General features: G+C 51.4%; 1 protein-coding gene across 1 annotated transcript; it reads left to right on the forward strand.

Moving 5' to 3' along the window:
* The first annotated feature begins 3,965 nt into the window (after positions 1–3,965).
* On the forward strand, positions 3,966–48,550 carry PKP1 (plakophilin 1). The gene is made up of 13 exons (XM_040085682.1): positions 3,966–4,167; positions 12,664–12,764; positions 23,481–23,902; positions 32,031–32,175; positions 34,106–34,313; positions 35,001–35,178; positions 37,221–37,335; positions 38,717–38,872; positions 38,974–39,150; positions 41,446–41,599; positions 42,029–42,215; positions 47,154–47,238; positions 48,479–48,550. The coding sequence occupies exons 1-13, from the start codon at positions 3,966–3,968 to the stop codon at positions 48,548–48,550; spliced, it is 2,202 nt and encodes a 733-aa protein (XP_039941616.1).
* The last annotated feature ends 21,808 nt before the right edge of the window (positions 48,551–70,358 follow it).

Below are 70,358 nucleotides of genomic sequence, written 5' to 3' on the forward strand. Positions count from 1 at the left end.
CCATTTTCAAGGGGCAATGTCTTCCCACTGCCAGAGGGCAGGGTTAGGTGGGATAGTGGGAAAGAATTCCTCCCTGTGAGGGTGCTGAGGCCCTGGCACTGGGTGCCCAGAGCAGCTGTGGCTACCCCAGCCCTGGAAGTGTCTGAGGCCAGGTTGGACAGAGCTTGGAGCAACCTGGGATAGTGGAAGGTGTTCCTGTGCATGGCAGGGGGTGGAAAAAGATGAGCTTTGAGGTCAACTCCAAGTCAATCAATCCATTCTGGGATTCTGTGAAAATGGAGTCACACCTTCTGAGGTGCGTGGGGAGAGGAGAGGCTATAGGAACAAGGAAATTCCTTTTAGATACCTGAAAAACAATTCACTGTGGGGACAGTCAAATACTGGGAGAGAGGCCTGAGAGGCCATGGAATCACCACCAGACCTCCAGTGGACAGGGTCTGGAGCAACTGGGCCCTGACTTGGTTCAGCCTTGCTTTGGGCAGAAAGGCAGCCCCTTCCTGACTCACAAATTCCATGTTTCTGTCAGGGAACACCTCAGTGATGTTCCCGGGTCTTTTATCTCCCTTACAAAGCCCCAGCTTTCAGCTGGCTGTGTGCAGCTGCTCTGCCTGAGGCATCCTTTTGTTTTGGAGAGAAATCAGGGATTTCCTTATTTTCCAAGCTCCTAGGCATGCTGGCAAATCTCTGGGGCTGGAGAAGTGTCCCTGATTTGCCAAGGGCCAGCCCGTGACCAACCTGTTGCCTTCTTGTCCTCCTACAGCACCACCCCAAAAACCTCTCAGTGCCACACGTGTGCAAGGTGTGGAGGGGAGGTTTTGCTCAAGAACAGTCTTTCCACAAGTCTCAGCAGGCTTCTGCCTGGCTTTCCTCACCGTGGCAGCTCCATTTTCCCTACTAGCTGTATCCTGTTACTCTGTTGGTTCTGAGCTCTCCCTCTGCCCCTTCCTATGGTGCTTTCTGGTCCCACAAAAGAGACACTTTCAAGGCAGGCAGAGTGAAACCAAGGTGTGCAAGTCTGAGGAGCAGGTTCCCTCCTGCAGAAACCTTGTCAGGCTCTGGAAATTCTCAGCTGTGCTGGGGTGAGGATGAGTCACTGCTCAGAAAAAGGCATTATCATGGGAAATACAAGAAATTCCCAGCATCCTCACCTTGCCCCTCCTGGTGACCACCTGCCCGGAGGTAGAATCAACCCCTGGTGCTGAAGTAACCCCCAACACTGGACTTTCTGACACCAGGGCTGGGGGCAATTATTCCCCCAGAGCAGAACTGGAGCGCGCCGCAGACACTTCCAGCTCAGGAGTGCCCGACAAGTTTGAACAGGGAACCTGCTCCTCTCTGGGAGCAGCATTGGGCCAGGGAGCGCTTTGATTGCGATCAGGCAGCTGGCAGGAATCCCAAGAACTCGCACAAAAATGCTTTGAAGAACCCAGATGCACAGGGCGTGTCCCGGAGTGGGTGCGGAGCGTGAGTCACGGCCTCGCCATGCGCTCCTGGCCGCGCTCGGGCAGCGCCGGGACCCCCGAGCCGCCAGACCACCGCCCGCGTCCTTAATGACACGGATTTCATTAACCCTCCCCTGCCTGGCCATCGCACCCCGAATTCGGCACGGCCTTTGCGTCGCTTTCGGCCTTGCCCGCTCTGCCCGTGAGCTCCAGACACAAAGGCAGACAGGGAATTTGCTCGGGGCGCTGCTGGATGAAAGCGCGGCTGCTGCTGCTGCTGCGCCGGGGCTGCGCTGGGCTGGCTGGGGTGATGCTCCCCGTGCCCCGCTCAGGGACACCCCCAGCCCGATACCAGAACCGCATTTTGCACGAAACTGCAATAAAAGCCTTTGTTTAAGCACCTTTTGCTCTTCCAGGTAGGAGTTTGCAGAATCCCGGGAGATTCCCTCCCTTGGGCTAAACCGTGCGAACTCGCCCCAAGAAACCATTGTTTCCTGAAAGCCTCCCTAAGCTCCCTGTCCGCAGTTCCGCAGCACAGCTCAGCAATTTGGGCGAATTATGAAACCGGGAGATGCCAGAGCGCAGTGACGGGATGCGATAAACACGCAGCTCTCCCGCGGGGACAGGGACAGGGCTGTTCCTCGCCCCGGGCCAAGTGACATTACAGGTTTGCGAGAGCTGGCACTTTGTTGTTCAGGAGCCACCTGACGCTGACAGCCTGTCATTGATTTGCGAAAACACCGCTTGGCACCGATATCGAGCTTTCAGGAGAAACAAGTGGGGCAGGGGAAAACAACAGCCGGGCATTGCTGCGCAGCTCCTGCCCGCACCGGCAGAGCACGGCCTGATCCCCACCCATGAAATGCTCAGGACCAGCAGGAAAGGAGGACACTCCATCCACTCCATCCGCTCCATCCCACTACGCATCAGCCACCCAGCCCTGGCAGCACACACCCTCCTCCAGGCTGGTGTTGCCTGGGTATGGTCTAAAAGCCCCAGCTGGTTCAGTGATGGAGCAGAGTAAAGCTCCTGCATCACCTGAAGTGTCAAGAAAGGTGTGGAGAGGGGACCAAAGGCAAATAAATATCCTCCAGTTGCTCTACTCCAGTGTCTTGTTGACAAAACCTGGCTTTCTACTGCTGGGTTTCATGGGAGGAGCATCCTGGAGCATGGAAGAGGACAGTGCACAAGGCTCATCTTTCCCAGGAGCCTGCTCTGTGCTTTCTGATGCTGCTCTTGTTCCTACAAAACATGAAATGTGGACACAAACCACTAGGGAAACACAAAACCTGATGGACGGGAGTGAAAGCACCAGGTCAGACCCTGGGCATTGCTGATTCTCCCTGGAGAGAAACTCCACACATCCTTTCTCCCACGGCAGATCCATCGGGCAGCACAAAGGGCTCTGCTCCTCTGAGTGTTGACACAAGCACCCAGGTCCTGGAGCATGAAGCCTCTATTCTGGGCATCCTCTCTTCAGCCTCCCTCCTGATGGGGACTATTCCTCTTCTCCTGAATCAGCCTCCTGTGGCTTGGCAGGAGCTTTGTCAGCACTTGCTGTGACCTGAAACTGGTCACACCAGCAGTGAGGTGCTCGGTTCTCTGCAAACGAGTTGCTGCAGTGTGGCTTGGCAGAGGGAGAACTCTCCGCTCCCATTCATAGCCTGGCGTGTCATTTCTTGCACAGCCATTTTATCTCCTATTCTTGCTAAATGTCCTCTTTTCCTCCCTGCTACCCCAAGCTGTGTGCAGAGATTGCCCCAACTGTGCCCTGATTTCTCCACAGGCCTGTTCCTCAGACAAGCAGGACACCCTTTGGGGAGAGGTCCCTGACCCTCCAGGGGATCTCGTCAGGACCCCCCCGACCTCTGGAGCCAGTTCTGCAGGAATCCTGCATTCCTGGGCTCGTAGGGGTGAATTTGCAACCCGTGCTTGCAGAATTGGGGTGTGAATGGGCGCTGTGGGCAGTGTTGCTCCTACAGGCAGGGCCATCTCTTGGCACTGTGACCTGGGGTTGATGCAGTTTGGGCTGAGGGAAACACTGGAACCCAAGAGGAGCCGTGGGGGGGATGCTGCAGCCCCCTGGCAGGCGGGGAGCACCCTTTCCTACCCAGACCCACAGATCCTCACCCCTTCTCAGTGGTGATGTTCATGCCCAGCCCTCGAGCCCCCCACCTCGCCCACCACCCACTGGCACCTCCACGTGCCCCTGGCCCCACGGGGCCGGGCCCGGGCTGGGGGCAGGTTTGGGGCTGGGAGCTGCCCCACAGCGGCACGGGGGTGCCGGGGCTGGCGGGGAGCGCGTGGGTGTGTGCGGGCAGGGCTGTATATCCAGTCTGGCAGAGGGTGTGACTGCTCACACGCCGGGGAGCCGAGCTGCAAGCAGCAGCCCTGAGACACCCTGGGCCAGAGGACGCATGGCAAGGAGGGGTTTGGGGGACTGAGCCCAGCAGAGACAGCGTTCGGTGGCCTCGTGTTGTCCGTGTGAGCGAAGCGCAGCCCCTGTGCCTGCAGCCTCCAGCCATGCTCCACTCCCCGCTGAAAACGGCGCTGGCCTACGAGTGCTTCCAGGACCAGGCCAGCTCTACACTGGCGCTGCCCTCGGACCACAAGCTGAAAACCAAGGGCACGGGCAAGCAGCGGGTCCAGGAGCAGGTGATGATGACGGTCAAGAGGCAGAAGCAAAAGTCGTCGGTGTCATCAAGCGTGGGCCACTCGAATCGAGGTAAAGTCCCGCAGCAAGGGGAGCCCTCTGGAACAGGGCTGGTGCTCTGGGGTGCTTTGGTGGGGTTTGTGGAGGGGGGACAGATCGCTTTGCTTCTCTCCTGAGTCACCTCAGGCAGGTGGTGCCAAGGTCTCCTGCGCTGGATGGAACGGTTTAGGACAGGACACAGAGCTGGAGGCATCAACTCTTTCCCAGCTAGAGCTGATCCTGGGAATGCTGCCCTGCTCCACATCCCTGAGGCACTTGGATATTTCAGTGTGGTGCTAAAACAAATTTTTCCCTGGCTCTAAAGCCGGAGTAGCTGTCTGGTTTTGCAAATCCTCATTCTGCAAGTGCCTCCATGGCTGGAATTCCCTGCCACCCCCTCCTGTGGATGGGCAAAGCTGACAGTGCTCCTCCTCCGCCCTGCCATGGGCTGGGGCTTTGCTGCCTCCTGAATGCTGGGCAGGTGCAGAGCAGGAGGCTGTGCCCACACACAGGACATAAACCTCGGCTCAGGATTTGCCTCTGGAACTCCCACCACATCCTCCATTTGCAGGCTGAGAAGCGTGGCATCCCTGGGACCCCCGGTGGGGAGTGGAAGGAAGGAGATGAGATGGAGAAGTGTCCTGCATGTTGTTGCTGGGGGTGTTTCACAGCTCCCTCCACTTTGCCTGTGTTGGGGTCCAGGTGGCCGTTCCACCTCTGTGCACTGAGTGTGTGCCACAGAAACAAGCAGTCAGCTGAGTCCTGCAGCAAGGCTGGAAACCCCTCCTCTTTGGATCAAGGCTTGGCAAATAGTTCTGTGTGCCATCCTTGTGTCTGGAGAAAGCTAATCTGGAGGCAAAGCCCAGCTTCCCCCAGCTAGAAGCTGCAAACCCAGCTGCAAACCCTCCTGGCTCTTGGTGGTCCTTTTTCCAGCCACCACAGAGAGCTCTGGCCTGGCTGAGTTCTCCAGGGAGAGGAAACCCTGAGGCTCTAGGGGATTGGGGTGCTGGAGCTGGGAATGAGCATTCAGCTGAGTCTGGAGTGAGCAGCAGGGAGCGGGGGCCTGGGTGAGATGGGCCGGGCTCCAATACCTCCCTGGGAAGCTGTGCCTTGTCCAGCAGCTCTTCCAAGCTGCATTGTGAAGCTGAGTCCTGTGCTGGTGGGGTGCCATGGTCCAGAGACGTGTTTGGGGCTGGATTAGCAAGAGAAGCTGGGTGGATGTCAGCTGCTGGTGGAAGTGTGGAGGTGGTGCTTCCACAGGAGCCATCCCTGCTCTGGGAATTGCAGTTGCTGGAACAGAGGGAACGGAGCAGCTCCAGAGTGAGGGCAGCTGGGCTCTGCCCAGAACAAATCCCTGAATCCTCTGTTTTTGTGGACACAGACTCCAATGGATGGGGAGGCGGGGGGCGGGGGAGGGAGGCAGGGCAGGGAGAGCTTTTCTCTGCCACCAAAGTGAAGAGAGGAATCTCCTCCCACCTCCGGAGAGTTTGTTGCTTAAGGTGTTACAGTGACAGACCTGACAAAATAAAACAGCAGGATGAGCCGAGGGGCTCTGGATGGAGAGGGGAGCAGACAGAGGGATCCATAGGCAGGAAGGAAGGGAGGCAGAAGGGGATTATCCTGCTTGGAGAGGAGCCCAGAGGTGAAACCTCTGGGAAAGAAAAAAGAATAGCACATTCCCAAACTGCCTGTTTCTGCTCAACAAGCTAAACCCCTCCTCCAGACACTGTGGGCAATGTCTGGGAATGGGAATTGCGTGGAGATGTGCAGCTCTGGTTTCTGTATCCGAGAGAAGCTGAGTCACATCCCACTCCCAGGAGTTGCCTCCAAGCACGGGGCCCAGGCCCCCCCTCCGCTCCTTCCAACCGGGGGTGGTTGGCCAGCAAAGGTCCTGGGGGCTGATTCATCCCTGTGCATTCCTGGATGAATCCCAGAAGGGTGAGAAGTTGCTGTTTGTTCCCAGGGTTGTCTCCTGGCTGGTGTTGGAGCAGGTCAGGCTCAGCTTTCAGCTGCTGGGTTTTACTGCTCAAAGATCAGGTGGGCAGCCCCCATGAGAAAAATTAGTTCTTCCTACAAATAGGCTATGTGGGTCTGTTAAGCATGGATTCTGTCTGTCCAAACCCTCATCCAACTTCAGCTCCCTGCATCCCTTGGGATTTCTCAGAGAAGCTCCTCAGAGGCAGCACAAGCTGGGGAATTCCCGAAGCCCCCTGACAAGTCCCGAGTGCTTTGTTCCCTCTGCTCCCAGACAGTCCCAGAGTGGGGCTGGGCAGGTGTTGGGCCAGGTCCAGGTTTGTTACTGCGTTTGGAGCTGTGGTTTGAGCTGGGGCTGGAGCAGGGCCCAGAGCTTCCCCCAGCAGCAGGAACCATGTCCTGGTGTGTGTAGTATGGGGAGCATGGACATGGAACCCTCACGCACACAGCAGGGTGAGGGTGTTGTATCCCATCACTGGAATTCCTTTCGGGGCTCGGCACACACTCCCTCCCTATCCCAGTGATTGATGGAGCCATAAATGATTCGGTGGTTTGGAGTCCAGCAGGTCAAGGTGTTGTGGCCACTTTGGAGATCTGCTGTCCCCCAGGGCAAGGTGGCCAACCTGGGCCCAAGCTGGTGTGCACTGGGGTGGGACAGTGAGCAGAAACCGGCTGCCAGCAGAACACTCCTACACCCAGTGGGGCCTTGGCTCAGCACAGCAGCTACAGCTATTCCCAAGAGTCACTGTGGAGTCTGGGATCTGTGGGGTCTCTGGGGTCTGTGGGGTCTGAGGGGTCTGTGAGGTCTGTGAGGTCTGTGGGGTCTGTGGGGTCTGTGGGGTCTGTGAGATCTGTGGGATCTGTGGGGTCTATGAGGTCTGTGGGGTCTATGAGGTCTGTGGGGTCTGTGGGGTCTGTGGGGTCTGTGGGGTCTGAGGGGTCTGTGGGGTCTATGAGGTCTGTGGGGTCTGTGGGGTCTGTGGGGTCTATGAGGTCTGTGGGGTCTGTGGGGTCTGTGAGATCTGTGGGATCTGTGGGGTCTATGAGGTCTGTGGGGTCTATGAGGTCTGTGGGGTCTGTGGGTCTGTGAGGTCTGTGGGATCTGTGGGGTCTATGAGGTCTGTGGGGTCTATGAGGTCTGTGAGGTCTATGAGGTCTTTGGGGTCTATGAGGTCTGTGGGGTCTGTGGGGTCTGTGGGATCTGTGGGATCTGTGGGGTCTGTGAGGTTTATGAGGTCTATGAGTTCTGTGGGATCTGTGGGGTCTGTGGGGTCTATGGAGTCTATGGGGTCTGTGGGGTCTATGGGGTCTATGGGGTCTGTGGGGTCTATGGAGTCTATGGGGTCTGTGGGGTCTATGGAGTCTATGGGGTCTGTGGGGTCTATGGGGTCTATGGGGTCTGTGGGGTCTATGAGGTCTGTGAGGTCTGTGGGATCTGTGGGGTCTGTGGGGTCTGAGACATCTGTGAGGTCTGTGGGGTCTGTGGGTTCTATGGGGTCTGTGGGGTCTGTGAGATCTGTGGGGCCTGTGGGGTCTGTGAGGTCTGTGGGGTCTGTGAGGTCTGTGGGATCTATGGGGTCTGTGGGGTCTGTGGGATCTGTGGGATCTGTGGGGTCTGTCCTCCTTGGGGGTTGGGTCTGTGGGATCTGGTCTAGGGCTTATCTGTCCTTCTCCCCATGGCAGTACCAAACAAGATGGCTCCTCCTGAATTTGTGAGTACTGCACATTTCCAGGGAAAATTAATTTCAGTGGCATGGCAGAGGAAAAGGCCAGGCCAAGCTGAACCAGCTCCTTGTAGCTGTCAGCTCTGCTCTGCAAAATCTTCTGGCTATAGGAAAGCTCTGCCAGTGATTTGTCACTGAGGAGACACATCCAAGGAGTGTCTGATCCAACTGTCCTATGGCTCAGCTGGGATGGAGAAGTTTCTGTGCTGGCTGTGGCTAAGAGTTGAGTAATTCCATCAAGGTCTGATGGGAACCCACCTGACTTTGGTGGGGATCAGGACTCTGATGTGAAGGGGAGATTCGGGGAATAAAACGTCTCTTGAAGATTTCAGCAACTTCCCCCAGTGTGAGATGATTCAGTTCCACTCTACCACAAACATCAGATTATTGGTATATAAAAAAATCCCCGAGCCCATTAGCTCATAGGCCAGAAGACAGAACTGGAGTTTTGTCATTCCTGTAGGAATCTCAATGTCTGGGATTTCACTGACACTTCTCTCCTAGAAGGCACCCAGGCTTTGCTTTGTGCCTCCCACAGGCCTCTGCTCTCCCTGTGTTTTTCCTATGTTTAATCATCCTTATTGTTTAAAGCCGTGCATAGTTTATGATTTAACTTGCCAAGCCTGCACTGCCAGTGCCTGGTTCTTGTCTTGTCTTTCCCTGCCACAGATTAATATTTATTAACAGACATCCTTTTCCACAATCTCCACGTTGGCTCTGGGTGTCCAGCTGGCTTTGGGAAAAGGGCACTTTGAGCACAGCTCTCCTCCTGCCACCAGTGCCAGCTGCAAGAAAGGAGACTTGCTTTTGAGGAATGGAAAAAACTCACCAAGAGCAGCCACACTGGGTTCGATGGCAACCTCAGTTTGTTCTGCAATAATGGATAACAGGGATGGAGAAGGGCAGTGGGAGCAGTGTAGGGGGCTCACAGAGATGCACTGCAAGGTCTTGCACTTCTTATCTCCTGTAACTGGATTTTACCCTCATGAATTTTCCCACTGAAGATAAAAGAGACTTTAAAATGTCTACGTTTTACAGGAGATGTCATGGGAGGATGATAATTTGGGGAAGGGGGAATCTGAGCAGCCTTCAGGGTTGTTTTCTGCCCACATGGTCACTGAGGGGCTGCACCTCATCTGTGTGGTTCTACCACATCTTTCCAGCTCTGTCCCAGCTGTTGAGGGTCCTCTGTAATGAGGAAAAGCTGACAGAACTGGGGGGACTCATCTGGAGCAGAGGGAGCTCAGTGGTGACCTTCTGGCTCTGCACAACTCCCTGACAGGAGGGGGCAGCCATGGGGGGAGTTGGGCTCTTCTCTCAGGAAACAAGAACAGGATGAGAGGAAACAGCATCAAGCTGTGCCAGAGGAGGTTCATGTTGTATGTGGGAAAAAGTTCTTCATGTAAGTGCTGGTCAGGCCCTGGCACAGCTGCCCAGGGTAGTGGTGGAGCCACCATCCCTGGAAGTGTTCAATGGATGTGGCACTTGGGACATGGCTTAGTGGTGAATGTGACAGTGCTGGGGAAATTGTTGGACTCTTTGATCCTAAAGGACTATTTCAACCTCAGTGATTCTGTGATGCTGTGGTTCTATGTTATGTACTCTGAGTAGAGTGATTTGAATTGGCTCTGTGTTTGCCCAAGTTCTCATGGGCCCTTCAGGGACCTAAACAGCTGCTTGAGTGACAACAGCTGGGACACAGACATGTGGACATAGCCAGAAAAAAGCACAAAGTGGGCATCTCCCACTAGGAGCATTTCCACCCTGGCCCAAATGGTTTTTTCCTGATTGCTTGGGTTTATTCCAAATTCCAAGGACCTGTGACCAAGTTGTGTGGTCTTTACTCTTGAGGTGCTTGAAAAGAGGGATCTCCTTGTCCCTGAGGGCTGGTGATACAGCTCCCAGCAGGCTGTCAAGATGAACCAAGCAGAGAAGTGTCCAAACCTGTGCAAGCAACGATCAGGTTTCCTTCAGCCACCTCCACCAGAAAATCCCCAGGTTCTTCCTGGCCTCAAGACTGAGCTCTCCAAGCAATAAATCCCAGTTGAGTGATGGCAGGAGAAGTATCTTCTCCAACCAGCAGGGTGACTTTGAAATGCCTTGAACATTTGAGGTTCTGTGTAATTATGTGTTTATAAGCTCTTATGTACAAGTTCTGGGAGGTGAAGGCAACCCTTCCACTGCTGGAGAACATAAACTTGAACCAACTGCCTGATCTCCTGAATTTGGCTGTGTAGCAGTGAATTTATTGAAGAAGGTACAGATGTGCCTAAACTGGCTTATTTTAGGTGTCTCCTTGCTCTAAGCCCAAAGCCTGGAGTGCATGGCAGGAACAGATCCTGAAAGGAAAATTGTGGTCCCCAGGCAGGACTGGTCAGAGGGACCTGTTAGTCAGGCACAGAACCCCTTTTTACAGCTGCTCACTCAGGAAAATGCTCCAGGTGCTCACACCTGCAGTTACAGGATGTTTACAGAGAATGAGAGGATGATTTGAAGGAGGAATTCCCAGGAAATTATCATGGAATGGCTTTATTTTTGTGCTCAGAATTATGGTTATCAGATAACTCTGTGTCCTGGGGAATCACTTGGCCCAAACTCGCCACTTCCAGCACTGCCTTGCTGCTGCTGAGGCCCAGCACTGATGTTCTGATGTGAAGTTGAAAGGAAATCACAGAGTGGAGAGGGAGCACAGGGTGAAGGATGTGACTGAATCTCGCATTGCATTTCCATGGCCACTTCCTTGCCTTATCAGCAAGTTCTGTGCAACTTTATGTGCATGAGGCACTCGGGGCGGGGGAGATCTGGATGAAGAGCAGTGCCCACTGAGTCTCCAGACTACAGAAAAGGAACTTCTGTGGCTTCCTGCACAGGTGCAGGGCTGGGAGGCGACCTGGCTGTTGCCTGCTTTCCATCCAGGGGTGTTCTCCAGGTGCAGCCCTGCTCACAATAGAAAGCAAATCTCATTATTTACACCACATCCACAGGAATCATCTTCCTGAGAAAATGCAAGAATTTTTAGCCACAAACCAAATCACCATAACAGGTTCTGGGTGCCTCAGGCAGGGCAATAAATTAGGTTTATTCCAAGGATCAGTGGCTGGAAGAGACCTGAGTGGCTCCGGGGCCTTTGTGGTCGAGCTTATCCAGTTTATCTCAGAGATGACTCTTATCAAACAATCACAGAGATTAGGATATTTCTGACATTACCCACCAGTTTAGGTGCATAAGTTAAGACAGGTAAGTCCTGATTTTGTACTTTGTTAGACATTCAGAGCTTCCCCTGGAAGTTAATTGGAGTGTAGGGTTTGCACTTCCTCATAACGGGACCTGGGATAACACAATTATTGAGCACTCCTGAAAATGAAGCTGAAATCACCCTAAAGTCTTTTGGACAATCCAACGGGAGTTAAGGGAATTCCACTGTGGAAAGAGAATGATTCACTTCATTTGTCTTGTAGTGATGAATGTGGCATAAAGTAAAGTACTTTTAGGAGGGATCCAAAGGTTGCAGTGCTGGAGAGCTCTTGGAAGGGCTGGGGTAGGTAAATCCAAACTCTGGTTAAAGCACTGAGGAACAGGAAAAATGGCTGATGAGTTCCTCCTGATCCAAGATATTTGCATATTTAAAAAACATATCTGAGATCCAGTCTCACTTATTCCTCCAGCATCCCAAAAATAATGATGGAGGTCTATACATTTTCAGGAAAAGAAAATATAGACACACAAAATGATCTTTTAGAGATGAGATTGGAATTCAAAGAGTGAGATGAGGTTTTGTTGCGTTTGACTGTTTTAGATCCCCAGGTGCTAAACAGACTGGATCATCCTTTGTCCATGGTGTTTGTGAGTGACCACTGATTGATTTTAGCAAGCCTTGCTCAGGCTGATTGTGCTGATGGGGTTGTGGGATTTGGACATGGAATGGACTGGTGAAAGGGTCAGGGGTGGGTTTTGCCTTCAGAGAGGGAAATTGTATTTACTACAAGTCTTCCATGGCCAGACATTCTGGGACATGTAGCACAAAATATCATTGGGTTCTTCTCATACAACACCTATGAGGCCATCAAGTTGAACAGAGGAAAGGAACTCCTTGCCTGTGAGGAAAGGAACTCCTTGCCTGTGAGGAAAGGCTGAAAGAACTGGGATCGTTCAGCCCTAGAGAAGAGAAGCTTTGGGGTGACCTAATTGTGGCCTTCCAGTACCTGAAGGAACTGACGGGAAGCATGGAGAGAGATATTTTACAAGGCCCTGGAATGTGAGGACAAGGGGGAATGGCTTCCCACTGCCAGAGGGCAGGGTTAGATGGGATGGTGGGAAAGAATTCCTCCCTGTGATGGTGGTGAGGCCCTGGCACAAGTTGCCCAGAGCAGCTGTGGCTGTCCCAGCCCTGAAATGTCTAGGGTCAGGTTGGACAGGGCTTGGAGCAACCTGGGATAGTGAAAGGTGGGTGGAATAGGATGAGCTTTAAGGTCCAACCCAAACCATCCTGGGATTCTGTGATTCCATGATGTCAGACACTGGCCCTGTCTCTGATCCCTTCTGCTCCTCTGCTTTGGGTTTTATGGCACTTGGTCTTTTGTGCTTCAAAATTAGGGTGGTTGAAAGCATCTGTGTGTGAGGGGTGCAGTTCCCAGCAGTGACATGGGCTCCCCTTGATGCCTGTATTACCTGTGTTCCTGTCGAGATTCATAACTGTCACTTTTCCATAAATAAACTTGCTGTTAAAAAAGAGCTCTGTGCTCTGAAAGGGGTGTGCTGAGAATCCTTTCTCCTGGGAATGCTTTCTCCTAGGAATGCTCTCTCGTGCTGACCATGCCTTTTCCATTTGCAGGTTCCATGTATGATGGTTTAGCTGATGGTTATGGCTACGGGACAGCCTGGAGCAGCTACTACGCCAAAACCCAGACAGGGAACAACAAGTGGGGATACCCGGTAAGACACCCCTCCACCTGGGAATTGTGGCATGGTCTGAGGTGAGCTGGACAGGAAAAACCTCTTACAGTCACGTAGGGAGGTCACAGTGCTTCAGAAACTCGCCCAAGAGGGATCCTGGCTCACTTGGAAAGGGATTCAGTGCAGGGGAGGAGGAGGATCGAGGGCCCCATAGCTGTTTTATGTGGGGATTTTAGAGTGGACAAGGTTTAGTTTGGATTTTTGGGTTGATATCCAATGGCACAAGAGTTTGGAAGCTGCTGAAGGGATTAGGGTTGGGTTTAGACTATCACAGATCAGTTCAAGTTTGGAGCACATCCAGGAGTTCCCATCTTTGTTCCTGTGCACCAAAACGTGGCTGTGAATGACATGAATGTGACTGGAGAATGCAGATCAGGGGAGGTGCACTAGAAAAATATGTGCTGCTGTTCCCAGCTTCAGTGCTACTTCAGATCCTTCCCAGATATTCTCCATGCTTGCAAAAAAGGGGGTTCAGTTCTTCCAAGGTGATTTCCAAAAAAAATTATTGCAGATTTCCAGAAAAAGCACAGGTGATATGGTACCTGTCTTTGTGCAATGTGAGTCTGGACATCCCACAGAGCTCCTGGTCCTTGGTGACAGACCCCTGGTACACAGGGAATTGCTCCAAACCATTCCACAGTCCGCTGGGACAACTTCTGCTCATGTTGCCCCTCCATTTCAGGCCTGTGTTCTGCTCTTCCCTGCTTTTCATCAGCTCTAGAATAGAAAGGAACAGTTCACAGATCTGAGATTTGAATATGAGAAAAGCAGAGGGCTCCTTTCAACAACCCTGGGACTGTAAAGCAGCTCTGTGTCAGCCATCAAAGGCTTGAACCAGGAAAGGTTTTGGTGGCTTCAAGCACACAGACAGCTTTTCCTGATGGTTGCCAGATCCTCTGCCTCTTCAGTGCACCAGCATTCCTCAGCTTCAGAAGGATTTATCTGGGTCTTTCCTAATGGCCTTGTTGTAGCATGATGGCTTCGAGGCAGTGGTATCACTTGGGGAGTTTGCATCACTGCGTGTTCAGTAGGAAGAGTGGGAGCACTGGAGTGTCTTTGAAATGTTTATTTCCAGCCTGTCTGTTGGCCTATTTCAGTGCTGGTTAAATCCCAGCCAGGGGGTTCTTGTCCCCAGAAGAGAAAAATGTGTTCAGAGGAGGCACCAAGCTGATCAGGGGGGTGGAGAATTTTGCTGTAAGGAGAGACTGGGAGAGTTGGGATTGTTCAACTTGGAAAAGAGAAGTTTCGGGGTGACCATACTATGGCCTTGTAGTACCTGAAAAGGCTACAGGAAGGATGAAGAGAGATTATTTTCAAGGAATGGAGTGACAGGACAAGGGGGAATGGCTTTCCATTGCCAGAGGGCAGGGTTAGATGGGATATTGAGGATATTGGGAAGACATTCCTCCCTGTGAGGGTGCTGAGGCCCTGGCACAAGCTGCCCAGAGAAGCTGTGGCTGCCCCATCCCTGGAAGTGTCCAAGGCCAGGCTGGATGGAGCAGCCTGGGATAGTAGAAGGTGTCCCTGCCTGTAGCAGGGAATGGAACTGGATGAGCTTGGAAGACCCTTCCAGCCCAAACCATCCTGGGATTCTGTGATGGGTCAGAGCACAGATCCATCCATCCAGGTGTCCTGTCCCCATCCCTAAAACAGTGTGGAGCCCTGCAGAGGGTCCAGACATGGTTACCAGGCATGGGGTTTGTGGCCACCAGAAAAATGCAACTGAGGCAGCTCCCGAGGCAGAGGTGGAGGATCTGAACTTCACAAGTCAAATGAATGGGATGTTTTGTTTTGATGATATGTTGCTGTTTGCCTATTGTGGTTCCTGAATGGAGTTTGCTGTGCTTTGTCCAAGCAAAATTGCTCTGTTTCAGCCATTCCAAGGGTTTGTAGATGGGTTTTTTGTTAAAGAGGGAGGAAGCCAAGGCCCAGCTCTGCTCATGCTGGCAAGGTGCTACTGCAGTTCCTGTTGCTGGTGTGAAGGTTATTGCTTCCTGTTGTTAATTCCTGATCTTGTTGCCAATCATTGTGGCAGCTGGACAAATGCTGGGTAGGTGGGAATGCCCCTGGCTGCTGGAGGTTTCAGTCAACATTGTTGGTGTTCTGGAGAACAGCTGGAAGGTGGTGATGAGGGTCAGGACCTCCATTAGACACCAGAGTCCCGTGGACACAACAGTTCGGTCCCTTCAGGCTCACCAGGGATTTGGGCAGCTCTGTGTTCTCTGAGAGACTCCTCTGCACTTACTGAGGACAGAAGGTCTTTCTCCAAATATAAGTGTCATGCAAGCCTTTAATTCTAAATATTTTTGATAAAGGTCTTCAGGATCTGGGTTACTTTAGCAAAAAGGACTGGGACTTGTGAAGGATTCACAGTAAAATTTGTCTTACTTAACTGAGTCTATCTGAGAATCAGCCATTTAGTCCTGACAAGTTGTCTGACTCCTGGGCCAACAAAGACAGAGGTAGGGGTGATGATTCATGTCCTCTATCTGGGAGATCTGTCAGGTCAGGATGAATCAGCCCCCTGGATTCCTATCTCCTGCCACTGGAGCTGGATGGAGCAGGGAGATGAGTGCACAGGGAGATGACTGCACTCAGGGGCAAGCAGTCCTAGGTGCCACTGACACTTTGGAACACATAACCTCAAGCCTAAATGTGCTTAACAAGCTCAACAGACACCAGACACCCCAACCACACTGAGCACCCTCCTCCATTCTGCTTCTTCCAGACAGTATTAAAGGTTGCACCTCCACCAGCCTCCAGCTTGGGATAACTTTAGCTTTTGTCTACTGACCTGTTTGAAGTCTGTGCAGGTTCTGGGTTTCCTAAAAAATGTTTCCTGTTTGTAAGACATGAAACCAAAGATAAAGCAAATCTATTTTTGAAGGCAAATTTTCTGGAGTTATTTCCAGCTGGAGCTAGTGCTGTGAATATGTCTGAAAAGTGACAAAGTCCTTTGAGGTGCACGGGCACACTCAGAGATACTTCAGGGAAGTGACCCAGTGTTATACTGAGGGTAATGACTGACTCCCAGTTCCCCTGGAGTTAAAAAGTGCAGTGAGGAATCCACGTCCAGGGTGTTGCTCCACAGCACCTGCAGCTGAAACACTGCTCTTGGAGTGCCCTAATCTAAGGCATTGACTCAGATGGTGACACTAAAAGTGGCCTGTCCTACCCACAGCTCTTAAAAGCTGCTGCCCCTGACTTCCTCCTTTCATCTTGTTTTGTGTCTTCATAGAAATGTCGAACTTTTCACTTCTGTGTTTTCTTCCCACTTTCGTGAGACTGATGTTCAAATATTAGAGTAAGAGAAATTACGGATCTGGAGGAAGAGCTCTTTCTGGATCAGACAGTTTGGAACAGGCGGTCCAGGGCAGTGGTGAAGTCCCCAGCCCTGGAAGTGTTCAAAAACTTGTGGCTGTAGCTCTTGAGGATATGGTTTAGGGTGAATGTGGCAGTGTTGGGTTAACGACTGGACTCTTTGATCTTAGAGGGCTTTTCTAATTTAATCATTCCATAATTCTTTGTTTCTAGCACTTTGGATTAAACTCTTTGATTCACCCATCATTACAGATTATTTTCTGTTAACTCCCCTTGTGGAGTGAGTCGTTTGCAGCATCGCTGTCCCCAGTGAGCACCTTCTCACTGCCCATGCAAGGAACACTGAGCCAGTGGGGCTCCTCCACTCGGGGGCACTTGGGGGACAGTGGGTTTGCTCTTGCCTGCACCATTTCTTTGGTTCATGTGTCAGGGGCTGGCACAGCCCTCAAGGATGTTCAGCCTTCGGGAATTCCTTCGCTCAGATACCACATTGGGATGCAAGAATGGGAGGATCCGTGACTGCAAACCCCTCTGTGTCAGGGTGATGCCTCAACCCAGGTGCTGTGGAGCCTTAGAGATATTTGTCACCCTTCTGCCGCTGTGAGCTATGAGTGGCCAGCAGTTCCCAAAGCCGCCAGCCTCAGGAACTGTGTCCTGGTGTGTGCAACACCTCAGGTCGTGCAGGAGGCTCAGTGGTGACCACGATTTACACAGACAAACCCAGGGGAGGGTTAAGGAAGCCAGACTGGGCACCTAGAGCAGTGCAGTCATGGCAGAAGCCTCAGCACGAGCCACACCCTTGTCTCTGACAGCTCAGTTCAACCCCAAAATGGAATCTCTCCAGCCACAGCTGGGTGGCCCACGGGTTTGCGGGGACCTTGGTGCTCCCGGCTGCAGGCACAGCTTTGGAGAGGCACAATCAAATCTCAGACACATGGAGGGCAGCATGTGGGGTGCCAACAGCAGAGACGTCTGAGTTTTAGTTCCCATCCTGCTCTTACCTGGGTCTGCTGGGTTGGCAGGTCCATTGCTGGCAGGGAGTCAGGGCATTCCTGGGTCCCACTGAATGACCAGGATGAGGCAGGGCCAAGACAAGGTGCCAAACCCACCTGGATCTCCATGCTGCTGCTTCTACAAGAAGGAAATCCCCCACATGATGTGGGTGTGCCCACAGTGTGTCCCCCCAGCACTGCCCCAGCGGGGACAAACAAACCCTGGATGTGCTGCAGAGGGAATCTCAAACGTGTCCTGTCTCCAGCACATCCTTATCCCCACAGAGCTGAGCTGGGGCTTTCACAGAATCACAGAATCACTGAGATTGGAAAAGGCCTCTGAGATCATTGAGTCCAACCTTTAACCCATCACGACTGAGTGAAGTCCAGTCATTCCTTGAACACCTCCAGGGACAGTGATTCCACCGCAGACCATTCCGATGATTAACAACCATTTCCATGATGAAATTCCTCCTGATGTCCAACCTGAACCTGCTCTGGCACAACTTGAGGCTATTTCCTCTTGTCCTGTCCCTGTACCCTGGGAGCAGAGCCCAAACCCCCTGGTCAGAACCTCTTTGTCAGGGACTTATGCAGAGCCAGAAGGTCCCTCCTGAGCCTCCTTTTCTCCAGACTGAGCCCCCTCAGCTTCCTCAGCTGCTCATGGTGCTGCAGACCCTTCCCCACCTCCATCCCCTTCCCTGGACAAGCTCCAGCCATGGTCTCTCTTCCCAGAGGGCCCAGGTGTTACTTTAACAATGCCTCTGGGAGCAGCCATGCTCCCAGACCAAGGATTATTTGGCTGGCCTGGTGGTGCTGGATTAAAGCAGTTCCCTGTAGTAATTATATCCGTTATGGCACTAATGAGAAACACACACCGGTGATCCCTCTGCACCAGAGACTGTAAGAATATTTTTAACCAAAAATCCTCTGTGGAAGGAAGTGTCAGAGCTTTCTCTCCCAGGAGCATTACCTGAACAAAAGATGATCACTGTTGTCCCTACCTGCCTTTGCCTTTTTGGATAAAACCTCTCATTGTCAGAGGGAGCTTTGTTCCATAAGGATTTCAGGTCAAAATTTGTTGTTTGTTGTGATGATACATTCAAGCTTAAAGGAACCCCCAAAAAAGAGTGGTTTGGAAAATCTTGCCAGAGAAAACAAAGGCTTAGGGTCACTGCACGTCATTGCTTGGTCAGAGCCTGATGTCCCTGGGAGGTTTGCATGCAGCTTTAGGCTTCAGAACAGCAAGTTGGACATTGCCTTCCTTGGCCAGAACAAACGGAATCAAAGACAAATCTCAGCTGAATGAGAAAAAAGAGATGAAAAATCATAGGAAAAGGCAACTCCTGAGAGAGGTGGGAAGGAGCACTTCAGAAATAGATAAACAATATATTTGCTGGTTTTGCAATTTTTCTCCCTGCCATGGAGGGAGCAGCACTCAGAGGGTTTCGCAAGGAGCGTGAGGAGCTCTCCCCACCCAGCACTCAGGGTGGGACCTGCTCAGGTTGCATCTCCTCTGCTTTGCCCTCCAGCCTGGGAGAAACCTGCTCCTGACATGTTTATACGGAGCCCTCACTTCTCTGTCTGCTGCTCTAGAAACAAACAAATTGCAAGGGAAAAAACATCCAGGCAGGTAATGAACTGATGGCGTCCTCAGATGCAGAATCAGAACCACCCAGTTCTCTGGGAGGGCTCTGACGTGGGAAGGCAGAGCTGGATCCAGATGCCATTCCTGGGCTGGTGCACCTTGCTCCGTGCTTCTGCTTCGCTGGAAAATAGGGGAAAGACAGAGACTTTTCCTGCCAAGCAAAAGGGTTTATGGAAGAAAAAACCAGAAAAGGGCTCATGGCTGATGGCTGGGAAAATGCCATTTTGGCTTTCTCTCTATAACCAGTTTTATTCCAGCTGAAATAAGGGTTTAAAGATGTTTGTTTACCTGTCTCATGTATTGGATCTTCCACTTGTTGTTCCTAGAACATACTGCAGGCTGAGAACTGGAGATCCACAAATGCTCATTAATTTAAAGGCAGGTCTGTGCTGCTGCCAGGGAGGGAAGCACTTCCTCCCTGGGCTTGACAGGAGCACCAGTGCCACTAGTGCTCACCTCCAGTGCCTTTCCTCCCTCCCTGCCTTCCCTGTCTGACTATGAATGAACAGAACCCAAAGCTTGGCCTCACACAGAGAGATTCATTTCACAGTGGAGAGAAGTTCAGACTAAAATTCAGAATGTCAGGTGGCCTGGCTGCACGTGAACATCCTCCTGCATCCTAAAGCCACAGGGGATTGCCAGGGCCTGATGGAATGCCTGGAATCAGAAGCATAGAATCATAGGATTGCAGAAGGGTTTGGGTTGGAAGGGACTCTAAAGATCATCTCATTCCACCCCTTGGCACCCACCCATAGGCAGGGACACCTTCCACTATCCCAGGGTGTTCCAAGACCCATCCAACCTGGCCTTGGGCACTTCCAGGGATGGGGCAGCCACAGCTGCTCTGGGCAACCTGTGCCAGGGCCTCAGCACCCTCACAGGGAAGAATTTCTCCCCCAGATCCCACCTAACCCTGCCCTCTGGCAGTTTGAAGCCCTTCCCCTTGTTTTGTCACTCCAGTTCCTGATGAAGGGTCCCTCTCTGTCTTTGCTGTAGCCCCTTCAGATCGTGGAAGGTGCTGTGAGGTCTCCACACAACCTTCTTTTCTCCAGGCTGAACATTCCCAGCTGTCCCAGCCTGCCTCCACTGGGGAGGTGCTCCTGTCCCCTTATCAGCTTGGTGGCTTCCTCTGGACTTGCTCCAACGGTTCCCTGTCCTCCTTATGTTTGGAGCACCAGAACTGTGCAGAGTATTCCAGGTGGGGCATCACAAGAGCAGAGAAGATTGGAGAATCCTCTCCCTCCCTGCAGCCCACGCTGGGGGATGAGCCCAGGACATGGATGATTTTCAGGACTGCCAGTGCACATTGCCAAGGAGTTGTGTGCTGGAAGGAGTCACATTCCAAGCTTCTATAACTTCTCAGCTCCAGTGGGAAGAAGCCTCAGTGACAGACTGAGCCCTTCAAAATGCTTCTCAGATCCTGCAGTGCAGAGGAAATCACTGCCTTCTGTCTCCACCCCACTTTGAGGGACTTCCTGGTCTTTCCCAGCATTTCCCCACACTCCTAAAGGGCAGAGGTGTGGATGGCAAACTGTGCACACACCCATGGGCAGTGGGCAGATGCAATTCATGGCATTAGGAAATCTGGGCACTGATGAGGTCTGAAGGCCAGAGGTTGATTCTTTCCTTTCACTGCTGCTCTTCTGCACAGGGAGAGCTCCCTGCACATGGAGTGGCATCAGCAGGAGTTGGGAGATGTTGTCAGGTGGCTCTTCAAACCACAGAGTGTATGACAGCATCACCTTCTCCCTCAGAGATGGCATCTCTCCAGACACAGAGTGCTTCCCTTCTTCCTTGCTGGGCATCCTGTCTCACTGATGGCTGCAGGGAATTCCATTCTCTTGGCCACTTTGCTTCAGTGCTAGAAGTGACAGTCCCTGACTTAGCTGGGTCAGCATCCAACACAGAGATTTAGGTTTTAGTGTGGGGAAGCTGCTCTAGGGCACAGACAGGGCACTTTGCCAGGAAGGGGTCAGGTCAGCCCTGGCCATGCAGGGATTCATAGACTCTTTGGCAAGGCCTGAGGTCCGCAGAGCTGGCAGGAGAATCCTCATCGATCTGGAGCCATTGGATCAGGCTCCTGCTGCAAAAAGGAATTCTGAGATACCAATTAGGTCCGTGCCACTTGAAAGAGATTAAAACGGGCTCAGCCAAGCATCTGGTAGAATCAGCAATAAAAGTCGTGGACTGCCTTTGGTAATGAGCTTCACATCACACGGGAACGATTTTCCCATGAGTTTGCAAAAGGCTCCCCCGCCCTGCCGGGACCTGCTCGGACTTGCAGCCCAGGGCTCCTGTATTGCAGAAAGGTATCTTTGCAAACAGCTTCACCCATCTCGGGGCTGCCAAGGAGGAGGACCATGCTACAGCCACTCTAAAAGCCAGCAGGAAATCTAGAACCCATGATTCTGTCTGAATAAACAGAGACACACTCCCCCCTCCCCTCAGTGAGTGCACTGCAGAGCAAATCCCAGCTTTAGATAAACAAGTTCCTCTTCCAGGCTTCCCTGAGTTGCTTTCAGCAGATGCCCAGGGGCTCCACAGCTCTGCCAAGCTTCTGACAGCCCTACAGAATAATCCCAGCTTAAACTGACTCATAAAGAAAACCAGCAGGGCTCACATCCAACGAGCTGCTCTCTGTCCTGCAGCTGCTGCAAGTGGCTCCACTGAGCACAAAGTCCACTCTGTACCTTCTTCCCACTGCACTCATGTCCATCCCTCACTGTCCTCAGGATTCTGAACCCAGGAAAAGAAATTGAAATGAGAATGGTATCACCTCAGAAGGACATATATGGTAGATCATGACTTCATGGAAGTCATGATTTGCTGTTGCTGCATTTGTGCTGCATCCTAAGCAGACCTGGGATGGAGAGAACCTATGTATGTGGCCATCCTGGATTTTATCTTGGGCAGTAGAGGATTTGTTCCACTGCCAGAGAGCCCCCAACACTCATCACATTCTACTCTGACGTGCCTCACCCTGGCTCTTCTTTTCACCTGCAATCTGTCCTTCCAAACCCCAGGAGCTCTGTAGGAGGCTCTGAACTCAGCACCAGGTTTGTTCTGTGTCCTCTGGAGAAGATACAGAGAGAATCTGCTCCCCTTTTGTCCCCATGCAGCAATTCACCTATTTAGATGCACACCTGAAAATCTGATATAAGTGATCCAGGCATCAGCAGAGCTGGACTAAAGGGTTTAGACCCATCCAGGTGGTGCCAGGGAGCCCCTTGGGAAGGGTTTCAGCTGTTACTGCTGCAGCTCTCTGGGACACAGCCGAGATGATTCCCTGAATTCCTGAACATCAGCTTGTTAATGGAAATAATTTGGCTTAATTCATCAATATAACGACAATTCTCCAGTGTTGGAGGCAGGAATGATGCTGCATGTGCTGGGGCTGGGATGGAGTTAGGGCAGAGCTGAGGGACTCGGGGTGAGCTGGCAGAGGATTCCCATTTCTCTGTCATGGAGTGTTTCTAGGTTAGGAAATATGGATCTGTTTTTCAGTGACATATACTATTACACCAGGCACAGGCTCTTCACAATGACAAGGAAATTATTAGGAGCCAGTGTTGACTTTTCTCTCCCAGCCAAAGGGACCCTTGGGTGGCCTGTGCAGAAAGCAGCACCCGAAGTGCCACTGCTTAGAGTTAGATGAGACAAAACCACTTTGATCCAACAGGAGACCATGAATGTGCTTTCCCAGGATAATCAAAGGGGGATGGGGCATACAGTTTTATTCCTCAGTTCTTTTTATCCCTGTTTGCTGTATGTCTTGGAGATATCCTCACCAGACTGCTGAGGGGATGCAAAGTACAAACTCAGCATCCTGAGGCAAACAGCATTAAAACTTCCTTTCTGGAGTACGCATCTGAATGAGTTGTCTCTCATTGGGACACAACTCTGCAGGCTCTCACAAGCCAGCACTGACATCCCAAAAGTTTAACATTGCAGAAGAAGACTGAATTCAGTCCTGGAGTGGCAAACTTGATGCAAATCTGGAGGACTTCTGGTGAAGTGGTGAAGGCATTTTGTACTGACAGCAGGGCAGCTATAGCCATTTTTTTTGTTTGTTTTGCTAATTGTAGATGGTTTATTTTACCATCTTTTATCCTTTCTTTTTTACTTCCTGTCTTAGTCATCTCAGTTTTTATTGCACATTCCCCATTGTTCCCAGAACATCCCATTATCTGAGCAGATACTACACGCCTTGTAACTCCTAAGAAGATATTCATTGTCTCCACTTGTTTCTTGGCACAGTTTGATTCAAGAATCCCTTCTTACTCATTTTTCACTCCCTTTATTCTCTTTCTAAGGCACTAATAGTTGGGAGGGGAAGAAAAGAGCATAAGGAAAATAAAAATAAATGCCAGCACTGCTGGAAGGTCAGAATGGGGCATTGAGCTCCACGATGGTGAGAGATGTGCAGTGAGCTCCTGTAGTTACAGGGTGAGTTAGACCCTGTGTGGTGGGAATAAAGCATTTTCTCTATTGCCAGGGTTACATTTCAGCTTTCAGTTCTACTTTACGGCTCCTGGGTCCCACATCCTGATCCCTCAGTGTCCGTGATACCCAGGTGGGATTTGGCTCCTTTGTAAGGGCTGCAGGTTGGATAACCTCCCACAAATTTTGGACAGGAAAATGCTTGAGAGGTCCAGGAGCGCAGTAAGAGCCATCCTGGGCCCGGCGGTGCCGAGCTCAGCTCAGGCCTAACCCGCTGTGTTTGGTGTTTGGCAGCTGTACAACGGGACGCTGAAGCGGGACGTGGAGAGCCGGCGCTACAGCTCCTACAGCCAGATGGAGGGCTGGGCCAGCCGGGCACACAGCAAGGCCGTGTGCAGCCCCCGGGCCGGCAGTGACTACTGCTTCGTGCAGAACATCAAGAGCAGCCGCAGCGAGCCCGACCTCTACTGCGAGCCGCCCCGCGGAACCCTGCGCAAGGCCCACGGCGGCGGCCGGGCCGAGCACAAGGCCACCCTCAACCGCCAGAGCATCTACAGCAGCTGCAGCACCCAGCAGGGGAACAGCAGGACCAGTAAAAAAATGCCGGCGAGGGCCCTGTCCTGCCCCTCAAGCAACAAGCCCGACGTGGTCTATGCACAGCCCATGATGAGCTGCAAGCAGGACGGGGTCTATGGCCAGGCCCAGTCCAGCTCCAGGTAAGTGCTCTGACCTGAGGGAGTGTGGACAGTGCTGGGGAGCTCTGCCCGCCAGAACCGGGCACCTGAGCTGCCCTACAGCTGCTGGAGAGCCCTTACCAGTGCATCCTGCAGCAAAGTGGGTCAGATGAGTCACTCTTAAGGGCTTTATTTTGTTTCCTGGGCTGTGGAGGGGAACTGATAGGACTGGCTTGGTGCAGATATCTCTGCTGCAGCTCTGTGATATTGGGCAACACAACTGCTCAGTGTCTATGGTGGCATTAAGTCACAATGATACAAGGATGGGGAGGTGAAGAGCAGAAGGCCTGGTGTGCAGTCAGGGTGCCTCTCCTGGCTGTCCTAGCAGAAAACTTACCCAAAACTGGCTGTCCTAGCAGAAAACTTACCCAAAAAACCCCCATCTTGGAAGGACTCAGTTCCTGAGGGCCGAACTCAGAACAGAATTGAGAGCCTACTCAGCAGTGGTGTTTCCCTCTCTTCTCTCCACCCAGCCCCTGCTTAATTTGCCCAAAAGGTCTGATTTAGGTTCCAGAAAAAACCTGAGTCATACATTGAAATAAATATCCTAATTGGAGTAATTTGACTAATGAGGAAAGAGAAGCCAGTGGAAGCTGTTCAATTCCTTCCTCTTCAGAGCACCCAGTCCCATTTGGGGTAGGAAATATATAAGGGTGGAGGATGGTCCATCATGTCTGAGCATCAGATCCCTTCTTGTAGAAGCTGCCTATGAGCACAGGGCATGTAAAACACAGCAGTGAGCTCAGACCCTCCCAGGGATATACCTGTGAATGCAGCAGAGCTCCCAGCCACAATCACCCGGTTCGGGTGGCGACTGAATGCTGCCCCAATGCCCTGTGCTACCTCCATCTCTGGAGCACCAGCCATGTTCTGTTGCAGTCTTGGAAGAGACTTGGTCTGCACAAACCATAGTCTTGGAAGTCTTGGAAGATCATGGTTTGCATGCTTTGAACTGCAAAACATTGTAGTGAAAGCTGGAGAAGGAGGGGCTGCAGCTTCCACAAGAGCCCCCAGAGCTGCTGCACCATCACACAGGACTTGCTCTGCACCAGCCCAGAAACTCTCACAACTTCCTGACAAAGGGGGAATTTTGTCACACAAAGCCTAAAAGCTCCCAGACTCATTCCTTGGTGGTCCCTGGTCCCAAGGAGAAATTTCCCACTGTGTGAGGAATGTGTGTGAGGCTGTTTATCAGTGCTCATAGACTTTGACACAACTCCCACCAAAGGCCTGAAACTGTTGAGCTGTTGCCCCAAAGGATGATGGAGATACTGAGAAAATCCCCTTCCCTGTCAGCAGCATGAGCCAAGCCATACCTTTTTCCACATCTGAGAGTCCAAGGTTACTCTGGTTAAGCCTCCCTCCTTTGGGATTGAGTAGGAGGGTGTGTCCCAGAGTGTGGATGCCAAGAAACCTCACTGCCCTATTAGAATGTTATCATGAACCCTTGGCTGCCCGTGTGCCCAGTTACTCCATATTTGACACATGCCAAATTAGCCTTGGCCAGCCCAGAGCACTGATGGCCTTGGCTTGCTGCTGTCAGCAGTTCTGTAAATCCTCAGGACAGGAACCAGAGATGTTACACAAACTGGGAGAGATTTGTTCTAGAGAATTTCTCACTGAAGAGCAGAAAAGTGTAGTGGGAGGTATGGCAAATGCCTGAACTCAGGGTTGCAGCTGCCTTCTCCTAAGGAGGACACAGCTTTGGAGCAATTAGTCCTGGCAGGCTCTGGCCAAAACCATGGTCAAGGGCTTGGTCAGGGCTTTGGAGAGTGATGGCATTTTCTAAGAGGAGAACTGCTGTTTTGAGAGGGATCCTCTCCAGCTCTGGCTGCCCTTGGTTAGGGAGTGGCTCCATTTACACACTCCTGGCTTGGGGCACGGTTCATCTGGCAGAACTGGTTCTGCTGTGGAAACCTCGGGCTCCAAGTCAGGCTCCAAGTTGGGCTTGGAGCTGTGGGCTCATCTGGGGCTGTGTCCCCTGGGGTCAATCTGATGTGGCTGTGGCACAGCCCCTGCTCTGCCTGAAGCTCTGCAGAACTGGACTGGTGCAGGGGGCACCTGGCACAGGAGCTGTGCTCAGAGGGGAGGAGATTGAGAGCTGCTGTCCTTAAAGCTTCAGAGACATACAAAGGAGTTGTTCTCTTCGGAAAAATTACTCTTTTGGCTGACTCTTAGCACTCAGAAGTGTCTTGCATGGCACTGTTGGCCTTGCCCTCAGTGTGCTCTTGTTGGGGAGGGACTCCTGAGGTGGATCAAGAACATGTCTGGGCTCTCCTTGCTGTGTAGGGCTGTTGTGTCTGGAGGATTCTCCACCTGGAGATTTCAATCTTCCCTTGGCTCCCCCAATGATGAGTAAGGAGAGTTTTGCTTTTAGGTACCCCATTATTAACCTCCACATGCAGGGACAGGGCTCAGCTGGGTCACAGCCGGTGCCAGTTCCCAGTTTGGGGCCCTGTCCTTCCGTTCTGTTCATTCTCCAGGTGGATTTTATGCCTTTGTTGCATGGAGAATTCTGTGTTCAGTTTTTGTGCTGCAGATCTGTTTCTGGATGTGTTGGATGTCTTGTCTGCAGGTTTGCAAACAGCTTGCAAGAGCCAGGGGAGAGCTGGATGCTTTCCATGCTTTCTGAGATGATCCATGGGGGGATTTCCATTGCTGTGAGAGGGATTGCAGTGAGACCTGTGATCCACTGGGTCTGTCTGTGATACAAAACTCTGTACTGCCCATGGACAGTGTCAGGACTGGCTCCAGAGAGGTGCTTCTCTGGCATCCTCTGCTGTGGATCTGGTCTCCCTGGATGGTGTGAGTGGAAAATGGGTAACTGGATGTTCTCAAGTGGTGAGAGTGGTGTGCAGGTACCAAAATTTGGGATGTGCAAGAACTGTCAAACTGTCTGTGCTGATCAGTCCCTCTGCATTTGGTGACAAAATAATTTCTGCTACTCTTCTTGATCATGGGATTGCTGCCATTCGCTGAACTGACTTTGGCTGTGTGAGGCAGGGAAGAGCTGCCTCTGATAACTGATACTCATCAGAGTCCTCCCTCTTATAGCAGAAACTCTGACTAAGGCCCCTTTCTTCCAGTTGCCTGATGAGCAGTGTAACACTGAACTGTTTTTCAGGAAAAGTCATTCTTACAATTTCCTGATAAACTAAATCATGATGCAGGGATTTACTCACCCCACATTGTTGGTTCTGGTGATGAAATCTGAGTTCTGCATTGTTTACCAGATCAGGAGGTTGTGAACATCATTGAAAACTCTCCTCCACCAGCTCTGTTGTCTTGATCCTGTGTCAGTGAGCGGAGAGGGCTCTTCTCATGTCTATTCCATTTCTTCCATGAAGAATTTCTTCACAGAAGGGGTTGTTAAACATTGGAAGAGACTGTCCAGGGAGGTGGTGGACTCCTCATCCCTAGAGGTGCTCAGGGATTACCTGGATGTGGCACTGAGTGCCCTGGGCTGGGTGACAATGTGAGGATCGGCCACAGGCGGACCCGATGGTCTCAGAGGTCTTTTCCAACATCAGTGATGCTGGGAATCTGGCATTCCAGACATACTTGTCTATAACCACTCAGAGACTTGAGCCTTGGTAATCATTATGTCATATCTGGATCAACATTTCCAAGCTCAGCACCTCTGGCCTGGGCTCAGACATTCAGGGTCGTTCCAGTGGCTCCTGCCCAAAGGCTGCTCTCAATGAGCAGCACTCACATTTTGCCAAAATGCAGCTCTCTGGAGTCTGGTAGAGCTGAAGGAGTTTTCCTGGTGTCCAGGACTCCCTCTTCTCCACAGAACCCTTTTCCTTCCTGATCTCTTGTGACAGCCCCCAGACCTTCACGCTTGGAAGCAGCAGCAGTGATTTCAGCAGCTGGTGGAGACCACCCATATCTGCCCACTTTTAACCATTTCCTCTGCTGGGTGGCACTTGCAGCATGCTCCAGGTGACAGGGTAGCACCCTGAGCAGGCAGCTTTTGGCTAAATTACATGTTGCAGTGTTATTGATGTTATTGATATTATTTATGCCCACTCAGGGTAAAAGTTTCTACATCTGGCTTGGTCATCGGGGAGCAATGATAAGAAGCAGTAACAAACAATGGGACATTTAATTCTTCTAGGAAATTTGGAGTCTTTGTGCCCCTCCAGCTGGAAGAAGTACCAGAAAGCTGTGCCCACCAGTGACTGACATTGTATTAGTTCTGCTTAGAGCTGTTGTACATTGTGCTTCAGGGGCCACGTGGGACAGACAGGGCTGGGCAAGGTGGTGGCCATGGTGTCTGTGGCCCTGGTCACACCACTTCAGGAGATGGTGAGGTGCCCAGTGATCAATGGGGCTGAATTCGGAGACAGGTCCCTGAGTTACACCCTAATAAAGCCAACACCTCTTGCTGATCTCAGGGAACCCCAGATGTCTGAGCTGGAGACATGGCTGAGAGCCCAGACTCATCCCACCCCTGGAGAAGGATTGGGGGTGTTCTCCTTTGGGAGCATGGAATGGGGAGCTGGGTGTCTGCAGACAATCCCTGGCTGAGGGTTTGCTGATCTGGATCAGGAGCTTTAATGGCCACCTGCAAACCCACACTCACCTCTGGCCCCATTGGGAGTTGTGGACGCTCTTCCCTTTGGAGGTCTCTGTGAGTGGAGAAAGAGACTGAAACACCTCATTAGAGACCACATGGAAGCGAGTGTCTCTCCAGGCATCTGGGAATCTGTAACATCTCAGAGTTGCTCTGTCAGAGGTCTTGGATGCCTCAGTTGGCAGCTGTGGAGGGGGCAGTAAAGACTGAGGCAACCCTTTGGGATTTCTTAGTGTCACATTTGGCTGTGGTGACACCAACCTGGCCCTGGCTGAGCTGCTGCAGTCTATGCTGTGGCTGAAGCTCAGGGACAGTTTGTCCCCTACAACTGTTCCCTCCCAAGCTCAGCTTCTCTGGAAGTACTGCAAATGGGGAGAAGGGCAGGAGTTATTGAAATAGTCAGGAAAAGTACCAAGGGTGTTTTCTGACCCATCTCTTTTTTGGGGGGATAATTAAAGGTGATCAATATCAAGACATTAATTCTTCAGGGCTAAGCCATGCAGTGAAAGCAGAACTGGGTACCATGAAAGGCACCTTCATTTTGGTTTGTTTTTATTTGGGAAAGAATGCTGGGATGTGCTGAACACTGTTTTGAGAGTCTCTACTCTGATTTTATTAATGAACAATGGAATTTGTTAAGAGTTCTCTGGCTTCCTCCTCTCTTGGGACTCGTAGCCCTAGCAAGCCGGACAGAAAATTAGATGGGAATTAACACAAAAAAATCTGCTCATGAAACATGAGGAAAATTGCCCTTTTCTGATACTGATCCTCTTCAGTATTTGTTTGCCTTCCATTTCAGAATCTGATCTTCTTTGTCTCCATTGAATCATTTCCGGCTGGAGTCTTTTCCTAGTCTGTTTCTTTCTTGTGGAAGGATAACCTTTGGAGCTCTTCCTACCAGTCACATTGTCCAGGCTGGACATGGCTCAGTCCAAGAGTTTGTCTTAAAACAAGTTGTTGTTCCCACAGTGTGGGTCTGATTTGGAATATCTCTGAATGGCTGAGGAACAATCTCCCCTTTGCTGGGCTTTGCCAAGGTGCTTTTACTCTTAGGTAGGAGAAGTCCCTGCTGCTTCCTGGGCAGTGTGACTGAGCCTGGCTGCTGACCTGCTGTGGACTTCTGCTGAGGAGACAGCAGGGAAAAGGGAACCTTCCTTATCTTCTCCCACAGAACTGCACCTGCATCCTCAGGTTTTCCCAGCTGAAGGAGGGCTTGTCCCTCTATAGAGTGGATGTGAAGAAAATTGCCTTCCTTGAGCAGCTGGACGAAGTGGACACCCTTCTGTCTCAGAAAAAGTGCATCTGATTCAATAATTATAAAGAGAAATAGATGACTATGATTACAGGGCCACTCACCTGGTATTTTTTACCAATCTTCCTCTCTTCCCTCTTCCTCACCTCGAGTCCAGGTCCCATTTCCCAAGGGAGAAGCCCCTCCCTGGTGCAGGATCCATCACTTCTCAGCTCAGTTGTCTCAGGAGTATGTAAAAAACCTCAAAGAAAATCACATCCTGGATCCAACCCAAGGATTTCTGGACCTCCATAATTTCTAGTTTACTTTGTCTTTCCAGTTTTGTGTCTGCTTGTTGCAAGTTTAATGGAAGTTCCGTGGTGCCAGGTTTTGATAGAGGTTCAAACTGATGAAAAGTCTTATGAGGAAGTGATGTTTTACTGCAGTGTACAAATGAAAGTGGAATGAGGTTCACCCAGCTTTAGACATGGAATGCTTAAGGTCCAACCCCAGACTGTTGTCTCTCATTCCTGCATACCAAGAGAGGCAGAGGTGTCTCCAGAGGGCAGGGCTTCCTTTCCTAGGAAAAAATGTTCAAGACACAAAGCAAAGTGGTTTTTGGAAGCACCAATTGCTTTCCACTGACTCCACAGGTCCTTGAATGAGTGATGCAGTCTGGGTGTAACTTTATGCCAGTGAGAGCAGTGGAGACCAGAGTCCTTCACGCTGCCTTTTGTGTGAAATTCCCTGTGGAATTGTGCATGTTACTCCCTGCTCTATGCTGTGTGAAGAGGAACCCTTGGATTCATAAGGATAAATGTTTTATCTCGCTGTAAGTGCTGCTGACCAAATATCCTTTCCAGACCTTTATTCTTTACATTTCTTTGGTGCAGTTAAATCAGCTCTGTCTGTCTCATGCCTGGAAGTGTTACTGTCTCGTGGTGAAATTTAACACTTCAAATGTGATGGATTCATTTAAAGAACCAAGTGAAAATCTCTGCTGTGTTGGTCTGTGGCATTGTCTGAAGATGAGCAGCCCCTCTACAGAATCACTCCCTAGTATGACATGTAGCAGAAATGTGTATAAATAAATGTGTTTCAATCAGGGACTGATTTCCAGATCTCCAGGTAAAATTCCCCATCAGTCCCAAGGAACATCATCAGCCAGGCACAGCCATGACTTCACTGGCCTGGGAGAGCCCTCACACATCCACTGCTACTGAAGCTTTCCCATTTGCATCCTGTCACTGCTGACAGTAAAACCAAAGAGGAGTTTGGGTTTGACTCTCCTCAGTCCAGGACTTTGTAAATTAATGCAGCCACCGCTGCTGTGAGCTGAGATCCCCATGCAGCCTCTGCAGGATTCAGCTGCAAAGGTGTTGAGAGGAGACAGGAACTTTCAATTACATTAATTTCTATAACTGGAAGCACAGACAAGTTTTGCAGTTCAGACCCCCCTGAAAGTTTGAACCCTTTTCTAATTTTATATGGTTAAAACATCACAGATGGTACTGAATAAGAGCAAACCAAAAAGAGCAGGACATTCACATTTCTAAACAAGTGGAAGAACCTTCAGATGTTTGTATTTCTCCCAAGGTTCTGGTCCTGCCCCAAGCCAGAGGAATTCATGTCCTTCCTCTGGAGTTGCAGGCACATTCTTTACCTCTAACAGGGACGAAGACAGTGGTCAGCCTTTATAAGAGCTTGGAGACAGCCAGTGTGAACATCCCCTGGAAGCAGGATGTCTCAGAGCTATTATTAGCATTTCATAAACTGCCTATTTGTCCATCCCATCACTCCAGACAGGTCTTTTCCTGAGGGATATGCTTGAGCTTCCTCAGACCATCAACTGCTCTCGCATTTCTGCTTCTACCACCTCTCACATCAAAGCTGTGGGAAAACCACCTGCCTGTGTTACCTTATCCTCACAACCTGGTGGATGGTTTCACTCCTGTCCATTCACTCCTTTATTTGGGGAACAATGAACTGGGTCTCTGTTCGTTAAACTTACACTTTGGACATGATCAGACATTCACCACCTCAACCTAGCTTTCATTTTCTGTCTCCTTTGCTTGTAGATAGACTCAATCTGGAATTTATTACCCTTAGTGCTCTTCACTGTCTTTTCCATCTTTTACCACCTCTTTCTTTAAGACAGAGAAATCCACTAGAGGTGCACTGTGTGCTGTATGTGGCAATGTGATGATATTTTATCATCAATTCCTTCCCAATAATTCTTAGTGCTGACATAGCAGTCTTGGCTGAGCACCCACCCAGTTCCGTATTTTTCTTTGACACAGGATCTGCGGTGACGAGATTGATGGTGGCACCATGACCATCCAGAAGGCCATCCAGCTCCTGTGCTCCTCTGATGACAAGTACCAGGCCATGGGGGCTTACTACCTGCAGCACACCTGCTTCCAGGATGAGTCTGCCAAGCAAGAGGTGAGCAGACTCCTCCAGTGCTCCGCTGCCACACTGGGGCTGATGGCACAAAAGAGGGATGGGACTGGTTTTCCTTAGTGCCAAGGATCTGTAGGTTCCCTTGGTTTTCATGAGGGTGCTTTATACCTTGTTATTCAGGCTCAGGTATTAATTAAATAGATTTTTCGCCTATTAATGACTGCTTTCTCACAACAGCAGTTGGTCAGGATTTAATGCTGGAATAATTTCTGCGTAGCAGAGGAGACTGTTCCTGTTGTCACCACGAGCTGCTGTGGCACAGGGTGATGGGATTTGACAGTGTGGAAGCTGCCATGCAGTGTCCTCTTCTGGGGGCAACTGCACCCAGTTCCACATCAGTCTTGCACCCAGTTCCACATCAATCTTCCACTATCTCAATGCTGCAGAGTCAGACCCACAAAAAGCTGCTTTAAGTCCCACTGTGATCTTTGCTGGGCATTGGTCAGTGACCCTGCAGCCCTTTGCCAACCTTTTTCACAGCCCTTTTCCAGACTATTGCAGCCCCCTGAGCCAATGGGTTAATTAGTGATCATGTAGAAAGATAATTTTGCACATCCATAGCGGTGGCTGCCCCATCCTGGAAGTGTCCAAGGCCAGGTTGGATGGTGTTTGGAGCACCCTGGAATAGTGGAAGGTGACCTTGGCCATGGCAGGGGGTGGGACAAGATGAGTTTTAAGGTCCTTTCCCACCCAAACCCCGCTGTGATTCTGTGATACTTGACCACAGAGAAGCTGTTCTTATAGTCAGGTTATTTTTCTGATGCTCTTATTCCTCAATTCCTTTGCCAACATGTGGCAAAGGAGGCAGACTGAAGGATGGTTCTGCTGCAGGAAGGATGTCACTGAAGTTTATCCCCACCCTGGATTTACTGAGATGCCAACCCTTTAGAGGTGAAAAGTCTATGCCTGTCCTGGCACAACAGTGGAGCTGGAAGCGCTGGCCTGGTGTGGGGCTGTGCCCCTGTGCCCTGGCTGCACCTGGATGAGTGCAGGTGCCCAGCCCACATCTAGGTGGCCGATTGTGGGATGGCCACACCCTTTGTTACCGTTGCAGACTCTCTCTGAGCACTGGGCCGTCTCATCCTTCCCAGAAAGATATGCCAGAGCAGGTCCATGACTCATCCCCAGCACACGCTTGTTTTCCTTCCCTCCTGAAAGGTGCTCATTCATTGTCCATTGTCAGCAAACCTCAGCCCAGGAGGTGTTTGTGCCAGGATGGGCTCTGGGCGGGATCGTGGCCGGTGCAGAGCACATCCCACAGCGAGAACACTCAGCATTTGGAGAGCTCAGCTGCAGGGATTCACCTTCAAAGCTCTGTGTGGTGTCCTGCAGGTCTGGGCTCCCTCCACTGCCTCTGGCTGACCTCGAGGACGGTGACACTGGCCATGACCATCCTCTGAGCTCAGCCTGTGATCTCAGGATGCAGATAAATGACCACAGCATGTCATTAGATGGCTATAAATGGCCTCTGCACATAGGCAGGGCAGCATTTCCACTCGGTGCAAACTGTGGAGGTGGGTGAAAGTTTGCAGAAGCACATTTCCATTGGCAAAGGACTCTGTCCATGACCATTACTCAGACAGCCACTCCTGCAGTTTAAGCTTTTGGCTCCAACCTCCAGGCCAGGAGCGTTGTGCTCATGACCTATGGCCTGAATTAGACTTATCATCTCTGGCCCTCATTCCCTGGCAGCTCTGCTTCTCCAGCTCCCCCAGGAGGGACTGTCTGACCCCTGGCACTGCTGGGGCAGTTCTGGTTGTCCCTGTCCCAGCAGTGTCCTGTGCTCTGTGCTGATGGCCCGTGTGTGTCCTGGTGCCATGCTCATGGCAGGTGTCTGTCCCGTGTCCGTCCTGTGTCTCTCCCAGTGCTCCATGCTCATGTCCCGTGTCTGTCCCGTGTCTCTCCTGGCCAGGTCTATCGGCTGGGGGGCATTGCCAAGCTCGTGGAGCTGCTCCGCAGCCAGAACCAGAATGTGCAGCGGGCGGCGGCTGGAGCTCTCCGGAACCTGGTGTTCAAGAACCCCACCAACAAGATCGAAACCCGGCGGCAGAACGGGATCAGGGAGTGTGTGAGCCTCCTCCGTAGGACAGGGAACACTGAAATTCAGAAACAGCTCACAGGTACCCAGAGTCTGCTCAGCCCCGGCAGGGCCCAGGCTCCCTTTGCCTGGGTTCCTTAGCCCTGGTGCTACCCTAGAACAGAGAGGGGGGTTTCTGCTCCTCTTGCACCAAAGAGTGACCTAAATCAGAAGGCAGAGGAGGTCCTGGCCCTTCCATGTTCCATAAGGGTTCCTCACTTCCTTAGTGCCTGTTGGGGAAACACCTGCCCCAGGTCCCCCCTCCCCGTTATGGTCACCCTGCCATTCCCATGCCTCCCTGCCCCCTGTGCTGTTCCCAGGGATGGCCAAGGGTGCTGCCAGACCAAGTAGGGTTGGCTGGGTTCTCTCACTGCTGCCTCACCTTAGCCTGAGGAATTGATGGGAGTTTTTTGGTGCAGGTCACTCTCAGCCGTGTCCCAGGTTTTATGTGCAAGCCTTTCCAAGATCCCTGTAGAGATGCTGTCCTCTGCAACCTAATAAACAGCAATTTTGGGAGGAGGGAGGATGCTTAAATGCCTACTTTCACATGGACCCATTCTGCCTGTCTCCCATGGAGGTAGACAGGGACTGGGGTTTCAGGCAGCCTCTGCACCCTCAGCTCTGAGGGGTGAAAGGAAGAAGGATTTTGGTGCTGGAATCACCCCAACCTAAACAAAGTACCTAATGCACATTACCCTGTGCTTGAGCTTGTGTCCCACCTCCTTCCTAGGACTGCTCTGGAACCTCTCCTCCACTGATGAACTAAAAGAAGAGTTGATACAGGAGGCTCTGCCCGTGCTGACAGACTGTGTTATCATCCCATTCTCGGGCTGGTCTGATGGCAGCTGCAACAGGACACGAGAAATTATCGACCCAGAAGTGTTCTTCAATGCCACAGGGTGTTTGAGGTGAGTCACCAGGCAGGGACTGACTGCAACTTGTGTCTGTGGGCAAAAGCTGAAACCATCTAAATCTTCTTAGAGTGAGCTGAATTCATGCTCATTACAATTTTGTTAATGAAAAATTCTCCTTGAGAAAGTTTGCCTGCCTAAGAGAAAGTGCAGAAAAAAATTACATGTAAAATACTTTTCTAGCTTTTTATTTTTTAATTTTGTTCTTGCTAAGTCTCTTCTCAAAAATTATGTGAGTTGTTTTGTGCAGTACTGAAACCCATCAGTGTTTAGCTCAGACCAGGAAACTGGACAGATTTTGCCTTTAGAGGTTTGAAGCTTCAAGAGAAAACAAACTGGTTTAGGGTTTAGGTGACAAAAAGGCAGAATTCTCTTTGTGGGGAAAACAAGCATTTTCTCACTTCTGATAACTGTTTTAGCACAGAGCAGTCCCATTGTCCTGGAGTTTTCCTGCCGCATTCCATCAGGAGGTTCAGCTATGAAACAGGAGGTGCAGACTGAGCCCAGAGTAGTTTATTTTGTTCACGGGAAGCCAGAGTCCTTTTGTAGAGGATCTTCGCCCTGACTTGCTGTTTCTCCTACCTTCCTCCTCCACTTGGATGTGAGCTCCTTGTCTCAATGGGAACAAGTGGGGCAAAAAACCTGCCCTGTATAATGAGGTGCTTTCATCAAGGGAAGCTCTCCCCGAGGGAGGCAGCGCCGGCCGCGCCCTTCCCAGACATGCAGCTCGCAGGAGCTGGAGCTGCTTATGAAACGAGAGGTTGATCATGGCAGGGCCTTTGGAGACCTGATACCATCAGCTTCTGTGGCTGGGAACCGTGTCTGGGAGATAGGGAGTGCTGCTCCCTCCTTCCCAGTCCTGGAAGGCAGCTTCCCCGAGCTGCTGCAGCTCCGGATGTGTGGGGTACAGCGGGTATGAGCTGCTCTGCTTTAAGGCTCATCCTACCAACACCGTAAAATATCACATTAAAATGAGGGAAAGACAATGGCAGCAGCTTGTAACAACCCTGTGGAGTTTAACTGAAGGTAGGCTCTGCCTCCTGAGACTGATCCCAGCCTGTGGCAGCAGTGCCCAACACCCCAAAGAGGACTGGCAGCTACAGGTCAGCAGGGGAGCTCCAGAGGCCTGAGGGAGCAGGGAGAGTGAGGGAAGCTGTGAGCTGGATCCGGAGCCCCTGTTCCAAAGGCTGAGCCAGGACTGCTTTGACTCACTGCCCTGCCACATCAGAACACAGGGATGAGAACAGCCCTGGATTTGCCCTGGGCCCAAGCCATTGCTGCTCAAGCATTTCTGGATTGCAGATGAATCCATGTTAATGAGGAGGCTGCAAATCACAGCGAACATCAGATCCAGTTCTGGAGTGCCTGCAGTGAATATCTCACAACCACTGCCAGCCTCGCTTTGTTTTTCATTTGCAAGCTACAAGGCAATAAAATAGGGGAAAAAAGCAACAACCATAACAAAACAACAAAACCCATATCCTGTTACTGGAAAAACTATGCTGTCCTGACAGCTGCCATTGTCCAGGAACCCATTTCAACCTCACAGATGGGTCAGTCCCTCTGGCCAGAGCCATTGCTGCTCTCCAGCATCTCCACCCCATTTCCCACACAGACACGGCTGCTGACCCTGGGTAGGTCTGTGCTTAGAACCCTGTGCACCTTCCTGATGATCACAACAACCCCAGACAGTCTTTAGCCAGTCTTCCCTTTGGAAACTCCTCTTGGGAGACAGTGTCTGTGGAGTGGCACGTGCAGAGCCTCTGAGGCAACCTCCTGCTCGTGACTGTCCCAGTATGGGTGTTTACTATGCAGAGCTTCTTGCAGGACATGTTCCAGGTGAAATCAGTTCTAAAGAGCAACAAGAGAGCTGTGCAGTGGTGCAGTCCCACCAAAGGCCTCCAGAACAGGAGCAGTTCCTCAGCCTTGCTAAACCTGCCAAAAAATCCCTGAATTCAGTGACAACCATAGCCAGAACAGATCCCGACTCACCCTCTCTCCTCCTTGTCCCTTGCTGTGCTCCTCGATGGCTTCCTCAGGAACCTGAGCTCTGCAGACATGGGGCGCCAGACCATGAGGAATTACCCTGGCCTGATCGACTCTGTCATGACTTATGCCCAGAACTGCGTGGCCTCCAACCGCCCTGACGACAAGGTACCAGCTGCTGCCCTGGGCTGTCCAGGCTGTTTACAATTGCAACCTTGGGAATGCCTCAAAATCCCTTTCTAACAAACACAGGTGGTGGCTGGACTCTCTGGCTGCTCTTGTCCTTCCAAGCCCCAGTGGGATCTATTGGAGGGTTGTAAGTCCTTGGGGCTCTGGGCCTGAAGTAGAGCTGGGCTTTAAAATTTTCCTTTAGCAAACACAGAAGAATAGTAAAATATTCTGGCTCCTGATTCCCCAGGATACTTCCCTTCCCTTCCCTTCCCTTCCCTTCCCTTCCCTTCCCTTCCCTTCCCTTCCCTTCCCTTCCCTTCCCTTCCCTTCCCTTCCCTTCCCTTCCCTTCCCTTCCCTTCCCTTCCCTTCCCTTCCCTTCCCTTCCCTTCCCTTCCCTTCCCTTCCCTTCCCTTCCCTTCCCTTCCTTCCCTTCCCTTCCCTTCCCTTCCCTTCCCTTCCCTTCCCTTCCCTTCCCTTCCCTTCCCTTCCCTTCCCTTCCCTTCCCTTCCCTTCCCTTCCCTTCCCTTCCCTTCCCTTCCCTTCCCTTCCCTTCCCTTCCCTTCCCTTCCCTTCCCTGGAACCTTCCAGCATCCTAATCTCCATCTTTTGCTCTTTACCCCCCACATCTCCTCATCCAGTGGGACTCAAGAATATAATCCCCAGCTTGGCACCATGTTCAGCAGGAGGCCAGGAGCTGGTATCTCTCTGCCAGTCCTCTGACTGTGACTATGGCTGTGTTAGTGAACAGCACTTCCCTTGGACAAAAAAGTGTTTGTAGACACCTTTTGGGTGTAACCCTCAAATTGAATTCCCTCTATTCAGCAAACCTCTTTTGGGAATGGCGTTTGCGGGAAGCCCCTTTCCAGCAGCACACACAAAACACAGCTCTTTGGAAATATAACCAGAGGTTCTGGTGTTGGGTATGGGTATCCAGCCAAAATTCTCCTTTGCTCTTCCCTTTGGGCACTCTGGCATCCAGGGAAAGGAGGCTTAAAGCCTGTTCTTAGTAAAAAGTGTCACCTACTCTGTAGCTGTGACTCAGAGAATGTCACTGGAAGTCACCTCTGGCAGGAGGGGGATTTCAAGGTTTGGAATTTCATCGTTTGATCCAGCCATTCTCACACTCTCTTTTCCTATTTGCCAACTTGTCTGTGGCAAGTGAGACCTCCCAAAGTTCTCTGGGTCAGCACCTCACTGAGATCCTTCCTTCATGTCTGTTCCAGCTCCTTCCCTCCCATCCCTTGCTCCCTGAACCAGGCTAAGGAGCATCTGTGGTGCTCAAAAGCTGATTATGGCCCAGTCCATGTCTTCTCTAGTGCTGCTCCATAGTTTTCTGCCTAACGTGATGTTTGCATTTTTCTTCTGGGGGTGATGCAGTCTGTGGAGAACTGCATCTGCATCTTGCACAACCTCTCCTACCGCCTGGATGCTGAAGTTCCCAACAAATACACTCAGCTCAACCACATGGCCCGGAGCGTTTACATGGACAAAACTCTCACAGGCTGCTTCAACAGCAGGAGTGGGAAACTGGAGGTAGGATGTGCTGCAGAGGGATTGGGAATGCAGTGCTCAGTGCCAGGCAGGGGCTGCAAGGGAAGAGTGGCATCTGAGCTCCCTGTTTCTCCTGTCTGCAGAATGATGAGTATGGGGTCCCCCTTCCTGAGGAGGATTTCAAACCCAAAGGCCCCAGCTGGCTGTACCACTCAGATGCCATCCGCACCTACCTGTCCCTGATGGATCAGAGCAAGAAGGATGCCACCCTGGAAGCTTGTGCTGGAGCTCTGCAGAACCTCACTGCGAGCCGAGGGCTGGTAAGAGCTTCCCTCCCCTCCACATGTGTGCACCCAAATGTGTCAGCATTTCCATGGAATCAGAAAGTCAGCAAGGCTGGGAAGACCTCTAAGGCCACTGACCACCATCACTTTTCAGCCATGAAAAAGGAAAATGTCCTCCTTAAAGCTCAGGGCACCACAGCTAGTCTTTCCATAGTGTTTGATCATCCGTGGGATGTTTATTAACTCCAAACTCAGGGTCTCATGAGGGGGTACAATCAGCATCCCAAGGATCCAGCCCAGATCCGTACACTGGGTTTCCAAGTTTCCCCAGTCTGTTGGTTGCACTGCCAGCAGCTGCTGGTATTGGCACCCTCCCCCAGGGCAGCAGTGAGGGTGAGCCCAGATGTGCACCCGTAGCCAGATGTGATGAGAGGCGGGAGAAGGGCTGAGCCACCGCCCGTGTGTGTGCTCCAAGGGGAGGTGGCTGTAATGACAGGGTGGGTTGTGGTGTGGATTGTGGCTTGTCCACACCTCAGAGCTGTCTGTAAAATAGCTGTGACAGATGTCCTGACCTGTGGGCACAGCAGTGGATGGATGTGCCAGGGGCTGGGTGATGCTGGGGCACAGTAAGGGACACGTCACTGCCCTGGGCACGTCCTCGCAGGCTGCCTCCCCTGGGACAGCCCCTGACTTGTCTGTTTGTGCTCAACTCCATCAATCCCAATTTAAATAAGATGGATGGGGAGATAAAGAGATAATGATTCCATAGGTAGGAGAGGCGTGTCACGAGTGGGGAGTGTCCCACCCAGGGACACGGGTGACTCACACAGAGCATTCCCTGCTGGGATGGCATTAACCTGCCGCCTCTGATCTCCTTTTGTCACAACGATTTCCATGCTAAATAATTAGAAACTTTGTCTTTTGGCAATTTAACTAAGCAGTGCCACGAACCAGAAGGTGGAGAGATGCTGTCATGTATGGGTAGAGCTGGTCAGAGAAATGGGGCTGGAGTTTTGTGCTCCAGGAAAAAGAAAATTTCAACAATCAACAAGATTGCACAAGGGACAAATAACCAAACCCAGCTCTGACAGTGCTGGAGCAATTTAATTCAGCCTCCTGGAACGGAATGGCTGAAATTTGTCTGGATGTGCAGAAGTGGCTCCTCCCCTCAATGGTCTCATTCCAGCTCAGAGCTGGGGCTGGAGTTGCTGAGTTTGCTGTCATTTGATGGAAAGGGAATCTGGGGATGAGCTTACGGAGCTTGCTGTGATCCTTTAGCTCAGAGAGGGTGGCTCTGAGTGCCCTTCAACCATACCTTACACACTCCAGTCCTGCTGGTGTGAGTGTGGAACAGGGAACTTGTTTTCCAGCCCCTTCTCTCCATTCCCATGTCACTGTTGATGGATGTGTCTCCAGCAGCCTTTCTGGTGGGACAGTAGCTAAGAAGTTCAGTTTAAGCTCTGTCAATAAGGGCAGTTTTACTCGGGGGATGTGCTTGAACTCATCTGTCCTGGCTGCATACTGAGGCCTTCTACATTTACAGCACAAGATCACATCTAAGATGAGTGGTTTTTAAAGCCATCCATTATCAGTTCCTGCTCCCCAACAGCCCATTGTGGCCTGGCAGGGAGCCATGTGAAGGTCCAGACCAGGGAGCTGCCAGGGGGTTGTGAAGGGTGAGGGGAACATGGACATGAAGGCAAAACTTATCCAGCTTTTGGAATGTCAGTTGAATGATAACTGCTCCACTGGGGCTCTAGAGAACAGCAGAACTGTTCTGCATCACAGCAGATGAGAGGCTGACTTTTCAAATGTCACAGAATAATAGAATCATTAAGCTTGGAAAAGCTCTCTAATATCACTAAGTCCAACAGTTCACCCATGTTCACCACTAGCCCACTAAAATATGTACCCTGTCCTCATATTTTTTGAACATTCCCAGGGGGGGTGACTCCACCGCTGCCCTGGATAGCAGTGCCACTGTTTGGCAACTGCTTTGGTGAAAAATTTTCCCCAACATCCAATCTAAACCTCCACTGGGACAGCTGGAGATCTTTTCCCCTTATCCTGTCCCTTGTTCTCTGGGACCAGAGCTGGCTGCACCCTCCCATCAGGGAGGTCCAGAAGGTCCCCCTAGAGCCTCCTTTTCCCCAGGCTCCCATAACTGTGGGGAAGAGAGGTAAAACTGACAGAGTAAGTGAGATTATGGCAGCAGGAGAAGGGGTTGTACAGTGCTCATTTTATGATGCAGTCACATTCCTCCAGCCCTGACCATCATCCCAGCTGTCTCCCCCAACACTGTAAGTTATGGACATCTCTGCTGTCCCTCAGATGTCCAATGCCATGAGCCAGTTGATTGGGCTGAAGGAGAAGGGGTTGCCCCGCATCGCTCGGCTGCTCCAGTCCAACAGCTCCGAGGTCGTCAGGTCTGGGGCCTCTCTGCTGAGCAACATGTCCAGGCACCCTGTGCTCCACAAAACCATGGGTAAGTCCTTCCCCCACGCTGGATCCCAGCTTGCAGCTCCATGGGGTCTGCCCAGCTCGTTTTGTAAGCCCCATAAGGAGGCCTAGCCAAGCTCCAGTATTGGGAAGAGCAGTGTCCTTGCCTCTGGCCCCAAGGTCACCAGTGCTGTGTGACACGTGCTGTGCTTTACAGACAGCGACAAACCTGCAGCACCAGGGGGTGACAGTGTTTTGGGAACTGAGTTGGACTTGAGGGCCCATGCCCTTCCAAAGGCCTGAAGCCCTTGTTTTGTCTTGGAAAAATCCACAGACGCCAATGATACAATTGCTGTCCAACACTTCCAGTGGCTCCCTGCAGAGATAACTCAGTTTGGTGTTAACACAAATAGCATCATTCACTTGTGCCAGATTGTGTTTAATTGTTGATTGGAACATTCCTTCACCTCTTTAGCTCACCAGGTGCTCCCAGATGTATCCCGTCTCCTGTCGTTCCAGTCTGGAAACACCAGCAGCTATGGGGAGATCATGACATCAGCTTGTTACACTCTGAGGAACCTCATCATGTCCAACCCCCACCTGGGAAAGTCTTACCTGTCCAGCAACTTGATAAATAATGTAGTGAGCCTGTGCCGGAATGGGTGAGTGTGGGGCATGAGGCAGGGGCAGGGACAGATCCAGACTGACCCCAGAGCCTTCCCAGCACCCTTGGGAGCCAGAGTAGAGAATTATTCCTTCCCAGTAAAGGAATTGGGCATGTTGGTGGGCAGAAATACTCAGCACTGGTTGCTTGGAAATAGGCAGGAGCCAGCCAGGGTGGAATTTGCAAAGAGGCCTCTGGAATTTTCTGGTTGAATTTTAGGAAATTTTAAACAGAACTGAAGCACCAACATCTTAAAGTCTTTTAAAAATAGTACTTATAGAGTTTATAAAAAAGAAGAGAAGTGACTTTTTACACGAGCAGATAGTGACAGGACATGGGAGAATGGTTTCAAACTAAAAGAGGAGACATTTATACTGGATATTAGGAATAAAATCTCCCCCATGACAGTGGGGAGGCCCTGGCACAGGTTGTCCAGGGAAGCTGTGGCTTCTCCATTTCTAGACGTGTCCAAGGCCAGATTAGATGGGGCTTGGAGCAACCAGGGCTAGTGGAAGCTGTCCCTGCCCATGACAGGGGATGAGACCGGATGGGCTTTAAGGTCCCTTCTAACCCAAACCACTCTGGGTTCTCTCATCTGTGAAAATTTCCAGCCCTCAGAACAGGGGATGTCAGTGACTTCCTGGCTCCTGGGCTTCCCTCAAACCTTGAAGGTTAGGTCTGAGGTTCAACACTGCAGGTACACAAGGATTGTGCTTAACTTTTATGTGCAAATCTGTTCATCTTTTTGTTGAATCATCCTCCTCAAGATGCAGTTCTGGGGGATCACAGACAGGAATTATTTTAAGTATCTCCCTGGTCTAGTCCTGTATTTTACACCAGCTGAGCAATCTCATCATATTTTACCTCTTTCTATTTTAGGCCTGGGTTTGGGGTTTGGTGGTAGGAATTCTGTTGTGTTTGTTATCCATATTCCCTGCAGCACAAGCCTGTCAAGCCTTGCCAAGTTCTATGTTCATTTCTGGACAAACTGGTGTTAAACTTCCATTATCTTTGACCATGTTCTCTCCTTCCTAGGCTTTCATCTCTCCTGCCATCTGTCTTTGTTTTAAAATGCCTTAGACAAGTAACCCATTGTTTTCTGTTGTGAAAATCCATTTGCATGCCTTCATCATCCTTTGATAAAGTTCTTCCAATCCACCTCTTGTTCTATGGCAGAGACACTCTCCATCATTACATGGGGCTTCCTTGTTTAGTTTGGGCTTGGGCCAAGGAGCATCACTCTATTTGCTGCTTTTATTTGCTTCCACTCTCCAACGAGACCAATTACCACGACACCCAGCCCTCTTCTAAGCCCTCGTTTTGAATGGTGTTTACTCGTGCTGAAGTCCCACTGTGGCTCCCTCTGACCAATGCTCAGTAATTTGCTGCTCCAGCACAGCCTTGCACAATCTGGGCTGGGAACACTTTAATTGCCTTGACTGCTGGGAATGAGCTTTTTTGGGGGTGACTCACTGAACTGTGAGTTGTTACCAAACTCTGGAGATGTCTCCAGTCCTGCCTGGATCACAAAGTCCTCCCAAGAGACTCTCCAGTTCTTACAATGTCCAAAACTTGAGTTGTTCCTTTTCCTCTGTTACTCATTTTTGTCCCCAAGGATTTTTATGCTGTTCAGTTCTTAAGGAAAAAGAAAAAGAGAACAGTTTCCACCCAGGAATAATCTTGTCAAAGCTGTATTGTTTCAGGCTGTTCCAGCAGAGCAGAAGCTGGAGGCATTTTGAATACTTGCTAGGTCACAAAGTGAAATTTTCCCAGTGTCACGTGTCACCAGTGAAGATAAACAAGAAAAATTAGGGTGGGATATGTCCAGTCCTACATCAGAAAGAGCCTCCCCCTCCCTGGTGGAAATCAGTAAGTCTCCACATCTCCTGGGGGCTGGCTGAAGCCCCCAGATCCCTGCTGTGGTTCTGAATGTGTGAGTCTCACGTCATCAACCTCTTCCTTCCCAGCACCTCAGGCAGCAGAGAGAGAGGGGACAGCAGGGCTTCACCCAGTGCCGAGGACACCAGGACACCTTGCACCCTGTCAGGACTTTGCAGCTTTTTCTGTTAATCTGCCTCAGTTCTCTGTGGACATTCCCTGACCCCCAGGCCGGGGTTGGGGTCTGGGTGGTCCCTCCCTGTGTCTCCTCTGCCCCCCACTGATCCTGCCCTGTGTTTCTGAGTTGGGCTCTCACTGCATTACCAGATGCAACCCAAGAGCTCCACCTGCTCAAACAACTTCAGAGTTATAGCTTAGAAAGAGACTCCAGGTTCCAGACCCGTGAGTTATGGATCTTGCCCTTTCCCATGTTCTCCTCCCTTCCCATTTTCTTTCTCCTCATGTTTCTCATAGCTGGATTCTGACTGAAAGGCAGAAAGAGTTCAGCAGTTTATCTGATGGATGTGGTTTCTTCTTCTTCCTGGAGCATCCCAATTAAGTAATTGTCTGTGTCTCCTGCAGATGCTCTCTTCTGTGACATGAGGTTCATCAAAAATGAGGTTCCTTCACTCTTCATTTTTAATCCAAGTTGCCAAAATATCAAATATTTCCTTCAATTTTTGGTGGTGTTTCTGAAAATCAACCCACTGGACCTGATTTATTGGGGTGTGTGATTTGATTTTTCTTCTCCAGCTGTCTGAAAAACATTTCTCTGCTCATTTTCAAGCAACATTTCCCTAATTAAATTAAAATTCTCCTCATTAATTCTACTGGCTGCACTCAAAGCTTTTCCCAAATCTTTCCCTGTGCTTTGGGGCATCACATTTGCAGCTCATCCCTTTACCATGGATTTACTTCTGTTTCTCTTTGTTCCTTCACCTTTCACACCATTGCTATTGCAGTTTTATTTTGCAGTTCAATTCCACCACAGCATTTCACCAAAATTAATCTTTCGAGAAACTCAGGTCTTCCCTTGATCATTCTGTGTGCCAGAGGGTTCTTCTCATCCATACATCTCCAATTTCCCATTTCTTCCAAAGATTGAACCTTGATACCAATTTCCTAATCTCTTCACATCCTGAAGAAATCTTTGTTGTGAGAATTCCTTGGCATTCTCAGTGACACACATGAAGTTCTTTGTACTTCTGTCCTTTGAAGAAGGGTTATTTCTCCTCATTTTTTGATATCTATGGACAACATTCTTGGGTTTTTTGCCCCCATTCTGTTTCTCTCCATTCTCCACCGTCTCCTTCTGATTGTTTATATTTATGTTTATGTTTAGTCTGTAGTTTTTGGATGATCCTCCCGCTGCCACCAGGGGACATCTCCCTCACTACCTTGCCACAATTTTTCATGAATAATTCTATTTGTAAAAGACGGACTGTACTTAAAATCGACTTTGATTTTCAGGCAATTTGTTATTAGGGAATTTTTTCCCCAAATCAGCTGTCCTTGATATTCTGCTCCATGTTACCCACTACTACATTCACGCTATTTTGTTTGTTGTGATATGCTGCTTTACCTACTGAAGCTGACATCACAGCTCCAGCAGCTCGTACTGAGCTTTTTATACCTCAATTATGGCAGTCAATGGAACAGTCAGTGCCAGTTCTTCAGACGAGGAGTTTAGAAATTCTTCTGCCTGAATTCATAAATGACTCAGGTACTGATGATGGCAATTTTGGCTTGCAAATAGAAAACTTCTGAGGTGTTCTCTGAAGACATAGTGGCAAAAAGTATGTATTTAGCATCATTAAAAGTAAATTATTGCAAAAATAAGATTAAATTACTCTGGCTTAGGAAGAGAGAAACAACTTCTCACTACAAATCCTTGAAAGAGAGACTTCAGCTCATGCTCTGCCCCTCTGATCACAGCTACCCTTGGGTTTGTAGGGATTTAATGGCTTTTCAGCCACAGACAACATTTCAGCCAAAAAAATGTTTTAAAATATTGTCATTCTGGTGGCAGAACATAGTGTGGTTATAACTTGAGAAGAGAGCTGGCAATAAAACCTGCTTTTTCTGTCCCAAAACGTTGCTCAGGAATTGCTGGCTGTCCTCCAGCCCTCCACACAACACCAGGAGCTGCACAACACCTTTGAAGTTTATGACCAAGTTAACTTGATCATTTCCTTGGTAACAGCTGCTGTGTATGTTAGGGAAATGCCCCAAAATTTACTGGATGTGGTTCCATCCCTGTCCTCCCACACTCCAAGTGTCCAAGGTTCCTCCTGACCAACTGGTCCCATTTCCTGTAGGCTTTTGGAGACTATTTTGAGGAATGTTGTGATGACTGTTTTTGAGGACACAAGGTTTTGTGGAGCTGTGTCAGACAGGGAGGGTCGTGAGCTTGGTCCTGTCCCTCTCCATTGCCCTGGGTGGGACAGGCTGAGGCTGCTGCCCTGAACCCAGAGCAGGAGTCTCCCAGAGCCAGGAGGAGGCCCAGGAGATCGGGAGCAGTGATGGGAGCCAGCAGGGAGGGGATATCTGGGTATGAAATGTTCCAAAATTATAAAAGGTCCTGCGATGACTCATGGTTTCGAGCTGTTACGTGAGCAAGTATCTGTTCCCTTGTGCTGAGTAAGGGCTCTGGGCTGCTTGCAGACGTTGTTATTGCAAAGACTCCCATCCCTTGTCCTCTCCAGACAGCTCTGAGCCCGCTCCTCTGCCCCCTCCCAGGAGATCCACCCATGCTGTCCCTGCAGACTGCAGCAAAGGGTTGGCACAATTTCCCTTCTCTTTCCCTCTCTCAAATTTCGGACTCAGCTCCATTGTATGTATTTTCCCACTCAGATCCTCCCCTCTCTTTCATTGCCCTGCTCTGGTCACAGTGGTTGCCACACAATATTGCTGAGAGAGCAGAATGGTGTTACTGGCAGTTCTGTTTGTGGCTAGCCAGGCTCCCAGCTAAAGATGGGGTTGTCCCAGGCAGTCAGCAGTGTCTGTGGGGTGCTGCTCTGCACCTGCCATAATCCTTCTGTTGCTTTCATCTTCCCAGCTCCTGTCCAAAAGCGGCTGAAGCTGCTCGGCTTCTCCTGACAGACCTTTGGTCCAACAGAGAGCTCCAGAGTGTGCTCAAGCAGGTAAGGACAACACTCCTGCTTCTGGGGGTCAGGAACAGCCCTGGGTTGTTCACTTGCTGAAGTGGGGAGCTGGTAAAGGCCCTGATCCAGTAGGGCAGGGCCCAAGAGGAGCCTGGGGTACTTGGGCACCTGCTGGGGATGTGAGCAGGTGGCAGGGAGTCACTGCTGGGACTCACTTTGGGGAAAAAAGCCGATGGTGACGTGCGTGTGTCACACCTTCCTCCCTGGGCATGGTGCTGAAACACTCCCCAGCACAGCCCCTCGTTCTGGGCTGGGACACGCTGGGTGTTTCACCCTCCTTTAGGGGTTTCCCTTCATTACCCAGCGGGTCCCAGCAGGTGCCTGGCAAGGTTCCTCCTCTCTTTCCCCCCATTTCTTCTGTGTCCATAACCCTGTCCTGTGGTTACATCCCCCTGCAGTCAGGGTAAGCTTCAAACCAAGAGGTGTATTTGGGATTTGTTTTCCTCTCTGCAACAGAAGCTTGTAAAGTGCAGAGCCAAGCAGGCACTGAGCCAGCTTCCAGCCCCCAACTCCAGCTCCCAGCTCCTGCTCCCAGTGGCTTTCTTTATACAAGCTGGGTTTTTCCAGCTCAAGAGCAGCAGCATCTGCAGAGATTTCAGGCCAATTAAAGAGAAGGAAGAATCCCTATCAAGGGGAGCACCTGGAGGCAGGAGCAGAGCATCCAAATTCTATTCCCATATTGACAGTCCTCTGCACAGGAGCTGGGGGAGTTTTGTGCCAGACTCTGCTCACAGCCCGTGCCAGCTCATTTTGGTGTGACAGGGTCACTCTGGTGTTCACACAGAGGTTTATTGCAGAGGTAAACATCAGGGGAGGAGGATGGGAGTCTGCAGGGGTACATGCATCCTGCAAAGACTTCTGCTCTTCTTTCAGGATGAGGAACTAAATGGAACAGTACTCAGTGAATGATTAAATAAATGTTGCCTCCAAAAACCTGGAGGGGTCCAGCTCTGGGATGATGGAAGGCAATGTAAAGAAAAGCAACCTGGTCTAGAGGAAGGTGTCCCTGCCCATGGCAGGGGTGGAATGAGAGGAGCTTTAAGGTCCCTTTAACCCAAACCATTCCATGATTCTATGGAGTTCATCAGTAAGGGTGACAAAGGTACCCAGAGGGCTGACAGAGAAGGTTGGCTGAGAATGGGGCACATTTTGCTCAATACCTGCTCTCAGTGTAAAAACTGATATGCACTCACTGTACTTTGTGTTTCTGCTTTTTCAGCAAGGGTTTGATAAGAATATGATGGGATCTTTAGCTGGAACGACCTTCAGGACCCTCTCTTCCAGATTTTAGAGCCTCTCCATGCACATTCAGGCTGCAGGTGAGAACACAGCCCTTGTGGTGGATTTGGGGTACAGGAATCCTTTGAGATTGTTGCTACTTTTGATCACCCAAAAGTGTGTTTGTGAGATGTTCATCCCAAATTTTCCCAGCCCAGTCTGTTTCTATGAGAGGTCAGATGCTGTGCTGTCCCTGGGTCCAGGGCAGATGTTGCCCCCACTGCCCAGCTGTGCATTTTGGAGATGCTCAGCACAGATGTCACAGGACAGACAAAGCTGCTGGGCTTGGCTGTGCCTCTCCCTTCCTTTGCCAAGCAATCCCTGATTCAGTGCATTTTCCCAAACCCTCACAGGTGAGGTTCTTCCTTGGATTCTCCCTGCCCTTGCTGCTGAACTTTGAGCAGTGTTATCCAGACAGTAATGTGCAGTGAATTCCAGCACATCCATGGCTTCAGCCATTAGCCTTAGCAATTGTTTGAATCTACCTGTCAACCTCAGGTCACAGCTGAGAACCACATTCTGTCAACTGAATATCCCAATAGAGAATGCAGGGAAGAGAAACCATGGGCAGAATTTCCAGGGCATCATTATGGGTTTATATTCAGTGTGAAATGAGAATTTAACCCATCAGGCGCTTTTCACTCATGATTCCCACTGAAGGGAAAAACTTTAAGCACTTTAAAAATACCAGAGGTCTCTTGGTTAGTGTCTGAGATAATGCAGAGGGAATTATTTGCTCCCTTCCCCAGCAGGGTCCTTGTGATCAAACCAAGAGAAAACAGTGCCAAAGCCCCTTCATTCCCCCTGCCCAGGGATGAATTTCACTTCCTGCTCTCTTGGGATGTTTTCACTGGGGCTCTGAGGAGAGTGAAAGTCCAGGGTGAAAAGCTATGGGCAGCCGAGAAACTGCAGCCAGGCTCAGAGAAAAGATTAAAAGTTGGGGTTTGCTGTAGTGAAAAGGTCTCTTGAATGTTCTAATTATCTGGGGTTTTGCTTTTTCTTGGTTTTATTTTTTTGTTTTCCATTTCAGAATTTGGAGTTGGTTCATGTCGAGGAAGAACAACACTTCCATGATTCCTTAGGATGTTAAAGATGTAGAGAGTTTCTGAGTTCAACTCAACTGTAAAGCAAACCAAATACGTGGATTTCATGTGGATGACATGGATATTTTTAAGCATTTTCTTCTTTTTAGGGGGGAGAAGGGACTTTTATATACTTTCTTGATGTCAATAATTATTTTTTTGCCACGAGTGTGTCTGTGTAACTCTGGGTGTGATGTTGAGGTGTGTGCAGGCAGCACACGCAGAGCGTACGTGGGGAGCAGGATCTTCCTCCAGCTTAGTCTCCTGTTTTCCACCCAAAGTCAGGGTGATTGTGCAGTTTAACCCCCTGCAGGGTTTTATTCCAACTCCACCCTAACCATGCAACAAATACTGCCATGCTAAAAATTTGTCACAACATGTTTTTATCCACAAACACAAAAAAATGTCAATTTTAGGTCAAATTCCGCCTTTGCACCTGTCCGTTATTAACAGATACACACAAGGATGCTCTTCTTTCCAGGGCTGATTATTCCTAACAGTTATGAACAAGGGCTTCTTCTCTGCTTAGGATTTTTCTCTGATAATTGTTAGCATTTTCTTTCCTGTCACATGAACTCTTTATCTCAAGAAGCAAATTGACACCTGCAGATTCTCTCCCAGGCCTCAGTCACCCTTCCCTGAAGCTGTTTGTGAGAGGACGATTGGGACACAGCAGAGCTTGAACATTCCCAGGTCCTGATCCATTCTGAGCACCAGAACAATTCCCGTTCCTGACTCTACCTGGACAAAGGTGGCATTTGAGAAGATGAGCAGGACAGACCGAGTGTTTTCCACCTGGAATCGTTGACTGCCACAGGAATAAAAGAAGGGAGGGACGTGGCCCCTTTAAAAATATTTTGTTTTTATTGATCAGTGTAAAGAACTGGTATGAATGTGCAAAGGAATGTGAGCACTTGTGTGATGCCAGGTTTGGAAATGCTTTCTTTCTTTGGATCTTGCATTGCATTAATCTGCCTGTGATACTGAGGCTGCGATGAGGGGCTGCTGAGCTCATTTCAGAGCAACTCGATTCTCACAACACTCCTCTCCCCAGAAGAAAAATACCCTTCCCGTGGAGGGGACACAGCTCAGACTCACAGGGAAGGAGCAGCTGAGACTGTGTTTGCTGCCTGTGCAGGTTATTCCTCAAAGGGTGCAGGGACACAGAGCTCTGTTTTTCAAATATCAGGGGTTTAGGAGGTGCTTGGGAAGGATATATCATGAGCCTGGAAACGGAAAAGAAGTCTCATTTTAAGTGTCAGGCTCCTAAATTGGTGGGACTCAGGATATTCAGTTCACACCCATGGGGTGATTAGTGCCCACTAAAGACCCCCTAGTGAAGTTTGGGTTTGCTCTGCTGCAGTTCCAGGTGGCCCTTGTTGGTCCCCGTTTGGAGCACAGGGAGCTCCTGCCCATAGAGGGAGGTCATTTCCAGCAGTTTTTCCTCTTGGGCTACAAGGGGTGGCTTCATCTTCTGCAGTTTAATGAGCAGCCACTCTGCCCACGTTCAGTCAGGAGCTTTCTGTGTTGAGCTCAGCCAAATGAGAAAGGGAAAAAAACCCCTTTTGAAGTGGAGAAGCAGAACCAGGAGAATCCAGTGGGACAGAAGTGTTCTAAAAGGGTTTAAACTGAGCAAAGAGCCCCAGCCCATGGGCAAAGCCCTTCCACCCCCCCAGCAGCTCCCTTGCTCAGTGTGGATTCCCAGATGCAAAATGTTCCAAATGCTTTGGACAGGACCCATCTGTGGATGTCCCCAAGGGCTGCAGCATCCAGCAGGGTTGGTTCAGTTCAGGTATAAAGTGTTCTGTGCAATTTTGCATTCAGCTTTGTTCTGTAATGACACGTCCAACACAAGTCCTGGGAGTGAATGTTTTTCTCTGGAAAATTAATTGGGGAAACAGAGCTACAAGATGGAATGATGGAATATTGAGGAAATTCACTCTAATTGGCTGTGTTTTAGGTTTTATTTTAAAACAGTACAGCTGCTTTCACCCTTAATGCAGTTACTGAGTCACTGTACAAGGCACAAAGAGCCGTAGCTTTTTGATAATCAGCTCACAATTAAATGTACAGGTATCTAATTAAAATTAAATTTACTGGAGATTTCATTAGTTACTATTGGACTTCCGGAGACTGATTGATTGTTCACATAAATTTTATTGCAAAACCCATTGTTACAGTTGTCTCTATGGCAGGTTTGTTTTTTTTTTTTTTCCAAAGCTGACAAAATGATAGAACTAAAATCTGTCTCCATGCTCAAAGCTCTTCCAAACATGACTGGGCACAAGCCTGAGCAATCTCACCCAGCTGGGATGTTGCCCCTGCCCTGAGCTGGGCACACCAGAGAGATTCCTCCCACTGAGCTGTTTTTAGGATGCCGTTTGTCTCTGCTTGCAAACCTCAGGACAGAGCCCAGTCAGGAGAGCTGTGGGCTGCAGGAGTCACAACCATTATGCCATTCCAGGGCTGTTCTGCAGCTGGATCTTGCCCAGGAAATTGTCTGATACCCTCTATTTTCCTCTCAGTCCCTCTTTAAAATCTGGACACCAGACTCCACCCAAGTCAGTGAAGTGACTGATGCCCAACTGTGTGAAGGGAAAATCAGACAGTGGAATAACTGATGTTCCTCTTAACCAGCTATTCTGGGAGCTCATTGAGTTTCCCTCCAACGTAAATCAATGCTGTTTTCACCTCCAGGATAATTTTTTTCATTCTGGGGAGGTACTTTATGATTTTAACTGTGACATCCTCTCTGATGAGACAGTTTCCTGTTCCTTGCTCCTTGAAGAGCCAGGGTAGGGCACACCCCAGGACAGGGACAGGGCAGGTCTGTGGCACAGGGATGGAGAATTCCTGAGGAGGAAGGAGTGTGGCCAGCAGCAGCAGCAGGAACAGGAGCAGTTGGACAACAGCTGTGTTAATAAACATCAGCCTCATTGTCCTGGGCACAGCAGAGCTTTTTTTGGTCTATTTTCTTATAAATACTTTGTTTATTTTGTGTGTGTACAATCCCACCCCAGCATTTCAGAAGCCTCATGGACAAGTCAAAGGCAGTTTTATTCCTTTCTGAACACACAGCAGTGTGAGACCAACTCAGCCTTACCAGTCCATAGCTCTACAGTCTATTCTGTAAGATATAGGTATGTGAGAAAAATGTCTCGGAGTTTTGTTTTGGCTGTACTGTATGTATTTGCTTCATTGGAAAAGCTGAAATCAATAAAAATTGCTGGAATTTCTTCAAGCTTTCTGATTTGGATGGTTTTATTTTGGTTGTTTTGCCAGTGTTAGGCAAGAAGCAAGGTCTGAAAGGTCAGAGAAAACCCTGTTACCCTGCAGCAGGAATCGGCTTGGACTGCTCTGCCTTAACCAACAGGAGCAAGAGAGCTGTAAATCCCATTTCTCCAGCCTGGCACTGCCCAGGCTCCCCCGGGAATGAGCACGGCCCTGAGGCTGCCAGAGCTCCAGGAGCCCTTGGACAAGGCTCTCAGGGATGCACAGGGTGGGACCGTTGGGTGTGTGCAGGGCCAGAGGCTGGACTCAGTGATCCCTCTGGGTCCCTCCCAGCCCAGAGTCTTCTGTGATTCCATGATTTCATCCTCAGTGGGTTTCTCTCCCAAGAGTTTTCACAGCCACCACTTCAGTCCATCAAAAAGTTAATTACCATTTGTGTCACTGCTGAAAGGCTGTGGCAGGGAAAAACCCTCCGTTTCTTCTGGACCTGCCCCACCTGAGCTGTGGTTGAAGCTCCCTGGCTCTGATATTTAAAAGGTGTGGTGAGAGCAAGAGGATCCTCCCTAGCTTCTCTCTGGGCCAGGCTGGGCAGGCCCAGCTCAGAGAAGTTCCTCACACAGATGCAGCAGCTCATGACACTCAGTGACCTCCTCTGAACCCTTCCCAATGGAATGATTTCCTTCCTGAGCTGAGGAGCCCACAACACACAGGGCAGAGGGTGAGTGAGCCCAGGCTTGTGTTGGGACATCACAGCCCCTGCTGATCTCTGCTCCGTCCCCCCCCATACCTGATATTCCCTTGGAGTCTTTGTTGAGCTATCACTGGGATGGGCCGGCCATGAATGGTCCATGGAGTCACCTGCATGCCCATCTCACAAAATAAAAGATTATTTCATCCAGTATGTATCACTTAACATTTCACTGTGCTGATGTTTGTCTGTAATTTACTTCCCTTTCCTTACTGGTCTCTAGCTCCCCAAAATTCCACAGACATTCCTCCATCCTCAGGAACGTCACTAATGTCTCAGGTATAGCAGCTTGTAGGAATCCTCCCCATTTCTCACAGGCTTCACAAACTGGAAAAGGTAAATACTTGTTCTTCCCTGCTCCTCTCCTTCCTGAGTGCTCCTTCTTCTGATACACGCTGAGCCCCTGCAGTCTCCTGGTAGGTCATTCCCCTCTGCTGGGAGATGCTCTGACCCTTTGGCTCATTCTTCTGACTCCAGCTGGTTGTTCCTTCAACTGCTTTTGGCAGGTTCACTGTAGTTTTTGTTGAACTTGGAAGAGGTTGTGAAGCCTTTCCTATTTTTGTCTTCAGCTGTTTGAAAAAACACCTGCTGGTACTTCTCCTGCTGCTTTCCCAGGCCAGCTGCCTTTTGCTGCTCCTCAGGGAATTCCTCACTACTGGGATGTGCTGGGATTGAGCTTCAGGATGATGAATGCAGCCCACATTGCCTGGAATCTCCCTCTAAAGTTCCTGCTTTGGTGGATGAGCCTATGGTGGTGGATATGAAGGCTTCTTTGAGCCCAGAATTTTCCTGCTAATCAGCACCAAACTGGAAGCTGCATCTGCACCCTTTGGGTACTCCCAGCCTGCTCCATGGAATTGCTGTTGACAACATCAAAGGATTTGGTCTTTCCACCAGACCCTGCAGGAATATGAGCCCAGTGCACGTGGGGAGAGCTGAAGTGCAGGATGAACAAAGGACTTTCTGTTCCCAGTGCTGGGGAACACTGGGGTGTACAAGCACTGGAGCAGCCTCACAGAGGGAATAAGGAAGCAGCACCTCTTGATCTCCTTCAGAAGATTCTTCAAAGCAGACACCTGGCAAAGGGGAATGAACTCAGCTCTGAGCAGTGTTTGGTATTTACTGAAGGCAAGGCTGAGGAATAATCCTCTACCACTGCCAGGATCTGAAGAACAGAGGATTTGCAGCCCATCAGACAGGCTGGGCACGCTGTGTGAGCCCATGCAAGGAACAAGGGACAGGTGCCGCTCCCTGCACGTGGCTCAGAGCTGCTTTTCAGGAGCACCCTCTGCTGCTCTGCTCAGGCTGCTGAAGGGTGGGTGAGCACTAAAGGATTAAGCACAAAGGCAAAGCACCCAAACCCAAATGTCTAAACCAGCTTTGGGTGGACTCAACAGCCCTTCAAAACCTAATTGTATTTCAGCTGTGATCGCTCCTTCCTCAGACTGCTCCTGGGCCCTGGCACAGCAGCAGTGGCTTTGAATGTGGTACATAAGTGATTGTTTTATAAAAGCCCATTAAGGAGCAGCACATCCAACAGTCCTTGCGAGGATTAAATGTGACATCACGAACATCACCAGCTGGGGATTTCCAGTCTGCAGCTTCCTCAGGCATGAATCCCACCTGAAGTCACACCTAAGAAAGGTCATATCAATGACAGGCTGGGAGAGGGAGCGTCTACCCAATCTGGAATGTCTACAAGGAATGCAGTGAGTCCTACTGTCCATTCCTGAGTAGCTTCCTGGACACTGGAGGAAGACAGGACATCACGGTAGTCCTGTAGTCGAGAACACACCTTCAGTTGGGAAATGAATTCTTGCTCACCAGTGGAGCCAACACACAGCCACATGCTGGGATCTCTGTCCACGTGCAGCAGGTGAAACGAATCCCAAGAAACCACTGGGTCTTGTTGGGGTCTGCATCCTGCGTGGACACATGACAAAAGCCCATTTTTGGATAGGGAGGTCTGTGGACACGCACAAAGACTACAGGGAGGTTGCAAGAAAAAGACAACCAAGATGGGATTCAGCTGTGCTGTGAAATTGGTCCCCTCAGAGCCTGGCTCCAACAGTCACGGATGCAGTGATTTAGCTCAGGCATAACAGGACTTGTAGCAGGATTCAAGGGGAGAAAATGGATGCTACAGAGCACCCGTCCCAAAGACAGCAGGCACTAAATCCTTGGAAACCCTACAGGTCCTGCAGCCCTGGGATCCCCAATAATCCATGGGGTTCTACCAGCAAAGTCTCATCCCACCGGCCAGGCAGCCCCTGGCACAGCCCCTTCCCAACCCACAGCACAATGTCTGAATCCCTTTTCTCCGCCTGTGACGCTTCAGGACAGACCCCACGGTTCATTTTCATGGATTCCATCCCATGGGTCCAGAACTTCCCGATTCTCCCAGGCCACACCACTTCCCATGCAAGAGAATCCCATGGCCCAGATTCCACCCTGAACTGTGCACGTGTATTGGATTACATAACCTAAAAATGTGTATTCTGTTTCATCTGGTGAAAGCTGTTTTTTGGGAGATGTGTTATTCTCCTTACTCCAGGGGGGAGGGGGGCAGGTGTCAATTTGCTTCTGCCATTAAACCCAGGTGGGGCAGCGTTTGTTATCTCTGCCACCACCCCTCCATCCTCCAGGGGGACATCTTCTGATAATGGACCATCAGGGCCCACCAATGACATGACACATTCCATCATCCCACTGGGAGATGCTCCACACAGTGGGGAGGAGCCAGTTGTTCCTAGCTAGATAAAAACTGGGGCTGAAGGACACAAGGGATCCAGTTTTTCCACTGGATGCCCGGAGGAAGACCAGACCCATCTCACCAGCACTGGATTTTCTACAGGACCATCTCTGCTCCACAGAACCACATCTGTTACTCTAGGAGGATTTATTTGGGCTGCTTCCAACACCCAGAGCAACAGGGTGCCAGGTCGTATTCCTGATCCTGTCAGGGTTTTCTTCCAGGATTTTTGCTTGCTACCTTGCTTGTTCTTTTGTACTTCTACTTTTTTTTTTTTTTTTTTTTTTTTTTTTTTAAATTCATATTAAAGAACTGTTACACCTATTCCATATCTTTGCCTGAAAGCCCCTAATTGCAAAATTACAATAATTTGGAGGGAAGGGGGTTTACATTCTCCATTCCAAGGGAGGCTCTAGCTTTCCTTGGCAGACAACGGTCTTTCAAAACTAAGACTGCAGGGCACCGGGCCCAAGCCAGAAACCTCAACAGCCCTGAGGAGCCCACAGCACCAACACCTCCTGCAGGGACACACAGAGCTCCTGCTGGGACAAACTGGCTCGGCAAAGTCCCTGTGTCTCACGTTCCCAGCTGATGTGTGGGACCAAGGCAAGCACAGGCTCTGCCGTGGCCCCACGGGCAGACACGGTGGCAGTGCCAGGCTCTGCCGTGGCCCCACGGGCAGACACGGTGGCAGTGCCAGGCTCTGCCGTGGCCCCACGGGCAGACACGGTGGCAGTGCCAGGCTCTGCCGTGGCCCCACGGGCAGACACGGTGGCAGTGCCAGGCTCTGCCGTGGCGCCATGGGCAGGCACGGTGGCAGTGCCAGGCTCTGCCGTGGCGCCATGGGCAGACACGGTGGCAGTGCCACAGCCCCACAGGACACGCTCTGGGACACCCGTGGCAGCCCACGGCAGGAGGCCCTGTCCCATTTGGCTGCCTGTGCACCGGAGTTTGGCATTGGCACCCAGAGCCCCCCAGCACCCGCAGCCAGGGCAGCTCCTCTGGGAGCTGGGGCTGCCTCAGAGAGGGCAGCAGACCCACAGGGGCTCAGTCCTGGAGCAGGCAGGACTTTGGGCTCCTCTGTACAGCCCCGATTGTACCTGTCCCACAGTTAACCCAGCCTTGCAGACTGGATCTTGCACAGAAGTTGTTACAGATCCCAGATTGTTCTTGGCCCCTTTTTTGGTGCTTCCTAAGCTTGTCTTTGTCTCAGGAGAGCCTTTTGAGGGACCCCAGGAGGCATCCCAAGCACAGGGCCATGTCCTTTTCATCCAGCACCAGGAAGCCTCTCCTCTGCACTGCTGGGTTGCAGAAAACTGAGCCTGAGCCTTCACAGCACCATCCCCATCAGGGTGTGGGCAGCAGAGATATCCAGAGCAACATTTTCCTGAAAAAGAAAATCGAGAGCAGTTTGTCAGGATGTGGCATCTTCTCCAAGCCCCAGGAATGCTTCTCAGACTCCCATCACAACTCTCTGCGGCTTGATCCTCTCATGCAGAAAAGGCTTTGATGAGAGGTTTTGATGTCATTACCTCCCTCTTACCCCTTCCTGGATGTGGTGGCAGAAATGAGATGAGATCCTTGGTGCAGAAATGAGATCCCTGGTGCTCCCAGCCTCCTCATCCCAGCTGATGGAGACCAAGAAAGCTGCAGCACAAAAAGAGCACTGCCGGAATCCTTGCAGGATACCAGGGAATGTCATTGGGAAGGTGGAAGTGCTGACAGGCATTTTTAGGAAACGGATTTGGTCTTGATCAACACTTTGGCCAATATTTCAGGTCCTGGATGAGATCTCAAGTATCCCAAAGGTGGGAGGTGGCCAGAGCTGAGTACAGTTCCGGCAGCAGTCCCAGAATTTGGCACTGTGTGGGTGCAGAGCCTGCAGGGGCCCTGCTTTGGCTGCATTTCTGCAGAGGAAGAGCAAAGCAGCCAAAACCCCCCAGGCTGGGCAGCAGGGAAGAATCCCCTCATGCCCAGGATGGGTCTAGCTTCCCTGGGGAAGACCATGGGAAAAAAAAGCAGGTGGAAATTTTAAAAGGTCATAAATCTATTGTATGTTCCTGGCAATGCAAAACCCAAATACTTTCCCAGAGAAGGAGAGTTCCTCCTGCCTTTCTCTGGCACTTCTCTCCACAAAGAGCCTCACAAGGCAAGGATCTCACTGAGAGGGCTGAGCTCAGGCAGTCCCTGTCACTGCTTTTGGGTCTCCAGGCCAAGTTTCAGTGTGGTGGATGCCTCAGCCTTTGCTGTCCAGTGAAGGGCAGCAGAGATTTGCTTTGTGTATCTCAGTGCTTTTTTTGCCAATGTTTTTTACTCCTTCTCCAGGAAGCCTCTTTCTCTCCCAGTACAGGTAACTCCTGCTTCAATCAACGAGGATCTCTCCTGGCAGAACAGGAAAATCAGCCCCACTGATTTTCCCAGGGCTGAAAGAAATGCTCAGAAAATGTAAAGGGAAAAATTGGAGACTATCTGGGAGCCTTTGAGTTCCACACTCAGCTTTTCTTTACCGCATTTTACCCACGGTGAAAATTGATTCCTGTTTCCTTCCAGGAGGAAGAAACACACTGGAAAGGATCATTGGAGCAGGGTCATTGGCAGGATTTCAGCGGGACCCTGGATTTCCCAGGCAGTAGCTTATCTCTTAAACGTCTTCTGTCATTCTTGGCTGTGCAATGAGAAACTGGCTGTGCCTATCCCAAATATTTTTTTTTTTTTTTTTTCCCAAGGGTAAGCCAGAAGCCACGCAGAAATGATTTCCCACAGGATGTGTCAAAGCAGGAGAAGAGGAGCCAGGAGGAAATGCCTCACGGAGTGTCAGTGGTATTTGCAGTGATGGCTCGCTGGTACACGGAGCAGATCCCACACCCAGCACCGTTCTGCCCCTGGAGCCCGCCCCAAGCTCCCGAGGGCAGCAGCAGCATCTCCGCAGGCTCAGGCAGCGTGGGAAAGGAGCAGCGCCGCTGGGGCTGAGTCACTGCCCCACCCTGCAGCAGGGGAACGGCAGCAGGCAGAGCCTGGAGAGGCTCCCAAGAAAAGGGCAAACACGAGAGGGTCAGACCCACGGGAGCACACTGCTGGGAACTGCGGCTAAAGCGGGGATGGAGCCGAGTGCGGAGGGAGGGAGGGAGGGAGGGAGGGAGGGAGGGAGGGAGGGAGGGAGGGAGGGAGGGAAGAGCTTTTCCTACAGCGATTGAGGCAGTAATAGGCTGATGGTGGCTGTCAGGTCTCCAGGGAGGGGAGGGGATGGGATGGGATGGGATGGGATGGGATGGGATGGGATGGGATGGGATGGGATGGGATGGGATGGGATGGGATGGGATGGGATGGGATGGGACGGGATGGGATGGGACGGGATGGGCAGACACCTTTACTTTATGGGCAGGACTGCTCAGCTTTGCCCTGGGACAGGTCAAGCAGAGCCCAGTCCTGACAGAGCCAAGAGCACGGGATGTGGGAATATCTTCCCGATGAGTGTCTCCTGCCACCACCCTCCTGCCATGGACCATCCCTGCAGGGGGAAGTGCCAGCACACTTGTGGGGCTGTGCAATCCCCAGAAACCAGGGCTGGGCTTTGTCCCCCACATCTCCTGGGGTCTGGCAGAGGGAGGGAGGGAGGGACCCTTTTCCCCTCCCCCTGAGCTGGGGGACCGAAGCAGATTGTGGCAGGGGACTCGTGCAGCATCCTGCAGTCCCACAGCTGTGCTAAGGACGGGGTGGTGACCGTGACCTGGCAGCAGCAGAGCCACAGGCACCTTCCATGGACTATCCAAAGGGAAAGACAGGCTGCCCAGAAGTTGCCCAAGGGCAGACCCTCCACAGCCTCCAGAGCAGAGCTGAGCTGCTCACCACAGGAGCACAGCGTGGGGCCAAGCCTTGAGGAGGAACAGGGCCAAAATCATGAGTGCAGCCAGCTTTCCTTTGGGAAGATGCTGCAGGGACAATCCCCTTGTGAGGGCTCTGTGGCTATTTCTGCCCATGTTTCTGGACGTGCCACTGGGCTGCTCCTCCTTCCCAGGAGGACCAGGAACATGAGGTTCCCATGCCTGGGCTGTTGCCACCACCTTGTCACCCTCCCCTGGGACCGCAGTAGGCAGAGGGGCTGGCACCATGATAGCCTCTTTCCTTCAACATTCCCAGCCAGGAGTGGGTTTCTCTCCTTTCCAGGTGCCTGCTTGGGTCCATGGGTGTCTGTTCTGCTGGGTTTGGGAAGGTCCCAGGCCATTAACATGGGGGACCTGCTTTGGTCCAGAGCTGGCTCCACAGCTCCCTGCAGAAGAGGCAGCTCAGGCATCCCTGTGCCTCCTCCTTCCTGGAAATCCTGGCAGAAAACTCCTCAGATAACTTCAGATGCTCTGTGATACCCCCAGACACCTGGCTGGAGCAAACTGGTCTTGTGGAAGGTGTCCCTGCCCATGGCAGGGGGTTGGAACTGATGATCCTTGAGGTCATTTCCAACCCTAGCCCTTCTATAGTTCTTTGATTCTGTGTTTTTGAGCTTGGAGGGGTCTCCAAGCATAATTTATTGAGGACAAATGTGCCAACAGTGTGAGCAGTGCTGGTGCAGGGCAGGGCAGCCGTGCCTGCTGTGGAAGCAGAGGATGCCCACAGCACCTGTGTGGATGGAATTGCAGTATTGGTTGTTTTTTTTAAGGTGCCACCAATACCTGTCCATAAACTGAGCTCAACCATATCCAGGAAGGTCTCCCCACCCTCACCTGGACAGTTTAAAATTAGACACTGAAGTCTGAGATAGTTGCTCTGGGTTCCCTTCATAGCCAGTGGAGAGAAATAAACTGCTCAGCATGTTCACCTCATGGCCAGGCAGAGGTGGATGGAGGGGCAAAGGAACAGTTTTCTATTCCCACTGCTGGCTGAGGAAGTGCAGATTAAGACAACCAATGCTCAGGCACAGGAGAGTGGCCCAAACCTCACTCTTCATCTTCTGGGAAAGCACAGGCACAGAACCCCCACTCTAAAACTTGATCCTGCAAAGGAACAATCTTCTTTCCAGGAAGCCAGAGCAGCTCTGTCCTGGCAGGTTGAGATGACAAACAACCCACCCCTTGTGTCTCTGCCAGGAGCTGAAGCTGCTGCCAGCCCAACAGAGGTGGAACCACGGCAGCTCTGCAGGGCTCTTTCAGCTTCTGCTGTTCCTGAGGGGCTCCTGCCACGGCAGTGCTGCCAGCTCCTGTCTTGCCATCCCCATTCCTCTGAAATTCCCTCCTCCTGCAGCCATTACCCTACCCAGGACTTTTGCTTTCTTTTATTAGCAAGCAGAAGCCTTCAGAGAAAAGCTTGGCACACTCAGCACCACCCTTGTGCTGCAGGGTGATGCATCTTTATGGCCAGGATTATGGGACTTCTCTGTAAATCCTGAGTGCTCTGACTCATATTCCTTGTGCTCAAACTCTGTGGAAACCCTTCTAACTGCATTTCCTTGGCAATCTGTGGCTGCTTTCCCTATCTTTGGTCAGACACAGCAGTGCAAACAGAGGTTGGGTAGCAAAGGAAGCTTCACCTGATTGTCCAGCCCTGCCTCTCATTGGACTCTGAGCCAGCACTGAAATGAGAGCTGGAAATTGGGAACTGGTGCCAGAAGTCACAAAAGGCCATGAAAAGGAGATGTCTTGTTCCCCAAACAAGGAATACTGCGAATTCATCCTAGTATCAAGGGATAAGAGCAATTAATCATTTCTGTCCAGCAGCACCAGGAAACAGAACTCATAAAAGACTCTGGGAAGGTGAGTACTCAGGTCTGGCTCGGCACAGGGAGATGGTATCAGTGAAACCTGCAGTGAGGAGCGAGCCCTGGGAGCAGCTGGGTATTTAATTCACATTTATGTTGAGGCCCTTGCACGTGCCCGGGGCTGAGGCTCACACTCAGCAGGGCCTTTTCCCACACACAGGGCTTGTGGTGCCCCTGGAGCACACCCAGGCCAGCTGGAGCCTCAGGCTGGAGCTCTGCAGGGTGACCAGGACAGCCCACGTGCCGTCTCTCCCTAACGAACAGATGGATATTTCTGCTCAGGGATGGTCCAGAATTCAACAAGAGACTCATTTTTCTGCCTGTGAGACCATGGCAATGGGGCCAGCAGAGGTGAAGCACCAATTCTGACACACAGTTCCTTGAAGCAGCCCAAATTCCTGCACACTCCAGCTTTTGAAGTGCCTCTGGTGAGATCCCAAATTGCCAGGAGCAGCAACAGTGCCCAGCTGTGAAGTTGTTGGAGCTGCTGCAGTTCCCTCAGCTGCAGCATGGCCAGTTCTCCTTTGCAGACATGCAAACAAAACTGTCAGAACTAAATGTGCTCTTTGAGCCAGACACACAAGAACTGCTCCCTGTGGACAGAGTTCATCAGAGCTCCTCAGCTGTACTCAGTCATCCCCAGCTGCTCATTCCTGGCTTCCTGGGCTGCTTCATTTTGCTCCTCTCTGGAAAAATCTCAGGTTCTCAGATGCTGAACTTGACCCTGAACACACCCACATCAGGGTAGAAATTATAAAAAACCTGAACTGTCTTCAATCTCTCCCTTTGTGTCTGAGTGGAAACAAGTAGAAAGATTGAAATTAATGGCTTGAATTCCAAATTTCCTGGTGTCCTGTCAGGGTAAGGTTAATCCTGGAGCTGTTGCTGATTACCTGGGCTGGAATGCTGAGCCCTCCAGTTCTGCCTGACTGATGTTAAAGAGCTTTACACTGAAAAGTCACTGAGCCTTGAATAAAACAGAGAAATCAGAGAGCTGGGCATGAGGACAATTCAGATTTTAGTGTTGTTTAGCATCTCAGGCTGAGCCTGGACTTCATTGCTCTGTCACAAAAAAAGGATTGCAGACGATGAGCTAATAACACTTCACTCTCCTGGCCTGCTTTGCATCTTCAAAGCCTCCACAAGAACAAATAATTAACTGTCCAGCACAAGCTCATAACTAAGAGCTGAGAAACCAAGTGAGTCAATGTGCTTGCAACAGCTCCTCGCAGTTTTCAGTAAAAACTCATTTTGGAGGAAGGGCTTTACTGGCCCAACTGGTCGCCCCAATCCACATTCCAGGGACAGACCCAGCCCAGGAGAAACCCCAGCAACTTCAAAAGAGCAGCACCTCGGCAGGAATGCCCCAGACCCAACCGTGTGGCTTCCTCCTTTTAATTTGCAGGTGTGGGGTGAAACTGCTGAGCTCACATCCCTGCGCTCAGCTCGGCTCCAGGGAGTGACCCGGGCACATCCCCTGCACACAGCCTCTTCCCAGGACTATTAACTGCAAATGAACTCCATTCCACTGTCTGTTAGTGCAGAATTAGCTCTCCTTAACATAACTGTGGGTGCCACAAACTCAGCCTTGGAGATGCACCTCCAGCTCGAGGAGCTCTGTTAAGTCCCAGCTCTTATTCCTTGCTTTGGGCAAATTCTTAAATGCCACAAGAATGTGACTTCTCTGCCAGGTCCTCGGCTCTTGGGGAACGTGGGTCACAGTAACCTGGGCGAAACAGAGACGAGAACATTGGTTTTTTGCACGGATAAATGAAGCCAGAGCCTCAGCCGTACAGAAGAATTTAGAGATTTCAGGCCAAGGATTTTGTCTTGGAGATTCCTGACTAGTTGTGTGTATTTCCAGCAGGAAACATCCCTGCTCTGTCTCTGAGGCAGAACCTTGAAACATCCATCCAAATTAAACCCAGTTTCCCTAGATCCACAGCAAAGTCTACCCCACAGGTTGCTGGGGAGGAAACACAACTGTGGGTCTTGCTCAAGGGCAGGGGCCTTTCCAAGGGAGATGCCCAGTTCCAAGACACCTTTCAGGGATGCCAGGCCCCATCTCACAACACCCAGTCCCAGGGACGCTGGATTTCCCTGTAGGATTTCCCTGTAGGATTCCCAGCTGGAGCATGGGCACCTGTCCCACCCGGCCGCAGGACGCTGAGGATGCCACCACAATGCTCCTGCTGTCCCTCTCTGCTCTCCGAGGCACTGCAAAGCCCCAAACAGAGCTGCAGCTTCCCCTGGAGGAGTCAGGTGCCTCAGAGGAGCATTTCTGCACCTGTAACCCTCACACCCTGAGGCACAGTGCTTTTCCATGGAGCACTGAGACAGATTTCCAAAATACCTGTCTCAGACATTGCGGTCTGGAACCCGCGAAGGAGTTTTGTGCCTGAGGGAACCTGGTTCTTCAGGAACAATCCAGGGATGGATTTTATGCTGTACCCACCTGCCTGGAGCCACCTAGTTCCTGGGCAGAAGGCTTGGGGACATTTGCATCAGTTTTCCTTCTTCCCAAAAGAGAAGCTCTTCCTTCCTTCCAAGCTCTTTGTGGGTTTGTGTCCCAAGGGCCTTCAGGCTGCAATTGGGATTCAAGAAATGCCAACAATTTCCAGAATCCTTTAGGTGCTCTTCTCAATGATGCTGTTTGGAGGCTGCAGTTAATCACAGGGCTCGGGAGCATCCAGGACTGATTGCTCCATCCAGCAAACGCTTTGGAGCTGGTTTCCATCCTACCCCAGTGTGCTCCTGCCAGCCAGGACCCTGCGCTGGCTCTGCCCTGCCAGTCACACAGCACTGAATCACCCTCTGGAGATGTTTATCTTTGCCCACTTCCAGGAGAGACCTGAAATTGCAATCAGGCCACGAGTGGATCTGCTGGGAGAGCAGGGGTGAGCCTGAACCTCCTGTGCCTGATCCACTCTGAGTGGCTGGAGAAGTGTCGGGTTGAGCCCTGCGGGGGCCTGATGATATCCAGGGATCAGTTGCAGTGAGGAGATCTCAGGAGTGCTCAGAGCTCCTCTACACTGAGCCTGCTCCACCCTGCTGCAGCCATCCCACCTTGGCAGCCTTGGGGATGTGCTCTGGGCAGTCAGGAGGGACATCCCTGAGATCCTCGGCCTGAGGGACCAGACCTGTCCTCCTCCAGCACCCAGAAATGCTTCCGAGTCTTTGAGAGGATGTAATTACATCAAAGGCTTTGAAACAAAACAAAAACTATGAGGTGGAAAACCTCTCTAAGCCAAATGTTCATTTTCCAGGATATGCTGATTCAAACATTTGAGAATTTGAGCACTTGAGAATGACAGGACTTAGTTGTTTTTAATACGCAGTTAAATTTCATATTCTTGATATTCTGTTGAATTCCACGTCCCGGGAGCTTTCTCTGAGGCGTGGCAGGCACAGCTGAGACAGGGACAGCCCGTGTGGCACAGCCGTGCCGCACCACGTGAAAAGTACCGATAATTGCTCTATTTTTACAGCTAATCAGCAGCATCTGATTCACAGGAGAGATCAAAGCGTTTCCCTGGATCAAAGTGTTCCCTCTTTGTCATAATATCAGAGTCGGATCTATTGCTCTGCCAAGGCACAGCCTTGTTTTTTTGGCAGATAAAAGGTGTGAGTGGCTCACAGCTCTTCCCAAATCTGGAGCAGCCAGGAGAGCATGGGATGGAGCCCTCACAACCCGGGGGTGCCACAACCCAGCGTGGTCGTGAGCCAGAAGCGCTGGATTTACACCCTGGCCTCACCTCACTGTGGCCTTTCGATACCTACAGGGGGCTGATGGAAAAGAGGAGGAGCCGCTTCCTCCCCACACAGACAGGGACAGGACGAGGGCAACAGTTTCAAACTAAAAGAGGAGAGACCTGGATTGGCTGTTAGGATGAAATTCTTCCCTTTGGAGGTGCTGAGGCCCTGGCACAGGGTGCCCAGAGAAGCTGTGGCTGCCCCATCCCTGGAAGTGTCCAAGGCCAGGTTGGACAGGGCTTGGAGCAGCCTGGGTTGGTGGAAGGTGACGCTGCCCACGGCAGGGGGTGGAGCTGGATGGGATTTGAGGTCCCTTCCAACCCAAACCACTCTGGGATTCTGCGATAAACCAGCACCTCACAAAGACAGGACTGAGTGCTGCAGTTTTTAACCCCACCTCGGCCAGCTCAAAAACCAGGGCTCAAAGCCGTGTTTGTATCAGACAAGGGCATGAACTTGAATTTTCCACCTCATCAGCAAGTGCTGCGCCCTCTGAGCTGTCAGATAAGGGATGCTTTCCCTTCCTCTGCTCTTCCCTCCTCCTCTTTGTTTACGGTTTAAAGCTCAGGCTCGGAAGCAAACTGGGATAAAGCCCCTCTGTTCTGTGCAGGTGCTGAGGCTGCAGCAGCCCCCGGGAGCAGGTAGGGGTGAGGGAGGTGTGGTGGCAGCTCAGGACAGGGGTCAGGCACTTCAATCACCTGCACCAGAGCAGCTCCTCGCATATTCATTTCTCACAGCGGGACATCCAAAGCGAATTGCTGTGTAATGAGGATTTCCCCACGCTTGGGTCATTCCAGGCCTGAAGGCAAAGCCTTCACACCTGGGCATTTCCATCTCCTGCTTCCGAGAGCCCCCGGCTGTGGAGCAAGGCACACAGCTCCTGCAGCGACAGCCCAAGGCGCAGGACCTTGCTCTTGGCTACTGAAACCCCATCCTTCACTAAACGCGCTCATGGAGGGGTCTTTGGCCATCAACAGACGTGGGATGTGAGAGCTTCCACCAGACAGACCCAAACTACCACCGAGCATTGCACCCACATCCCCCCAGCACAGCCCACCTGCACCTCTGGCCTGGGCAGTGCCCATCTGGGCCTCTCCCTGCTGCCAGCACAGCACCGGGCCCTCGGCTTCAGCCCTGGTGCCTGTGAATGGGTGACCCCCAAACACACATCCCCTGGCTCTGGGACAGCCCATCCCCCAGCAGTGCCTCTGGAATGCCATGGGAACAGTCCCCTGTGCCCTCTGTGCCCCCTGTGCCCTCTGTGCCCCCTGTGCCCCCGTGCCTCCTCTGCTCCCTGTGCCCTCTGTGCCCCCTGTGCCCCCTGTGCCTCCTGTGCCCCCTGTGCTCCCTGTACCTCCTGTGTCCCCTGTGTCCCCTGTGCCTCCTCTGTCCCCTGTGCCCCCTGTGCCCCCTGTGCCTCCTCTGTCCCCTGTGCCCCCTGTGCCCCCTGTGCCTCCTGTGCTCCCTGTACCTCCTGTGTCCCCTGTGTCCTCTGTGCCCCCTGTGCCCCCTGTGCCCCCTGTGCCCCCTGTGCCTCCTCTGTCCCCTGTGCCCCCTGTGCCCCCTGTGCCTCCTGTGCTCCCTGTACCTCCTGTGTCCCCTGTGTCCCCTGTGCCTCCTGTGCCCCCTGTGCCCCCTGTGCTCCCTGTACCTCCTGTGCCCCCTGTGTCCCCTGTACCTCCTCTGTCCCCTGTGCCCCCTGTGTCCTCTGTGCCCCCTGTGCCTCCTCTGCTCCCTGTGCCCCCCGTGCCCCCCGTGCCTCCTCTGTCCCCTGTGCCCCCTGTGTCCCCTGTGCCCCCTGTGCCTCCTGTGCCCCCTGTGCCCCCTGTGCCTCCTGTGCCCTCTGTGTCCCCTGTGCCCCCTGTGCCCCCTGTGCCTCCTGTGCTCCCTGTACCTCCTGTGTCCCCTGTGTCCTCTGTGCCCCCTGTGCCCCCTGTGCCCCCTGTGCCTCCTCTGTCCCCTGTGCCCCCTGTGCCCCCTGTGCCTCCTGTGCTCCCTGTACCTCCTGTGTCCCCTGTGTCCCCTGTGCCTCCTGTGCTCCCTGTACCTCCTGTGTCCCCTGTGCCCCCTGTGCCTCCTGTGCCCTCTGTGTCCCCTGTGCCCCCTGTGCCCCCTGTGCCTCCTGTGCCCTCTGTGCCCAGTGCTGCTGTTCTGACTCCCTCTGGAGGGTTCCACAGGGACTGGTACTGGGAGTGGAGGTACCTCTGTGTGTGTGTGTGTGTGCACCTGGGACTGCACATGTGTGTGTGTGTGTGTGTGTGTGTGCACCTGGGACTGCACACGTGTGTGTGTGTGTGTGTGCACCTGGGACTGCACACGTGTGTGTGTGTGTTTGTGTGTGTGTGTGTGTGCACCTGGGACTGCACACGTGTGTGTGTGTGTGTGTGCACCTGGGACTGCACACGTGTGTGTGTGTGTTTGTGTGTGTGTGTGTGTGCACCTGGGACTGCACACGTGTGTGTGTGTGTGTGTGCACCTGGGACTGCACACGTGTGTGTGTGTGTGTGTGTGTGCACCTGGGACTGCACACGTGTGTGTGTGTGTGTGTGTGTGTGCACCTGGGACTGCACACGTGTGTGTGTGTGTTTGTGTGTGTGTGTGTGTGTGCACCTGGGACTGCACACGTGTGTGTGTGTGTGTGTGTGTGTGTGCACCTGGGCGTGCACACGTGTGTGTGCGTGTGTGTGTGTGTGTGTGTACACCTGGGACTGCACACGTGTGTCTGTGTGTGTGTGTGTGTGTGCGCGCACCTGGGGCTGCACACGTGTGTGTGTCTGTGCATGTGTGTGTGTGTGTGTGTGTGTACCTGGGGCTGCACACGTGTGTGTGTGTGTGTGTGCACCTGGGACTGCACACGTGTGTGTGTGTGTGTGTGTGTGCACCTGGGACTGCACACGTGTGTGTGTGTGTGTGTGTGTGTGTGTGTGCACCTGGGACTGCACACGTGTGTGTGTGTGTGTGTGTGTGTCTGTGTCTGTGTCTGTGTCTGTGTCTGTGTCTGTGTCTGTGTCTGTGTCTGTGTGTGCACACCTGGGGCTGCACACGTGTGTGTGTGTGTGTGTGTGTGTGCGTGCAGGGCAGCCCAGAGCAGGAGGTGTCCGCAGAGAGCAGCAGCGATGTCCTGAAGATCCGTGGCCTCAGAACTGCAAAGCTGGGCTCTGAGACCTGTCACCGAGGGGTTGCCAGAGGTGACACCTGGGGGACACTGCCACAGGCTCCTGTCTCACACTCACTGCTCCTGCAGAGTCTCATGAGCTGCTCAGCCAGGGGGAGTCCCACATCCACGGGGTGAGTCCCAGATCCATGGGGTGAGTCCCAGATCCAAGGGGTGAGTCCCATCTCCACGGGGTGAGTCCCAGATCCACGGGGTGAGTCCCAGATGCAAGGGGTGAGTCCCAGATCCACGGGGTGAGTCCCAGATCCATGGGGTGAGTCCCAGATGCAAGGGGTGAGTCCCAGATCCACGGGGTGAGTCCCATCCCCACGGGGTGAGTCCCAGATCCATGGGGTGAATCCCATCTCCACGTGCCTTTGGGAGGGGGGCTGGGTTGAGAGCTGGGCAGAGCAGGACCAATTCCCCACAGTGCTCCAAATGTCCCTGTGCCATCCCTCGCCTGTGCCTGCCACAGCCACCACAGCAGGGATCACCTTGGGGCTCAGCACCAGGTCAGGCCCACAGGGCAGCACCACCTTCAGCTGTCAGGGACCCCAGGGATCCTGTGCAGGGCAAAGGGGGGGGTCCCAGCTCCAGGCAGGGCTCAACCCCTCAGTGTTCCTGCCAGGGGCCGCTGCCTTGTGCTGGGGAGCAGAGTTTACACCCAGGCCCCGCACTGAAACCAAGGCATGAGAGCACATGCAAAGGCAGTGATTCACAAATCACCAGGAAGCCCATTTTCCTTCCACCAAGTGCCAGTAAAATGCTGGTTCCAGACAGCAGCCAAAGCCTCTTCCTTCCATTCCAGAGCATCGCTCCCTGCTGCGTCAGCGGGGTTGGCTTTACGGACACGGGGCATTGTGTCAGTGCCAAACCCAAGCCGTGCTTGGGGTGCATTAAAGGCTTCATTTGTGACTTAACACATCTGTGGAATCAGCAGAAACCATGGGTGACTTTAAGCAATTAAAGGCCATTAACGGAGACCTGCGAATGAGCTGCTACGGGCAGTGATTTACAGGGCTAACACTCAATGAAACTGGAAATTTTATAAGGCATTTAAAAACAATCATGAGAAACTTGCAAACGTCAGATGTTTGTAGGAACAAACAGAACTGCCCTGCAGGGTCTGCGTGAGGAGGCCACAGCACAGCAACACCAGGACCTGGGGGTCTCACCGTGAGGCCTCTGTGTCTGGAAGGTGTTGCAAAGTTCAGCATTTATGACCTTCTTCTCTCTTTTAATCTACAGCTGGTTGTTGGACCTGACCTGCAAGAAATCCGAGGTTGTACTTCTCCCTTTTCTGCAGTTTTTGGCTGTCATTTGGCCTTGGCTCGAGCTGGAGGCTGGGCACCCAC

This window comes from Hirundo rustica, chromosome 24, assembly GCF_015227805.2.
Source record: "Hirundo rustica isolate bHirRus1 chromosome 24, bHirRus1.pri.v3, whole genome shotgun sequence".
NCBI classification, from domain to species: Eukaryota; Metazoa; Chordata; class Aves; order Passeriformes; family Hirundinidae; genus Hirundo; species Hirundo rustica.

Excerpts from the sequence above, each read along its gene's own strand:
- PKP1 (XM_040085682.1), top strand. The coding sequence starts at position 3,966 with ATGCTCCACTCCCCGCTGAAAACGGCGCTGGCCTACGAGTGCTTCCAG. Across the intron at positions 23,903-32,030 it reads CAGGCCCAGTCCAGCTCCAG|GATCTGCGGTGACGAGATTG; the intron begins GTAAGTGCTCTG and ends TCTTTGACACAG. Across the intron at positions 47,239-48,478 it reads TCCAGAGTGTGCTCAAGCAG|CAAGGGTTTGATAAGAATAT; the intron begins GTAAGGACAACA and ends CTGCTTTTTCAG.